This window comes from Neolamprologus brichardi, chromosome 7 (genome assembly GCF_056152115.1).
Source record: "Neolamprologus brichardi isolate AB-2024 chromosome 7, ASM5615211v1, whole genome shotgun sequence".
Taxonomy (NCBI): Eukaryota; Metazoa; Chordata; class Actinopteri; order Cichliformes; family Cichlidae; genus Neolamprologus; species Neolamprologus brichardi.
The window spans coordinates 1238505-1300355 of NC_142110.1; the positions used below are offsets into that span (position 1 = coordinate 1238505).

A 61851-nucleotide genomic window follows, 5' to 3' on the forward strand; every position below is an offset into this window, starting at 1 on the left:
GTGGAGTCGTCTGCTTCCCCCAACTTCCTTACTACACCCCCACCATTTGTCTTAATGTATGGGTGTGAGACTTGTTAAAATCCAGTGGCACCAAGGCATCATACAATAAAATAATGTGATTAATACATAAGTAAAAGAAATTCCTATACAACCCTTATTTAAGAAATGCACATCCTCAACTTGATCCAACTGCATTTCTTGGATTCTTAGACTTTTATAGCCACGCTTTCACAATAAAGTCCTCCCTGCAGTGCAGCACTTGCAAACATTAACAAGAGTCTTTTAGTCTTGATGTAATGGACTTCAGTAACTCTGCTAGCCTTAATGTTTCCATAATGCTAGCAGCATTAGCAAGAGCAGCTAGGTGAAGATTTTGTTGCAAAGTAACGATGACTCATCTACTTTACAAAATCCTTGCAATAAAACGAGGTTGGTTGCTCAGCAGCAGCTGGCCCTTTGCTACTTAGCTGGTTACGTAATGTGCTGTCTGTATAGAGTTCAGCACCTGTACAGTTCAATGATCCAACAGGCCTTTCAACTCACACAAATGGAGTGTTTTCTTTTGTTCATTCTTTTTGTCAAAGAAGAGTTTGAAAACAGCCGACTGATATTTTAAAGCCATTAGAGTGATCCTTGTACATGGATACATTTTCATTTTAGAATTTTAGTTTTTCCATATCGCAGCTGTGCAATCATTGTTGCCAGTGCTACATAAGAACCACACGTATGTTACAAATTTATAAAATACAGAATCAGGTCTTTTTATCTAAATCTTGTTTATGCTTTGTCTCTTTGTATCTTAATATTAAAGTTTATCTAGTTTATGATCTTATGTGAGGGTTTCCTGCTGTTTGAGCAGGAAACCCTCACTTTTTCTTAGAGAGGCAACGATGGTTCTTCATTTTCAGAAACGCAGCTCCTTAGGTACACCTTGGATCTTTATGTTGCTGGGACTGACACTACATCCAACACCCTGCTTACTGGTTTTCTTTATCTTGTGAACTACCCGCACATACAAGGTAAACCTGCACATATGACTTGGCTTTTTGTTACCAGCTCTTGTTCTCTTGTATCATAAAGTCATGCACACTGCTGTGCTGTATACTAAGGCCCTTAATGTAAAACAGCATTTTTGCAAATGATTTGGGCATGAACTCACCGTCACTGGTGGTATTCTCGGATGTTGCTCTTTGGTCAGGTTTTGTATCTCTGGAGCTGAGCGTAGTGCAGCACCCTGAATAGTGGTATCAGGAGCAATTCTAGATTGCATTGCACCTTGCGGTAATGATGCAGAGCTGAAATTAGGTGCCTAACTTCCCTCATGATGACTCCTGTCCACAGGGGCATTTTCTACTGTGGCTGCAACTGTAGAGCTCAACTTAGTTAGTTCATCTTGCAAAAGTAGCTGAAATGACTTCCCTGTAAACTTAGCAATGGTTTGCAACTCAGACATGTAACTCTCAGTAGCACTATGGCTAACCACAGGTGTATAGACACTAGCAAGCGCACACACGTGGAAAGTCACATCAGGCCGTGTGGGGCTTTTGTATTTAAATGGCAACAAAGGAGCAAGCATTTGCAGCGCAGTACCAAAAGTGAACTCAACAATTGCATTGTTATGGAACTCTGAGTTGGGTTCATCTATACGCAGGACACGGTTAATAGAACCATGAGTCTCTAGATAGCTCTGTACTTCATTGTCCACCTCAGTCCAGGTTAACCCTTCAACCATGACAGAGTTAGGGATTTTTACCAGCTCACGGGTCACTACTTCCATGTCACCAATTTGGCAAATTACTGTTATAATGACTGAAGATAAGAATTTTTGCCCAAAAAGGAGGAAAAAATGAAAACAAAGGGTCAATAGTCTGCGACCTGCTCCTGGCTGGCTCGCCAATTTTCTGTAACACCCCTTTCAACACTTGGGATACAGATTTAAATGGTTACCTGTGTGTTGGGCCAATAGCTGAGGTTCGACTACTGGAGCAGAGTGGATGACTAATGAAACGCGAGAACTTGGTTTGATCAATTTGTATTCACAATTAAAGAATCTCACATACATACAATTGAAACAATAGCAGTACATGAAAGGAAAAATTGGGCCCAAGTCACGGAAAATAATAAACAAAACATACACAACCCCGGGGGATTTGACTCAGTCTCTCTCTCGTGTCAGCCGACACCCTTAAGTGTGAGTCCAGCAATGCGGATTCTCCTTGCAGGATGTGCAAAGGAGGAATGAAGTGCAAATCTGTCCTACCACTTAAGTAGAGTTTGTACAGTTCACGGCTCGTCCAAAGAATTTAGTTCTCTTCTTAAAACAATCATCTCAAGGATCCTGGAGGGGTGGCTTGCCATCTTTGGACTGGATCATCACTGAACTGTACTCCCAAGTAAAAAAAACCTGACCTGTATAACACAGTCAGAATAACATTCAAAAATCTATATTTAGTCATTTATACATATATCCTTTCTTATGTGTCGTTCATACATACTAACAAATTAGCATTTTACCTTTCCAGTATACAGAAAGAATGACAGAATATTCCAAACATTGACACTGATAACTTCTTACCAAAGTAACCAATAAAATGGGCTCTCCTGGAGCTTCAAAATGGCGATGGTGAAGCGTTGTAGCACAACTACAAAGAAACATAACCCCTGTTCTGTTATCACTAAAAGTTGTAAAATGTTGTATCACTAAAATATCATTCTCAGTCAGTTGTTATTTATTATGTGTTTTCAGCGCCCTCTGTGGTTGCTTCAAGTAATGCACTTTAGAAACGGCTTTATTTTGAAAAAACTTTATTGAACAGGAAGTCGGCGCAAGAAAAGCAAAAAGAAGGGAAACATATCGGCACACAGTTTATGGTGTCCTGTTGGAAAAAATACTGCCCACATCTCCGGTTTATGGTTGTATCGCCGGTATGTACTTAAAGTATAAATTGCAACTTTGTTTTTTTGTACAATATGTTGTCCGCTAATGCAGTATTTGGCTGTAAAGCTAGTCCTTTTGTTAAGCTAGCTACCTGCGATTTTGGAGGTCGTCTGGGATAGCATCAGTAGTAGTTTAAAAAGTTTACATAATTAGACATATGCTATGTAGTAGCATTGTGGTATATAAATGTATATTATGCTGCACATATGTATGTCATGACTGTATTTTTTGTCTTGTTTTTAGTTTTACCCTTTTGAATGTCAGTAAACCTGTTGACAACGCTCATCGGTCTTCAGAGTGGTGATATAAGAAAGGTGTTAACGCCCCTGCATCAGACATGCACCCATAACGGCACAACCCCATTTTCTTTAAACTGTATTCATCTCACAATGAACACAACTAAGGATTGATATAGGAACATATCAACATCTACAGCATACATATAACTTACAATCTTTATATGCATCGTCATAGGAAGCTAACAAACTCTAACATACAGTTTAATCCTTACAATCACACATGTACAGCCACATGGCTAATAGCAATAGCCGCGATAGCCGCTAGCATGTCATCGTTAGTGGCTTAAACTCACAATATTCTTGTTCACAACAAATTAACTCACCCAGAAGAATCCGAGCAGTAACAAACTCCTTTCTGGTTAACAACAATTTCCAGATTGTACGGTTTATTTCCACCGTACAATCCGACTGAATAAAAGAAACCACGCTTTCCACTTGGGAAAAACTGACTTTTCTTCCTCTCCCTCTTTTCTGATATCCATAGCTGCTATGCAGTGAACTGCAGGAGGTGGTACTTCCCCCTGTATACTTCAAGGACCATCAGGACATTATAGACATCTTCTATTTTATTCTCAACAAAAAAATGTAACTTAATAAAACTTAACAGTGAACTCAAAATACTAACATCACTCATAACACACTAAAACCCTTAGTAACTCTCCAGGGTTACATTTAGGTCCAATATACTGGACTGCATACACAGTACACCTACAGGGGCTGCTCGTCCATGGAAACCCATGTCACGAAGCTGCCGATGTATAGTTTTAATGCCAATGGTAATGCCAGAGGAGGACAGCTCTGCATTGTCATTGATTCAGCAGAGCATTAGCAAGTTTACATTTAAAATATTTTTACACTATGACCTGAAAATTAGACTCTGTGCATGTGTTATCTAATTGATTGATATGCAATCAATTAGATAACACAAGCCCTTTCACCCATATAGAAAATAATCTTTGCAAATATTGGCTTATAAAGAAAGGAAGGCACAGAACTGCCAAAGAACTGACTCACAGTATTCACTGGATACAGCCAAGTGTGAAGTGAGTCACACTTGGCTGTATCACAACAATAGTCGCCTCAAGGTGCTTTATATTGTTCAGTAATACTTTTGAATATTCATCAATAATTTAGGTCATTTGAAAAGCTGCATGATTCAGCAGTCAGGAATGACTGTGTATCCTCAGTTTAGGTTATTATTTCAAACTGTTGTTGAACAGTAACAGTTGTGCTAAATGGCCAAAGCCTGGCTCTGACGGTCGGTCGCAAAGTGATTATTTCTTTTTAACTTGTGCTAGTAAACAAAAACAACTGATATTCAACTAGTGGAGGCAAATCTGCTGACATAAAGCAGAAGACTGATGTGTTCCCATCGTGGACCAGACCCATCTTCTAACTACACATGTGGAAAGTTTTCGACACATCTTGAGTGGCTGTGTTGACTGTTCAAAGACAGTAAGGCCAAAGGACAAAGGGTTTAACTCTGTCATTTTTTCTGCTACATGAGACGTCTAAAGGACAACGTTTTGCCGTGACAACACTGCTGCACACACTCAACAACAACAACAACACCCATGCTGCAGCAGCTGGTACACATTTAATTTGAATGCTTTGATGACACGTCTCCAAAGCATACCTCCATCATTTCTCAGACCAGTGCTGTTGGTTATCATTCATTGTTTTCTAAAGTGCTTTTAGAGTTTAAAAATGCACCTTTTTAATGGAAAGAGGAATAATGTAAGTGACTGTAGCATTCAGAGTTGTTCGTAGCCTCAGTGATGCTTCCATTTATACTGACTCAGAGTTAGTCAAGAGTTATGAATAATATCTAATATCGAGGAGCTCCAAAACAAAGTTCCTAATGTTTGAGAAAGTGATTTAAAAAGGAGTAAGACAAGTATGAGTTTGGCATGTTTATTAGAGACTGTCTAGTGTTCTAATACACTTGTTCTTAAAGTTTTAACTGGCATCGCCCCGCTAAGAAGCCCAAAGCACGTCTCACTCCATGACCATTTTAATCTAAAAAAAATCACAGCTGAGTTTTAATAAATACCACTCAACAGATACAAATCAACTTGTTTTTTCCTCATCATTCCCTTTGTTACCCACGTCCCACCTGCAGAGGCTCCATGTCCCACAGTTTGAGAATCATTGTGTTAAAAACATCCCAGCAGAAGCTATTTAAACTACTAAGTACAGCATTCTTCATTAAATAGGTTTTCAAAACTAAGTGGCACTTTTTCTTTCTGCATCTTCCACCTATGCACGCCACTTCAGTGCGCGGTCCTGAGTTGGACCTTCATGTGATAAGGGCTGGGAGTCATAGTGGCTCCAAAGACCGGAGTGAAGTCTGGTTCTCCTGCGTCCTTGGGCCAGATGAACTTAAACTTCCTCAGCAGAGTCACAATCATGAGGAAGAGCTCCATACGAGCCAGACCCTCCCCGAGACACACCCGAGGACCTGAGGCATTGAAAAACACCGCAAAATTATCAAAAACACATTGATTGAACTGGCCATGTCTGTGCTGTTACTCAGCGTGTTTATGCTCATGTACCTGCAGAGAAAGGCATGAAGGCCTCTGGTTTAACAAACTCTCCTTTGTCATCAAGGAAGTTTTCAGGGTTGAATTCATGAGGGAATTTCCACTGTCCCTCCTCGCTGAGCACTGAGGTCAGATTCTCGATGATCATTGTTCCCTGAGGACGAAATCAACCTCAAAACCATTAAGGATGCTCGTCACTTTATTGCCTCTACCTATTTAACCAGTTGGCCCTTACCTTGGGAATGGAATAACCCATCAGCTCTGTGTCTTTAGTGGTGCAGTGGAAGACACTGAGAGGAACAGTGTTGGCAACTCTCTGTATCTCGTGAATCACAGCCTGGATGAAGAGAAGACATTTTCTGTGCTTTATCTGACTCTGAGCAATTTTTAAGTATTTTGACTTAAAAACAACAGAAATTAGAAACTGCAGACGTGGGGACCTCTCCCTATAAGCCACCGACAGGATGCAGTATTAATGAGATAATTTCAGCTCATATAACCTTAAAAAATATTCAGACAGGGTCATGTGGACTAGCACATGCCTTTGGCAGTGCCAGGAAATCTGATCCTATCTAATCTTCACAGTCATGTGATGAAACACTCCTGCCATCACTTGACCGTTAGGTGCAACCCACAACATGTTCAGACATGCAGGCCCTTCATGCAGCCAGAGCTGCATGTTATTGTGTTTGTAAGCCAGGGGTGTGTTAGGGAAAGGGTGTTCCTAACATCCTTCCTACCTATCCTGGTACTTCCTAACTACAGTCTGTAACCAGGACATTATGCAAAACAAGCTTTTAAATTACAATATAATTCTTTCAAAGCAGGCAACCCTGATGGTTGAGTGCGTATGTTTCTTATAAAATCAGTGGGTTTGCTGTGGCTCAGCAGGTAGAGCAGTGTGTGTGAATGTTAATAAGGAAGCACGTAAAACGACAGAAAAAAGTGTGAATGGGTGAATGTGGCATGTGGTGCTCCACGAGAGCAGAAAAGCACTATATAAGAAGCAGCCCATTTACCATGTTAGGCTTCCTAAATATTCTGGAGCATGAACCTGACACTCAACGTTTGTAACAGCGCACGACGACAGAGAGGCTACTCTCCCTGTTAGCTGACACTGCTGTGGAGCATCAGTCTAATGTTCTGCTTTAAATAAACAGTTACCTGATGTGGAAACATAAAACTTCTTTGTCAACGTCATCACACAGCAGCCTTACTAGATTTTATGCATTAAGATAAAACACGTTTGTGTTTCATGTCTAATGAAAACATTCAAACATCAGAGTTCACAGTGTGGAAAAAGGTCATGATGACTCTGCAATATGATTTCGACATGAAACGCTCTTTTTATTATGAGTAGTGTGAGATCATCATTCAAACTATGTTATCTTATACCCATAGTCAAGGTAGACGAATTGTGTTAAACAGCTGTAGGACATAAATATATTCCTTAGTCTAGGTTGTGTGCAAAATATGTAGCTTAGTTTTCCTTATATTTTTAGGTTAAAGAACATGACCATCTTCGCAGTATATTTTCATAGTATGATAGACAAATGTTCCAGTATATTTTGGGGATTAAAAGAATGTGACCATCTTTGGGTTCTGTTAGACAGGTGGGCGCCACCATTTATCTGCTGTGAATGTTTTACACTGTTTTCTTGTCATGTCAGACTGCTTAAATCATTTTCTGAGAAGGTTGCGTGCGAAGGACCTTGGGGCCGGTAACAGCAAAAGCAGACAACATTGTGTGCCCCCACCCTTGTAGGAGGTAGAAAGACAGGGAGCCCGAGGTCATAACTTAGGTGCCATGACAGATAAGGGACTGTGAATGTTTAGGTTTACGACCAGGTGGGGGCCAGTAGAGAGTATAAGAAGCTGTGTAATCCATCACCATTTTGAGACTTGCTGTGACCCTCTCATGCATCTCTCCCCATCCGGATGGTTTTTATGCTCATTGTGTGAAAATTGTATGGAAATAAAGGATTGTTGATTGAGCATTTATACACCGAGTATTGTCCTTCCTTCAGCCCAAAGATTCAAAGAATTGGGAGATTTCAACAGTAGACCAGTTCCAGTCAAACCAGTTCTTTCTACAACAATGAAGGCTCCACGGTTGGGTGGATTTCCTGAAAAGAAGCTGTTTAAATGCATCACCAAACGAGGAGATTCAGGCTGATATTTATTCTGTTTTCCACCTACTGCTTGACCTGGAGCTATCGTCTTATTGTGGACCCTGTGCATGTGTGTGTTCTCTCTTTATGATTACCTGTAGGACTTGCTATGCTGTTTAACAATGCCTGCTAAATAAAAGGCAATTATAAGTCTGATATACAGTACCTGTGTGTAAGGCATCTTGTGTCTGTCCTCAAAACTGGCCTGATACTTCCCTCCCAACACGTCGTCTATCTCCTGCTGACATCTTTCTGTGCAGGAGGGATAACACCACACATTAAATTCCACATTTCAGATATCTGTAGGTGAGATAAAGGCAGACTACACACAAGTAATGTAATACTAAAGCATTAGGCCCGCAGAGATGGAACCTTCTGTATTCATTCAATTTGTCTTCAACCTTTAATATGAGATGATATTAGTCATATCAAACACCACATCCACACCTAATCTAATACAAATAATTTGTACCGGTAGGGAATTGAGTTAAGTGAGACTCTCCTTTGTTAAGTTAATATAACGAGCATGCTGGGACAGGCATGGCCCCTTTTGCTGCTATCGGGTGTGGCTCAGGCTAGATTGTATTATGTGAAGGCTGAAGTACAAGTGAACACCTGGAAAACCTCGAGCAGGACCACAGACACCAATGACAAATAACCATAATATGTCTTATTTACATGTGCAGGTTTACCTTGGATGTGTGGGTAGTTCATAAGGTAAAGGAAAGCAGTGAGGAGGGTGTTGGAGGTGGTGTCAGTCCCAGCAAGGTGAAGATCTAAAGCATTCATAATGAGCCAGTCCTCTGAGAATGAAGACCCATCATCGCGTCTCTAAAAAGAGGGGAATAATGAATATGATAGAAATGCCTTCAGCTCTTTACATTTAAAACAGAATTTTTAACCATCTTGTGAACTAAAACTATACAAATATCTCCTTTTGGAAAAGTGCAGGTTTAAACTCTAAAAACTAATTTTTATATTTCGTATACTCAAAATAGAGCAGATCTGTTTCTTTTCACACTCACACACCTTCTCCAGTTCATCCAGATAGCAGTCAATAAAATCTCGTGGCTCTCCAGGAACTCTGGTCTTCTTGTGCTCATTGATCAAACCAATTGCAATTTTCTTTGAAGTCTAAAAAGCAAACGTAGTCACTCACAGTTTGAACAAATTTACTTCTTCTTGCTGGTAAAGTGAAAATTAAAATTACCTCCATATTCTGAAAGGCCTTTTGGAAGGGCAGTGGCAGGTTACGAATTATGGGAAAAGTGTCATAGAGCTGAAAGGAAAGATAAGAGAGTTAAATGAGAGTGGGGGGGATGAACACAGAACTTCTGCATCTTAGTTTTGTTATCAGTGGAATTGTCGCTGCAAAACTTCAGCCATGACAGGATTCCTAAGTAAGCACGATTACACGGGAAACATGCTTTTACTCACCATAGCCCACGGTCCATTGGCCATCTTGGTATTCTCAGTGAAGCACTGAACAATCTGTTTGATTAGCGCATCATCATAATCGTAGCGTGTAGAAAACAGGACCTGGCAGATGATGTTGGAGGCCGCATTGTGAAACATAACTTGAGGACTCATGGTTTTACCTGTAGAAGAGATTATTCAGCAGAACAGAATTTTACAGGAATGCAAAGGAAACAACAGCAAATGCAACGTCGTTGTGGTCACAGACGGACCTACCAACACTGTCTTCCAAGGTTCTAACGATGTATTTTATCTCTTCATGAATCCTGTCCTCCATCGAGTTCTTCCCCAGACCAAAGTTCCTCAAAGTCATCAAAGAAAAGCGACGATGTTCCCTCCAACTAGAGCCGTAATCGACCAAAATTACTCCTAAAACAGATTTTTCAGCACAAAGGGAAACAAGATCATTTACTTTCTGGACTGTGTCATCTTTTATTACGCTCCACATTCATTAATAGAACTCTATTGTTTACATGGATCGTTCACATGGTCCAGCATGTGTGCTGCACCGTTGTATGAAGAGGAGTATTCTACAAAGAGATGACAGCAAAAGGTGAATTTTCCTAACCCATGTTGTCCCTGCATGCTTATCTCAAACTGGGTGTTTTTCCTCATGCATGCAGTAAATAATAATACACTAAAACATGAAACCATAGAATCTAGTATATGCTAACGTATATACTGGATTTTTTAGTTTGTTTTGTTTTATTTATTTAATTTTTCGTTTTGCTGTTTTGGGTACTGATGGTAAAATGTGTGTGAACACAGTGTATCATGTGATAGATAACATCTGTTCTACCTTTACTCTCGGTGAAATCATTAACAAACAAGTCTTGAGGTCGTCCAGCAAAATCAGCAGCCTTAGTCACCATCGCCTCCTTTACGGCCTTCAGCCCATTGATGACTACAGCTGGTTTACGACCGATGAAAATACTGTAGATATCTCCATAAGACTTCCTCAGCTGGGAGGGAACAAAATGACATGTCAGTTTTTGAAATTTATGAACCAGATACTCAGGTGGACATTTCCCTCCAACACGGTTAAACATTTCTGTCCAGTAATTTCAGTTATTCTGTGGAGAGAAATAAGCATCAAATGTACTAATCCTGAACATTTCATGGAGGGATACAGAGGAAGCCCACATATTTACAGTGGGACATGCTTACATTTGTGGATCTGTGCAAAGTTGGCAGCGTGAAATTTGTCTCAAGACTCCACGTGACGACGTGACTGATCAGATGATTCGTGCACGTCCATTTCAGGTTTTCTAAGCAAGTGAGAGTGAAGTAACGTGTATGTTTTTTCTTACCTTCTCAAAGTCCTTTAAGGGGTTCTCCAAACTCAACTGCAAAGTGTTCCCCACCAGGGGAAGGACTGGGGGGCCTGGTGGGAAGTTCTTCGGCCTCTTGGATTTGAGTTGAAGAATAAGAAATAAAAGGCAGAGGCATAGCAGTGCAACTGAAACAAACATGGTGAGATGATTTGGACTGCACTATGAAAAAGTATTAGTTATTACTGATCTCTGGCTCTCTTCCACAGCAATGACTTGAAATGAGAGGAGTAGCTTGCACACCCACATTTAAATATGTAGCTCAGCCGGCCCTCTTCTAGCTACACACCTTGAGATTTGTGTGAAAGGTGAAACACAGCGTGATAAAAACAGAGCACATTGCTCCACCACCTTTAGCGTAATGTGACAGGCTACTGTACAGCAGTATCAGATTTCCTTAAATATCACATAGTGTCAGGCATTTTTCTGTGTTTCATTTTCTTCCATTGTTAATAAAACACATTTCAATACGATGGTCCTCATTTCTATGTGAAGAAGAAAGTGGAAGTAAACTGGGTAAACTGACTAATCTACAAGAATTTGCAGTGACTTGTAAAGATCTGAAAGAAAAGAGTGAAGGAGTCAGAATTTCCAGGTAAAAACCGAGCTGAACATGCTCAAACAGCAGGAAACCCTCACATAAGATCATAAACTAAATAAACTTTAATATTAAGATACAAAGAGACAAAGCGTAAACAAGATTTAGATAAAAAGACCTGATTCTGTATTTTATAAATTTGTAACATACGTGTGGTTCTTATGTAGCACTGGCAACAATGATTGCACAGATGTGATATGGAAAAACTAAAATCATAAAATGAAAATGTATCCATGTACAAGGATCACTCTAATGGCTTTAAAATATCAGTCGGCTGTTTTCAAACTCTTCTTTGAGAAAAAGAATGAACAAAAGAAAACACTCCATTTGTGTGAGTTGAAAGGCCTGTTGGATCATTGAACTGTACAGGTGCTGAACTCTATACAGACAGCACATTACGTAACCAGCTAAGTAGCAAAGGGCCAGCTGCTGCTGAGCAACCAACCTCGTTTTATTGCAAGGATTTTGTAAAGTAGATGAGTCATCGTTACTTTGCAACAAAATCTTCACCTAGCTGCTCTTGCTAATGCTGCTAGCATTATGGAAACATTAAGGCTAGCAGAATTACTGAAGTCCATTACATCAAGACTAAAAGAATCTTGTTAATGTTTGCAAGTGCTGCACTGCAGGGAGGACTTTATCGTGAAAGCATCGCTATAAAAGTCTAAGAATCCAAGAGATGCAGTTGGATCAAGTTGAGGATGTGCATTTCTTAAATAAGGGTTGTATAGGAGTTTCTTTTACTTATGTATTAATCACATTATTTTATTGTATGATGCCTTGGTGCCACTGGATTTTAACAAGTCTCACACCCATACATTAAGACAAATGGTGGGGGTGTAGTAAGGAAGTTGGGGGAAGCAGACGACTCCACAGGAAGAGTCTTTTGTCTCTTCGAGGACTCTGGGAGGTAGCAAGGGAGTGTGAACCTTAAGGTGTGAAACAGTTGTGTACTGCCTTTTGTTCCTGAAGAAGGTATTTAACTGAGAGCCATGCTAGACTCAGAGAGACTCTGCTGACCGTCTGCCCCGCGGTCATGTAGGCTCTCCACAAGCTTGCTTTTCTGTTCTTTGTGTGTTTGGATGAAAGAATGTTAGCTACCGCTCACCGCTCGTCTGCAGGTTTTATTTAAGGGAAAACTTCCACAACAGGGTTTCAGTAGATTTAATGCAAGTTCAAATCTTCAATGTTTCACGTTTGAAGTTTGAAATAATCATATTTTAATACTTTTTTTGATCCTCTAAGTGTCTGATATTGAGTTTAAAGAGATTCTTTGAGAAATTCTTCGAGGCCTTTAATGATCATAATGATCATGGTGTGTTACTATTAACTGACAAAAGCTCAGTTATATTGTAGTAAATAGACCAAGCTTAAAAACAACTTAGTTACATTTGATTTGGCTTTTCACTAAGAAAATGACTGAGGTGAAATGTTTGTTTGAAGTTTTATGTTGTTGGGCCAGAAACAATCTTTAATCTATTTATGGAGTCATGAGCTAACAAATAAAGAACAGACTGAAAATAAAAGAAGCTGATTCAAACTGTGGAAAGTGTGAAATACAAGAAACAAATGTGAGTTTCATACGTTTATTTCATATTTCACCAATGCAGTAGAAATAAGAAATGGATAAAAGTTTCCCAGATAACTTCCGACCAGGACTAACTGCTAGTTAATGTCCATCTGCACACCGCCTCACTGTGGCGTTCTGAGCTGGACTTTCATGCAGTAAGGTTTGGGAGTCAGAGTGACCCCAAAGACTGGAGTGAAGTCTGGTTCTCCTGCGTCCTCGGGCCAGATGAACTTGAACTTCCTCAGCAGAGTCACCATGATGAGGAAGAGCTCCATGCGAGCCAGACCCTCCCCGAGACACACCCGAGGACCTGAGACGTTGAAAAAAATATCTCAGTATCATCTACGACAGAAGATTTAATCAACTATGTCGGTATGTGAATCGTGTTTTCATGTACCTGCAGAGAAAGGCATGAAGGCCTCTGGTTTAACAAACTCTCCTTTGTCATCAAGGAAGTTTTCAGGGTTGAATTCATGAGGGAATTTCCACTGTCCCTCCTCGCTGAGCACTGAGGTCAGATTCTCGATGATCATTGTTCCCTGAGGACGAAATCAACCTCAAAACCATTAAGGATGCTCGTCACTTTATTGCCTCTACCTATTTAACCAGTTGGCCCTTACCTTGGGAATGGAATAACCCATCAGCTCTGTGTCTTTAGTGGTGCAGTGGAAGACACTGAGAGGAACAGTGTTGGCAACTCTCTGTATCTCGTGAATCACAGCCTGGATGAAGAGAAGACATTTCTTTGACTTAGAGCAGAATACATGCATGCTGTCAAATTCAGCCATAAAAACATTGCATATATACTTTGAGCAATATTTTGACGAATAATCCAGTGGATCTGCAGTTCCACAGAGCAGCTGTTGTTTGACCGTCTGTGCTTTGGTTTGAGTCTCTGAGAAGAATCGACACAGCTACAAATAGAGTTACTGTTTCATTTTTACTCATTTATAAATTATTTCTAAACTTTACATGGTTTTGTGTCACCATCTAACAAACACGGCACTCACAACCAAACACCTTAAATGTAAGTAAAAGAAAAATACCTGCATGTAGGGCATCTTGTGTCTGTCCTCAAAACTGGCCTGATCTTTCCCTTCCAGCACTCGGTCTATCTCCTCCTGACATTGTTCTGTTAGAACAGGACAACACAAACACTTTGCAGTACACCATAACCAGTGATATAACTATGATTTTAGAAAAGTAACTTCGTAGGCATACAACATTTGATATACACTATATGGACAAGTATTTGACCACAATGCTTAATATTTGAATTCAGGTGTTTTCAGTGTCTTTGCCACAGATGTAACAAATTAAGCATGTAGCCATGCAATGTGCCTTTACGAACATCTGTGAAAGAATGAGTTGTTACACAGAGCACACTGAATCAGAGTGTGGTACTCCAATCAACTAAAGTCAGCCACAAAGTGACAGACCATATTAAGTTACAGTGGGTTTGCTGAATGCGGAGGCACACAGTGCATTAAACTTGCTAATGCTCTGCTGAATCAATGACAATGCAGAGCCGTCCTCCTCTGGCATTACCATTGGCATTAAAACTATACATCGGCAGCTTCGTGACATGGGTTTCCATGGACGAGCAGCCCCTGTAGCTGTACTGTGTATGCAGTCCAGTATATTGGACCTAAACATCAACAAATCATTTGCAAAAATGGTTGTTTTACATTAAGGGCCTTAGTATACAGCACAGCAGTGTGCATGACTTTATGGTACAAGAGAACAAGAGCTGATAACAAAAAGCCAAGTCATATGTGCAGGTTTACCTTGTATGTGTGGGTAGTTCACAAGATAAAGAAAACCAGTAAGCAGGGTGTTGGATGTAGTGTCAGTCCCAGCAACGTAAAGATCCAAGGTGTACCTAAGGAGCTGCGTTTCTGAAAATGAAGAACCATCGTTGCCTCTCTAAGAAAAAGTTACAAATGGAAAAGAAAGTGACAGACACAGTACGAGAGAAGGAACGGTTACAGCCACACGTATGTTCACCTTTCTGTATTAAAACTATGAATCTCATTTTAAAGAGTTGTGTTAGAATGAATTCAAATTGATTAGTTTCTAATTCATTAAACTGCAACCTGTATTTATATAAATTCTAATATATGACATTGTAAACTGCTCCTTTTACACACACCTTTTCCAGTTCATCCAAATAGCAGTCAATAAAGTCGCGTGCCTCTCCCGGGACTCTGGTCTTCTTGTGCTCCCTCACAAAATCAGCTACAAGATTTTCTAAAGCCTAAAAAATACAAGGGACTCTTCATTTCTTACAATTTGCTTTCAACAAATAAAGTACATAGAGTATGTCCTTGTAGTTAGTGTTTTCGTTGTATTACCTCAGCATTGTTGAAGACCTTCCTGAAAGGCAGCGGCAGGTAACGAATTAAAGGAAGAGAGTCATACAGCTGTAAATAAAGAGAAGTCTTCAGTTTTCCTTTGAGCTTCAGTTGTACCTGATAAAAGATCCTCAGTATTTCCAACCACTAAAAAGGACAACATGAACTGCATTTTCACTATGTCCTTCGCTACAAGTGAAAAACCTGGGTGTTATTTTTGACTCTGAGCTTCGTTTTATCCCACATATGTAACCAAAATTGGATTTTATCATCTAAAAAATATAGCCAGAGTCCGGCCTATTCTGTCTCGGGCCAACACGGAGATGCTGATGCATGCTTTTATTACCAATCGCATTGATTACTGCCCTGCTCTCTGGTCTCCCCAAAAAGAATATTTCACCTTTACAACTTTTACAAAACTCTGCAGCTGTGCTGACGAAGACCAGAGGGCGGGCCCACATTACACCGGTTTTAGATTTGCTGCATTGGCTCCCCGTGTGTTTCAGGATCGATTTTAAAGTTCTTTTATTGGTTTTTAAATGTCTTAATAGTCTTGGGCCTTCTTATCTCTCAGATCTGCTTTTACCATATGAACCCTCGTGGACCCTGAGGTCCTCTGGTACTGGCCTTTTGATTGTCCCTAAAGTCAGGACACATACTCATGGAGAGGCAGCGTTTCAGTGGTATGGTCCTCGTCTGTGGAACAGCCTGCCGGAGGAGCTCAGGGCCGCAGAGAACGTACATGTTTTTAAGAACAGGCTCAAGACCCCCCTTTTAAATTAGCTTTCACCTAACGTTTATTTATTTTATGCTTATTTATTCTATTCTGTTATTCTATTTATTAATTTAGGTTTTACCTGATATTTATTGATTTTATTCTTATTCATTTTTTATCTTCTTACTCTATTTATATTTATATAGTATCCCATTCTTATTTATTTTATCTTTTTACCCTGTATATATCCTATTGTATCATATCTCCAGTGTTTCCTCGGAGGGTGCTCTCTGCACCGGGGCTGTGATCGACCGTGGCTGCTGGGGCTCTGTGGGTCCTCTCAGCCTGCTGTGTGCCCGGCCTGGAGGCTGCGGCCTGTGGCCGGCTCCCTGTGATAGTGTTTCCTCACCTGGCTCATGTGTGCCCAGCCCAATTTTACTCTTTAAGTGTGTGTGTATGTGTGTGTGCGTTGGGGGGGTATGTATCCATGATCGTTTATGTTAATGAGAGTGTGGGGAGCGAGTTGGAGGGCAGGGTGGGGTGGGCTGCTTTTAACCATGTAAAGCACTTTGTGCTACATCCTTGTATGAAAAGTGCTTTATAAATAAAGATTGATTGATTGATTGATTTTCAGTTTTAATCTGCTAATTACTTTAATCGTTTGTCTTGCTTAGGTTTTCAGTTTCTGTATGATATACACTATATTGCCAAAAGTATTCGTTCATCTGGCTGCACAAGCATATGAGTGAAATCCAATTATTAACCCAAAGGGTTTAAGATCATGTTGAATCACCCTCTTCATCTATGGCAGCTTCAACTCTTTTTGGAAAGCTTTCGACACGGTTCACGAGAGTGTTCATGGCAATTTTTGGCCATTTTTGACTGATGATGGACGAGAAGGTCTGGCTTACAGTCTCCAGTCTAATTCATCCAAAAAGGATTGTGTCAGGTTGAGGTCAGGACTCTGTTTAGTCCAGTCAGCTTCTTCTGCAGCAAACTGACTCATCATCCATTATAGACTTGCTTTGTGCACTGGTACACAGTCATGTTGGAACAGGAATGGGCCGTCCCCAAACTGTTCCCACAAAGTTAGGAGCATGAAATTGAAAATTCAAATGAATGATTTTGCGTTTCTGGGACATTTTGTCTTTTGTTGGTGTTTTCTGCATCTTCATTCTGGATCTTAGTTCCTCTTGAAACTCTACAGACTCCACAGAGGTTGTGACACATAAAGCAGCTATCATTGTTATAGACTAAGAAAGGTGCTTTTACTCACCATAGCCCATGGTCCATTGGCTATCTTGGTATTCTCAGTAAAGCATCGGACAATAAATTGTATTAACGCATGATCATACTCATAGCGTGTGGCAAAAAGGACTTAACAGATGATATTGGAGGCCGCATTGTGGAACATAACTCGAGGACTCATGGTTTTACCTGTGCAAGAAATAATGTAACAGCACAGAATTGTGAAATAATGCACAATAACGTGACAAGAAAAAAAGCACTACCCAATTTAGCTATGGATGCACAGATGGACCTACCAACACTCTCTTCCAGGGTACTAATGATGTGTTTCATCTCCTTATGAATCCTGTCCTCCATTGAGTTCTTCCCCAGACCAAAGTTCCGCAAAGTGGTCAAAGCAAAGCGACGATGTTCCTTCCAACTAGAGCCGTAATCAGCCATAAGGACCCCTACAACAAGTTTAGTAGCACAAAGAGGAGAGAACCTAGGAAATTCATGTGGTTATCCTACAGGACAGAGCTGAACTTTGCCTCCTCTTAAGTAAACTGGCAACATTTTGTGATCTTTTTTCTCTTTTGGTGGAATTTTAATTTGAATGTGTGAATACAAATTCACGTCTTTTTTGTAGTCCTACCTAACATCGCATTGAATTCAATTCATTAAAAAAAAAAATGTATATAGCACCAAATCACAACAACAGTCGCCTCAAGGTGCTTTATATGAGTGAACAGTTGTTGGGATTTGGGGACATATCACATGACATATGTCTTATATTACATGTAATGTTTATTGTACCTTTCCTCTTGGTGATATCACTGACAAACAAGTCTTGGGGTCGTCCAGCAAAATCAGTAGCCTTTGTCACTATAGCTTCTTTGATTGCCTTCATCCCATTGATGATTACAGCCGGTTTGAGACCAATGTAGATGCTGTAGACATCTCCATAGGACTTCCTCAGCTGGCAGAGAAAATAACAAGTGTTTGCAATTATTTTATGACAAATTCAGATGGATATTTTCATCAAATCTTGATGTGGGTTCAATCATCCAGTTAAGGAAACCTCAAAATGTGATTCTGCTCATCTGGATGTAGCGTATCTGAGTCTTACTGGAAGCACTGAAAATACAGACAATTGTTGCTATGTGAAAATGTGCATGGAGATTTGTCTAACGTCATACTTTGTAAGGCTGTAATACAGTCCTTAAGCGTGGTATTAGTCGGCTGTGTCAACGTAAGGCAAGCTCAGATGGACAGACCACAACGGTTGTGCTCTGTTCACTGTAAGTAGATGTTGAAGGTTTTTTCAGTAGGTGTCATAAGTAGCTAGTACTTGTGTGTATGTGTTACTCCTCTGCATTTGACCCATTCACCCAGTGAAGCAGTGGGCAGCCACCAATGCAGCCCGGGGAGCAGTGTGTAGGGACGGTACCTTGCTCAGGGTAGCTGTTCAGTGGAGTCGAACCCCCGACCTTACGATCATGGAGCCACCACTCTACCTACTGAGCGGTCCCTGCCACTTGGAACTTTTTGCAAAAAATAAAATGTTACCCATAACTTGTTCAACTTATGGTTCACCTAAGCAAGCTCTTACATCATCTGACAGAAATGACAAAATAATAAAGTAGCTAGCTAAAAAAAAAAAGCTCAGTGGAGGAACTGATATCTAACTACAGTAGAAGCGACGGTAAGACGGTAACGTGCTTGAAACTCACAGTATAACCTTAAAGCTACATACATTTGCAGATCTGCTATGGCAAAAGTTATTAAATTGCTGGGTGATTTATGACTGATGACTTACTTGTATTTTCAGTGCTTCCAACAATGTTTTTCTGCTATTAATCTCTATGCACACTTAAATGATTATTTACACATTTAAAAAATCCGATTTATACACTGAACATTCTGAATACCCGTCTGCAGATCCCTGCACAGACTCACAAACCTTTGTACAGATTAACAGATTTAATTACACATCTCCAAATCTGATTTGATTTCAAAACAATCCAAATAACAAAATGTATGACTTGGAATATGGGATGGATACACCAAAGTGTGTAGCTAGTGCACTCTATGCAGACATTGTGTTATGCAATCACATAAAGGAACGCAGGATTGGTTACCTGTGCCATTATATTGCAAGATTTTCAGTGCTTTAAAAAGTATATTAATTTTTACAACCATTGTTTTACATTTGTAGTTTTTAACCTATAGCAATGATGGAATCTGTTAATGTTAGGAAAAGCATAATGATGATCATATGTCTTTGTAACTTAACAGACCCATTTAAATACTAATAACAGTCGTTACATCTGTGCCATAAAATAGCCTATTTAAAGAAAATAGCTTTCATTGCAAGTGTTTTCTTACTCTCTCAAAGTCCTTTAAGGGGTTCTCCAGTCTCAGCTGTAAAATGTTTCCCAGTAGGGGCAGGATTGGGGGTCCTGGTGGAAAGTTCTTTGGTCTTCGGGACTTGAGTTGAAGGATGATAAAGAAAATGCAAAGCCATAGCAGCAAAACTGAAATCAACATGGCAGAATCAATTGGACTGCAAAAAGAGGAGTAGCTGGATGACCTGCCAGAAAAGGTTAGCTCAGCTCTGCCTTTGCTAATGTTGACTTTTCGCCCTGTGTCAACTTCATGTCAAGAGACAAACCACTTTCAGATTAAAGCAGCTTTTCAGACAATAAGTAACAAGAATTTATAGAAATGGAGGGCTAAAGGTAAATGCCAGAGCTCTTTGAAAGAAACTTGACTCCACTGTTATCTTCTTCTGTTATCTCCACTGGACTGACACGTTCAAAGTTTATCTTAATTATGAAAGTTAACTATAGATGCAGTGCAACTGCCACCACTGACACCAACAGTGCACATACTCTTTTAGTTGTAACTTTTAGAGCTCTGCACGGTGAAGCTCCCCAGTATATCTCTGACCTGTTGAAACCTCATGCTTCATCCCGAGCACTTAGGTCTTCAGGTCAGAGGCTACTGGTGGTCCCACGTACCAGGTTTAAAACCCGTGGGGATCGGGCTTTTCAGGCACGGAGGCTGTGGAACTCCCTGCCGTTGTCTTTACGCTGTCTAGACTCTACTGACTCCTTTAAAAAGCAGCTGAAGACATTTTTATACAAACAGGCTTTTAATTAATTTTAACTTGTATGTCTGATCTTATTGTAAAGCACTTTGTGATTTTTATCTGTGAAATGTGCTATATAAATAAATTTTACTTACTTACTCTCCAGACACTTTATTAGGTACACCTCAATGTTACCAAATTTAACCCATTTTTGCCCTCAGACATAGACTCAACAAAGTGCCTGCAACACTTCTGACAGATTCTGGTCCGTACTGACAGGAAAGCATCATGCAGTAGCTGCAGATTTGTTGGCTCCACATCACGTTCAAAAAACTGGTTTGAGATTATCTGAGTTTTGTGATATGGCGCTATCATGCTGCTGAAAGCAAGGTGTTTACTTTTTGTTCTGTGTGAAAGGTAAGTGAGGAGAAAAGTCATTCTGACTCAACCACTAATCAGTGTTATGACCAAAATCTCATATCCTGATATAAGACATTTATCCTCCCGACAACAATATATTTCACAAATATTTTACACTTTCTGTGAATCTCGGGCAACTTGACTTGCGTGTTCAGCTGCGTGTCGTGTACCTGGAGTCGAGTGTTTTGACCGATGCATTAAACTATACATTTTTAGACATAAGTTTTAACGGCCGCCATCTTCTATGTATTTACTACACGGCGTGCTGCTGTTCTAATGTTTGAGTCTAAGGTTTATTTTGAGCACCTGACGGCTCTTTTTTGCTTCTCATCCATAAACTCTCTCCACACTCTTTCACATGACTCTTGCGTAGGTGGTAGAAGAGGTTTGCCATGTTTGAGTCTGAGGTGGGGGCCGGTTTCCTGCATAGCTTGCATCGTACAGTTCTCTGGTCTATGTCATACTTTTCATAACCAAACCATGTCCATGCTACAGAGGTAGCCACTCATTTAGGAATAAGTTTGGATTTGTTTGGACTTGTACTTCTGTTTGGAGCTACCTGGTTCTGCCTCATCTTTACTGGTCATACTGGTATTCTTTGTGCCTGCATCCACGTGGTGACTCTAAGTGCCATTTATACTTACTTTATGTTTTTATTTGAGGTCATTTGTTTGATGCATATTCTGAAATTTGATGTTTGAGAATAATGTTTGTTGTCATCATTCCAGTTTATTTTGAAAAAGCTCAACAGGATCTTCAGCTTTATTGTGAAAGGTTTATGTGGAAAATACACAAGCGGACAGCGGAGTCACACGATGGGTTTACCGTTGTTGTTGCTAATAACAACACATTAAAACAGTCGCTTGTCCATCTGTAGTGTGGTTATTTTAAATATAAGAAAAAAGACAACTTTAAGAAATTAATATAGCCTCTACAGTGACCATCACCATAAAAAGTTTATTTTGCAACACCACGAAACAAACGATAGCGTAATATGAAACGATAGACGTTTTCATATCGTCATCCGATATATACTGTTATATCGAACAGCCCTAATCAGTGTCACGTATTGATTAACAAGAAGTTGGAATACCAAAGGTAAGTAAGCGAGCTTTGGAGGCCAAAGGTAAGTGCTGGAGTTGAAAGAGAAAAAAACTGAACTCCACTGTTATTGATTAATTGATTGATCATTGTTAGGTTTTGTAATGTTGATTGTCATTTATGCTTAGAAATATTTAAACATATATGCTTAGAGGTGTATAATTAATCGTGTAGTGATAGGATGTGTGATCTTTAGCAGGCTGCAAAGGCTTGGTGTGCATTCCAGAGTGTTCGGGAATCCACACCTACATCCTGGGAGCATGGGAAGAGGTCGTACTTTGTTTTATTGTTTTATGGTAGGATAAACGTAGCTATATCTGTTTTAGTCTAAGTGCCTTTTGTTTAGATGGTTTAGGGAAGTCATTTATGGGGTCACACTCTGACCCCACACACACACACACACACACACACATGTTTTATGTATAAATGCTAATAAGGTACTCTTTTATTAGGCCCCGAACTCTGACAACATAGGGAATAACGTCTGTCAAGTTATTTGTGGCTGGAAATCCCGGTGAGTCACGTGCTTTTGTTAGCTACCTGTTAAGTTAGATAATGTATTTTACTAGCTGATTCAGCTCAGAAACCTTTGAACAAAAACCAATCGGGAGCTATGAGAATCTGGCGTGTTGTTTTACTTCTCCTGTTGTACTTTACAGTGTGTTATAAGTGTTGAATGCTTTGAGCTAAACGATGCCGATGCTAGATGCGATGCTAGCTGCTAATAGCTGTTAGCTACCCCACCGAAACCATATTCCGATCGGGGAGGTATTCAAGTAGAAGCACTAGCTCTGTTTATATTAGAATGGTTATGTCTTAATAGATATGAGCATATTTCAAGTTTAATAGTATTTGCACTGAATTAAGTTACATTTGTTTGTAAGCCTTAAGGATGAATGTCATTTTCATTGCTATGACTGTTTACATTACTGTTTAAGCTGCTGATGTTCTTTATTGTGATATTTTGATAAAATTGTTTATACTGGTACAAACAAGTTACTGTAACTCTTGTAACTTGGTAAAGCTAAAGGGAATGCCATTTGTGATTAATACATTTGGAAAAGAAGTTAATGAGCTCATGTTAAGAACATAAAATGGGAAAGAAATTGATTGTTCTGCACTGTTTGTGTAGATTGGTTTTTTGAACTACTAGAAGAATTCTGGAGAACCACTGATGGCGAGAACAGCCCAAATGAGATCCTGGATGATCGTGAAATGGTGTGGCCAGCCATGCGATCGGATTGTGGGATTTGTCTGAGAAACTGATTCAAGCAACCCTGGATTTCAGATAAGCCCTATGCACTACTTTTCCTACCCGGATAATAGGGTTTGTACACTGACAATTCCCCTACAGTACACCTGTTTGGGTTTTCAACGACTTTAAAGGACAATTCAGACTGGACAATTCAAACTTCACAACGGGAACACTTTAATCTGTTTCATTCATTCCAAAGAGCTCTGATACGGTTCAGTATAAATCTTCCATTTAAATGTCTTTGTTTAGTTTTACATGTATTCACCTTTAAAATGCACTATTAGTGTGCAATTTGGGTTATTGTGTTGTATATGTATATAAATGGTACTGAGGCAATAAAGGTCCCAGTTATTCACTTCCAAGCCAACTCCTTTTGTGAGTCTCCAAAACAAAACCTCCTTCTGAACCTAGTAAGATGTCTAGGGTCTCTATTTGAAGTGAGAGTGTACTGGTCCTGAGTAGAGGCGCTACATTTGGCTGTGTAGTAAATTGTCCTTAACGTTCCAGCGAATAGGTTCAAGCTACAAACCTATCAATCATACTTTATTCATCCCGAGGGAAATTGGGTCAAGGCTGCCAGCCTTATATACACATATATACACATCTGCATGTGTATACAGTGGGGCAAAAAAGTATTTAGTCAGCCACCGATTGTGCAAGTTCCCCCACTTAAAATGATGACAGAGGTCAGTAATTTGCACCAGAGGTACACTTCAACTGTGAGAGACAGAATGTGAAAAAAAAATCCATGAATTCACATGGTAGGATTTGTAAAGAATTTATTCGTAAATCAGGGTGGAAAATAAGTATTTGGTCACCTCAAACAAGGAAAATCCCTGGCTCTCACAGACCTGTAACGTCTTCTGTAAGAAGCTTTTCTGTCCCCCACTCGTTACCTGTATGAATGGCACCTGTTTGACCTCATCATCTGTATAAAAGACACCTGTCCACAGCCTCAACCAGTCAGACTCCAAACTCCGCCATGGCCAAGACCAAAGAGCTTTCGAAGGACACCAGGAAAAGAATTGTAGACCTGCACCAGACTGGGAAGAGTGAATCTACAATAGGCAAGCAGCTTGGTGTGAAAAAATCAACTGTAGGAGCAATCATCAGAAAATGGAAGACATACAAGACCACTGATAATCTCCCTCGATCTGGGGCTCCATGCAAGATCTCATCCCGTGGGGTCAAAATGATCATGAGAACGGTGAGCAAAGATCCCAGAACCACACGGGGGGACCTGGTGAGTGACCTGCAGAGAGCTGGGACCAAAGTAACAAAGGTCACCATCAGTAACACACTACAACGGCAGGGAATCAAATCCCGCAGTGCCAGACGTGTTCCGCTGCTGAAGCCAGTGCATGTCCAGGCCCGTCTGAAGTTTGCCAGAGAGCACATGGATGATACAGCAGAGGATTGGGAGAATGTCATGTGGTCAGATGAAACCAAAGTAGAACTTTTTGGTATAAACTCAACTCGTCGTGTTTGGAGGAAGAAGAATACTGAGTTGCATCCCAAGAACACCATACCTACTGTGAAGCTTGGGGGTGGAAACATCATGCTATGGGGCTGTTTTTCTGCCAAGGGGACAGGATGACTGATCCGTGTTAAGGACAGAATGAATGGGGCCAAGTATCGTGAGATTTTGAGCCAAAACCTCCTTCCATCAGTGAGAACTTTGAAAATGAAACGAGGCTGGGTCTTCCAACATGACAATGATCCAAAACACACCGCCCGGGCAACAAAGGAGTGGCTCCGTAAGAAGCATTTGAAAGTCCTGGAGTGGCCTAGCCAGTCTCCAGACCTCAACCCCATAGAAAATCTGTGGCGGGAGTTGAAAGTCCGTGTTGCTCGGCGACAGCCCCAAAACATCACTGCTCTTGAGAAGATCTGCATGGAGGAATGGGCCAAAATACCAGCTACTGTGTGTGCAAACCTGGTAAAGACCTATAGTAAACGTTTGACCTCTGTTATTGCCAACAAAGGTTATGTTACAAAGTATTGAGTTGTATTTTTGTTATTGACCAAATACTTATTTTCCACCCTGATTTACGAATAAATTCTTTAAAAATCCTACCATGTGAATTCATGGATTTTTTTTTCACATTCTGTCTCTCACAGTTGAAGTGTACCTCTGGTGCAAATTACTGACCTCTGTCATCATTTTAAGTGGGGGAACTTGCACAATCGGTGGCTGACTAAATACTTTTTTGCCCCACTGTATATGTGTGTGTGCGTGTGTGTGTCCAGAGTTCAGCTGAGACAGTGTCCTTCACCCTGCCAGGCTAAGTAAACAGTCTTTCAGCCAACACAGGTGGCCTTGCGTAGGATAGGAAGAACAGTCAAAGCACAGTCTGTTATCAGGGTGTTGTTGTTCAGCCTCAGCCTTGAGACCACAGCTGGCGCCAAAGGGGGTATCCGCATGAAGTGATGGTGGTTTTTACTTTAGTGTGAACAACTCATGTGAATTTCAAAGCTGTTCTAACAGTCCGACACTGGTCTCTCAATCTCCCGTTGGAGAGCCGTGAGCTTCTCCATGATGTTATCAAACTTGCGCTCCGTGATGTTTTCATTCTTGTGCTCAAAGAGCCGATTTCTGAGAACTCACAGTGAGCTTCTCCGAGATGTAATCCAATTTGCACTCAGAGGTCTTATTCTGAGTGTTCACGGCAGCCGTAAGCTTCTCCAAGATCTTATCCATGCTGCACTCAATGAGCCCATTTTGAGAACTCGAGCCTCGTCCCATCATTTCAATCCCAGCAGGCAGCCTTGTGGGGGTTTGAACAGCCGGTTCCGCTTCCTTAATTCTTCGATAAGTCAGGGCCAAGCCAGCTCCCATCAGCAAGAACTGTTATCTTATATGATGAATCAACACATAAGATGATGATAACAGTTGTGAACACCAACCATAGATGCGTTCTTTGCTGATGGGGGACATTCAATACATATAATCGCTGGACACTTTATTAGGTATATCTCACTATCCCCGCTCCCCAACCTGTGCACCACCTGGATAGACTGCAAGTCAGCCTGTGACTCAGTGCCCCACACACGGACTTTTTTGTTCAGTGTGACTGTTTATGATGAGACAAATGAACATGTAAATGCAAGAAAACTTACTGTTTTTTTTTCATGCTCTCATATGCAATTACTCAACACTCAACCAACGTGGAGACAGACACAAAGAGACGCTGTACACACAATCACACTCCCCAAGCGTACTCTAAGAACCAGGTCTAGGTACCCTTGCCCCTGGAGGGGAAACTGCATCCAGACCCAGGTGGTGTTACCCTTTTCCCTGCGGTGGAGAGAAGCATACCGCCCCGACTCAGCAGCAGCAGGGATGCCCCACACTCCAGACCCCAGTCGGACGGTCAACTCCTCCTCCTGGCCCCCCGCTCCAGCAGGTCGCAGAGAACGGGGGTGTGTGAAGACTCCAAACCTCCCTCCGCCCGCTCATATGTAGTGTTGATGCATGTGTGTTCTAAGGTGCCTTTAAAACCCAGGAGGGCATGGAGCTACCTGCCAGAGAGCAGCAGGTAAGCGCATAGCCCCTCCTGATAGCCCTCAGTGTCTACGTGTATTTAAAATTGAGAGGTGGGCAACGACGCCAGGGGTGAGGTGTACACCCTGATGGTCTTTTGGAGTCCATGTAGCGTGCCCACCCCCAAGATCCTATATGTATGTGTTATGAGAGTGTGAGTAATGTGAATGTCTAAGTTGGGAGATAAAATTGAGGCACAGGCAGCCTGAAGGGGACAGAGGGGGGGATGCCTCCCCTGCACCCTGGTGACCCCAAGGCCCTGCATGTGTGGGTGATTGTGGTGGAGCGCTGACCCCAATAGGCACCCCCATACTCTGCAACCCGCCAGGGAAAGGGGGCCCAGGCCCATCCAGACCGGGGCCCAGAATAGCAGCGCCGCCCGGCCCCACAGAGCCCGGGACAAGAAAACTGACTGTTGACAGTGGTCAGACGCCTGTAGTAGTGCAAGAGACTTTTGTAAGGTGGTTGCTTGATGTTTTAATGTTGTTTGGCTGGTAGCTCCCTTTAGTCCATGTTTAGAGCTGTGAGCTACGAAAAAAAGGACTGTGTGAAAATAAATATTTAGACTGCAGGAACTGTTAGAAACATAAAGGTGAGTTTCATGTGTTTATTTCTTGTTTCAATAATACAACAGAAGACAAAAACTGGAATGCTGTATAATCTTTCACTTAATAGTATCCCAGATGCGTTCCCACCAGGATTTCCATGGTTAAGTGTTAGTTTGTGACCTCACTGTGGCGTTCTGAGTTGGACTTTCATGCGGTAAGGTTTGGGAGTCAGAGTGACCCCATAGACTGGAGTGAAGTCTGGTTCTCCTGCGTCCTCGGGCCAGATGAACTTGAACTTCCTCAGCAGAGTCACAATCATGAGGAAGAGCTCCATGCGAGCCAGACCCTCCCCAAGACACACCCGAGGACCTGAGACGTTGAAAAAAATATCTCAGTATCATCTACGACAGAAGATTTAATCAACTATGTCGGTATGTGAATCGTGTTTTCATGTACCTGCAGAGAAAGGCATGAAGGCCTCTGGTTTAACAAACTCTCCTTTGTCATCAAGGAAGTTTTCAGGGTTGAATTCATGAGGGAATTTCCACTGTCCCTCCTCGCTGAGCACTGAGGTCAGATTCTCGATGATCATTGTTCCCTGAGGACGAAATCAACCTCAAAACCATTAAGGATGCTCGTCACTTTATTGCCTCTACCTATTTAACCAGTTGGCCCTTACCTTGGGAATGGAATAACCCATCAGCTCTGTGTCTTTAGTGGTGCAGTGGAAGACACTGAGAGGAACAGTGTTGGCAACTCTCTGTATCTCGTGAATCACAGCCTGGATGAAGAGAAGACATTTCTCATGCTTTGGCTTGGAGCAGAATGTATGTGTGCACCCAGAACCAGGTGAGCACCTTAAAAATAAGTTCAACAGTGAATAAAACTTTGCTGTACGGCACCTGCACGTAGGGCATCTTGTGTCTGTCCTCAAAACTGACTCGGTCTTTCCCTTCCAACACTCGGTCTATCTCCCGCTGACACCGTTCTGCCAGAGCAGGGCAACACATTACCGTCTACACACTGCAGTCACCACAAGCAATGATACACAACAACATTATACCAAATATATTCAGTGAATCAGCAGTATGTTGAGTTAAACCAATTGAAAATAGTTGCTTTTCATTGATTGTCATAGTCTACAGCATATAAGTGGCATGTGTCACACAAAGATAAATGCAACCAATTTTAAATGGACAAATATCAGTTGAACTGAAAGAAAAGAAGAAAATATGCAGGTTTACCTTGTACATGCGGATAGTTCATAAGGTAAAGAAATCCAGTAAGTAGGGTGTTGGATGTAGTGTCAGTGCCAGCAAAGTAAAGGTCTAAAGCGTACAGACAGATCCGGTCTTCTGAAAATGAAGACCCATCATCTCCTCTCTGAATCAGAGGAATGATTTCAAGATTTACGCAAATAAGGAAATTCAACTTTGTTGTTACAGGGTGAAAAGATCACAGCCATATGTGTAGTCTCCTTAATGTAAAATCTATTTTTTCTAGTTATTTTAAATGTAATCAATTGCTATATTATAATATCTGGGATAGTAAACTCCTCATTTCACACACACCTTCTCCAGTTCATCCAGATAGCAGTCAACAAAGTCCCGTGGCTCTCCGGGAACTCGGGTCTTCTTGTGCTCTTTTACAAACTCATTTACAAGATTTTCAACTGTCTAAAAAAACACAAGTAACTATGACTGTATTAGCATTGACTTTTTCTTATTATTGATGAAATACACAGATTATTTCAATGTAATTAAAGGGATTTTAAATGTTACCTCTGCATTCTTGAAGGCTTTCATGAAGGGCAGTGGTAGGTAACGAATTAAAGGAAAAGAGTCATACAGCTGCAAAGAAGGACAATCGTTTATTTTCCTTTATGCTTCAGTTGTAACAGAAGATGGTTACAGGATGCTGTATTTCCAATAATTAAGTCATTTCTTTTATTTTATCATTTTGTTGCTGTTTTACTCACCATAGCCCACGGGCCATTGGCTAGCCTGGAATTCTCAGTGAAGCACCTAACAATCACTTTGATTAGCGCGTTGTCATACTCGTAGCGTCTAGCAAACAGGACCTGGCAGATGATGTTGGACGCTGCATTGTGAAACATAACTTGAGGACTCATGGTTTTACCTGTGGGAGGCGTAATGTAAGTTATAAAAACCAAAGGAATACACAAGAACAACAGAAACACCAGCACAATGAACAATTCTATGTTAAATGACATACCAATGCTCTTTTCCAGGGTATTGACGGTGTATTTAATCTCTTCATGAATCCTGTCCTCCATCGAGTTCTTCCCCAGACCAAAGTTCCTCAAAGTCATCAGAGCAAAGCGACGATGTTCCCTCCAACTAGAGCCATAATCTGCCAGAATAACCCCTACAACAAGTTCACCAACACAAAAGGGGAACAACAAACTTAAGAATCATCTATTTGAACATTTGATCACCATCGCTGTTATGTTCTAGAACAGCGGTCCCCAACCCCCGGGCCACGGACCGGTACCGGTCCGGGAATCATTTGGTACCGGGCCGCGAGAGTTGAGGCTCGGGTGTGAAATGTATGGTTTTCAGGGTTTTTATCGTTTTTATCATTAACTCGGTTTTCCTGGGTCTTTTCACGTGTGTTATGAATAAATCTTTTTTTTTTCGGTATCGGTACTAGTTTTATTTTGTTGTAAATATCCGCGACACTTTAAAGGCCGGTCCGTGAAAATATTGTCGGGCATAAACCGATCCGTGGCACAAAAAAGGTTGGAGACCGCTGTTCTAGAACTCTAAATTGTGTTAATGTAGAGAAAATTCACTGAAAATCGCTGGGTGACAGGTATAAACTGCATGCAGACCTTTTTAGTACCATTACACTTTACAGAGTCATGCTGATGGTACACATGCAGAATCTAGTTTGGGATTGTCGTGTTAACAGTGCCAAACTACACAATTGGACATTGTCAGCAAAGTTCAAGAATTTAGTATTAGTAGTATTTATTTCATCTTTTATTTGACCAAGAAGTTACACTCTTGAGATTAAAAAGGTCTTTGATGAGAGTGACATGCTCCGAGACAGAGAGCATGTTTTAATGATGGAAGAAACCAGAGAACCAGGATTAAAATGTCTTGATGCATGCTCAATCATCCATGTAAGTAAGACTGAAGAAAACGTTTCTCCCATTGAAAACACTATGTCTAGATGAACAGAATCAACCTTCTGGGAGAGAGAACCAGGAGAAAAGCCACGCAAACACAGGGAGACCACCAGACAACCACTGAGCTGCCATGGTGCCTCTTTTTAAGTGTTTGACTAGAAAAGTGAAGCAACCTGGCTTTCAGGAGGCTGGTGGAGCCTGAACTGTCTGGTCTGGGGTCTTTGACCCTGTTTTTATGTGTTTGTTTTGTGCAATCAATGCATCTGTTTATGTTAATTCAGCTGTGCCAGGGCCCTGCTCCGATTGGTGTGTGGATATACAGCTCCGACGTGGCTGGTTCCAGCCCATTAAAAGGAGGCTGGAGTGCTGCGGCGGGAGAGGTTCTCACGTTTCTCCTCACGACCCAGCAGTGTACCACTGCAGTGCTGTTTTGAAGTTGTGGAAGTGGAGTGGGCAGGGGTGAGCTGCCATTTCTTTTGACCACCAGTTTTCTCCTGTTTTGAATTAGTTAAGGAGGTCAGACCCTGTCTTTACTTTTGACTTTTGGTAAGGTCAGGGGTGCGGGATTTGTTTAGATTTTAGCTTTGTTTATTATTTTGGCCTTGGCTCACCCTAAAGTGTTGACACTCCCATTTTTTTGTCACATTATAAAGAACAGATTCGTTTCCTGCCACTGCTTGGGTGTTTAGGGGAGCGCGAGTGCCTCAATCGTGCTATTGCCTGGCCCTAGATGGGTTGTAACAGTGTTTTCTCTTTGTTTAGTTGCTTTCAGAAGACCCTTATGAAGAAAACATCGAGGAAACAATTTACCCTACCCGGGATAGGGTTACTGGGTATTAAATTTCAGTTCTTTTGGATTCTTTAGGGCCAACGCCTTGGTGTTCCCCCGGATAAGCTGGAGGAGGTGGCTGGGGAGAGGGAGGTCTGGGCTTCTCTGCTTAGGCTGCTGCCCCCGCAACCCGGCCCCGGATAAAGCGGAAGAAGATGGATGGATGGATGGATGGATGGATAGTTGCTTTGTCTCATTTCTAGCATTAATAAAGATGTGATCTAAGTGTGTCTTCTACGGTGGCCCCTAGAGACAAAGCACGTACAAACTCCAAAACACTTGCAAACTCCAAAACACTTGCAAACTCCAAAACACGTCCAAACTCCAAAACACTTGCAAACTCCAAAACACATGCAAATTTTAAAACACAACGGAAGTGCTCCAGGACGCTAGGGGCAGTGTTGAGCTCGATTTGCAAAATAAACGTCAAGTTTGTATGTATGAGACGGTTTAGTCTCCGTTGCGCTTCCCAGGTTGCCTAGCAACCATGATACTAACCGCTGGAAACATGTCATACAACTTTGTTTGACAGAAATGAAGGAGAACATATTTTGTTCATTTGTTTGTTTGTTTCTACAAGAGCTTTGTGTGATTTGATAAGTATCTGAGGCTGAGACCACAGGACAGTAAAACATGATTTTTGGGCTTCATTTCTGTACTGAACAGTCATTTAAGATTAGTTAGTAAATAACAATTAGCTAATGTTGTTCATGAGACTAAAGTCATATCACTTTGGTAATGTAAATATAATATGGCCAATATTCTAGTTATTATATTAATCATTATTAGCTATTACAGCAGTGAACATAGAGACTGTGTCTGCTTCCAAAAAGACAAAAAACAAACTAAAAACCAGCAACAAACAACTTAAACATTTACAAAGAAAGAACAATACAGTATCCACATCTGAACCAAAGAGTAAAACAGTGAAATGTGGATTATTAAATATTAGGTCTCTCTCCTCCAAGTCTCTGTTAGTACATGACTTAATAATTGATCAACAAATTGATTTACTCTGCCTTACAGAAACCTGGTTGCAGCAGGATGATTATGTTAGTTTAAATGAATCAACACCCCCGAGTCATTCTAACTACCAGAAATCTCGAAGCACAGGTCGAGGGGGCGGTTTGGCAGCAATTTTTCACACCAGTCTATTAATTAATGAAAGACCAAGACAGACTTTTAATTCATTTGAAAGCCTGATGCTTAACATTGTCCACCCCAGCTGTGAAACTCAGAAACCAGTCTTACTTGTTATCATCTATCGTCCACCTGGGCCTTACACAGAGTTTCTGTCTGATTTCTCAGACTTTATATCTAATTTAGTTCTGAGCTCAGATAAAATAATTATTGTGGGTGATTTTAACATCCATGTAGATGCTAAAAATGACAGCCTCAACATGGCATTTAATCTGTTGTTAGACTCAATTGGTTTCTCTCAAAATGTAAAAGAACCCACCCACCACTTTAATCACACTCTAGATCTTGTTTTAACATATGGCATAGAAACTGAACATTTAACAGTGTTTCCTGAAAACCCTCTCCTGTCTGATCATTTCTTGATAACATTTACATTTACAATAATTGATTACGCAGCAGTGGAGAGTGGACTTTATCAAAGTAGATGTCTTTCTGAAAGCGCTGTAACTAAGTTTAAGAATATAATCCAGCCACTGTTATCATCGTCAATGCCCTGTACCAACACAGAGCAGAGCAGCTATCTGAACGCTACCCCAACAGAGGTCGATTATCTTGTTAATAATTTCACCTCCTCACTACGTACGACTCTGGATACTGTAGCTCCGGTGAAAACTAAGGTCTCTAATCAGAAGTACCTGACCCCGTGGTATAATTCTCAAACACGTACCCTAAAGCAGATGACTCGTAATCTGGAGAGGAAATGGTGTGTCACAAATTTAGAGGATCATCATTTAGCCTGGAGAAATAGTTTGTTGCTTTATAAGAAAGCCCTCCGCAAAGCCAGAACAGCTTACTACTCATCACTGATTGAAGAAAATAAGAACAACCCCAGGTTTCTCTTCAGCACTGTAGCCAGGCTGACAAAAAGTCAGAGCTCTTTTGAGCCAACCATTCCTTTAACGTTAACTAGTGATGACTTCATGAACTTCTTCACAAATAAAATTTTTATCATTAGAGAAAAAATTACCAATAATCATCCCACAGATGTAATATTATCTACAGCTACTCTTAGTTCCATTGATGTTAAGTTAGACTCTTTTTCTCCAATCGACCTTTCTGAGTTAACTTCAATAATTACTTCCTCCAAACCATCAACGTGTCTTTTAGACCCCATTCCTACAAAACTGCTCAAAGAAGTCCTGCCATTGATTAATTCTTCGATCTTATATATGATCAACCTATCTCTAATAATCGGCTATGTACCACAGGCCTTCAAGGTGGCTGCAGTTAAACCTTTACTCAAAAAGCCATCTCTAGACCCAGCAGTCTTAGCTAATTATAGGCCAATCTCCAACCTTCCTTTCATATCAAAAATCCTTGAAAGAGTAGTTGTCAAACAGCTAACAGATCATCTGCAGAGGAATGGTTTATTTGAAGAGTTTCAGTCAGGTTTCAGAGCTCATCACAGCACAGAAACAGCTTTAGTGAAGGTTACAAATGATCTTCTTATGGCCTCTGACAGTGGACTCATCTCTGTGCTTGTCCTTCTTGACCTTAGTGCAGCATTCGATACTGTTGACCATAATATCCTGTTAGAGCGATTAGAACATGCTGTAGGTATTACAGGTATTGCACTGCAGTGGTTTGTATCATATCTATCTAATAGACTCCAATTTGTGCATGTAAATGGAGAGTCCTCTTCACACACTGAGGTTAATTATGGAGTTCCACAGGGTTCAGTGCTAGGACCAATTCTGTTTACATTATACATGCTTCCCCTAGGCAGCATCATTAGAAGACATAGCATACATTTTCACTGCTATGCAGATGACACCCAGCTCTATCTGTCCATAAAGCCAGATAACACACACCAATTAGTTAAACTGCAGGAATGTCTTAAAGACATAAAGACTTGGATGGCCACTAACTTTCTGCTTCTTAACTCAGATAAAACTGAGGTCATTGTACTCGGCGCTGAAAAGCTTAGAAATATGGTATCTAACCAGATTCTTACTCTGGATGGCATTACCTTGGCCTCCAGTAACACTGTGAGGAACCTTGGAGTCATTTTTGACCAGGATATGTCCTTCAACGCACATATTAAACAAATATGTAAGACTGCGTTCTTCCATTTGCGCAACATCTCTAAAATTAGAAATATCACTCCTGTCTCAGAGTGATGCTGAAAAACTAGTTCATGCATTTATTACTTCCAGGCTGGACTACTGCAATTCATTATTATCAGGATGTCCAAAAACCTCACTGAAAAGCCTTCAGTTAATCCAAAATGCTGCAGCAAGAGTCCTGACAGGGACTAGAAAGAGAGAGCATATTTCTCCTGTTTTGGCTTCCCTTCATTGGCTTCCTGTTAAATCCAGAATTGAATTCAAAATCCTGCTCCTCACATACAAGGTCTTAAATAATCAGGCCCCATCTTATCTTAATGACCTTGTAGTACCATATCACCCTATTAGAGCACTTCGCTCCCGCTCTGCAGGCCTACTTGTTGTTCCTAGAGTATTTAAAAGTAGAATGGGAGGCAGAGCCTTCAGTTTTCAGGCCCCTCTTCTGTGGAACCAGCTTCCAGTTTGGATTCAGGAGACAGACACTATCTCTACTTTTAAGATTAGGCTTCAAACTTTCCTTTTTGCTAAAGCATATAGTTAGGGCTGGACCAGGTGACCCTGAATCCTCCCTTAGTGATGCTGCAATAGATGTAGGCTGCCGGGGGATTCCCATGATGCATTGAGTTTTTCCTTTCCAGTCACCTTTCTCACTCACTATGTGTTAACAGACCTCTCTGTATTGAATCATATCTGTTATTAATCTGTGTCTCTCTTCCACAGCATGTCTTTTATCCTGTCTTCCTTCTCTCACCCCAACCGGTCGCAGCAGATGGCCGCCCCTCCCTGAGCCTGGTTCTGCCGGAGGTTTCTTCCTGTTAAAAGGGAGTTTTTCCTTCCCACTGTCGCCAAAGTGCTTGCTCATAGGGGGTCATATGATTGTTGGGCTTTTCTCTGTATCTATGAAGCGCCTTGAGGCGACATTTGTTGTGATTTGGCGCTATATAAATAAAATTGAATTGAATTGAATTGAACATGAACTCTGTGTCAAATACTGAGCCTCAGTACAGATTCAAGTTCCAGTTATTTATATGTCTTATCACCTTAAATCTTCACTCAAAGACAAGTATCTGTGACAGTGCATATATAGGTGTATCATATATAAGAGGCAAATGTTGTTCCTTCAGTATGTTGGCATTACTAAATTTGGCTCAATGCTTACATATATTTATAAAAAGAAAATGTACGAGCTGTGAAAACTGTTTCTGATAGAATGAAGAGTAGACTGATATACAGTGTTGGGAAGGTTACTTTTAAAATGTATTCCATTACAGATTACAGATTACATGCCCCAAAATGTATTCTGTAACGTATTCCGTTACGTTACTCAATGAGAGTAACGTATTCTGAATACTTTGGATTACTTAATATATTATCATGCTGTTTACAACTACATGAATGTACTATTGCTGTGATTTATTACTGTTACTGAAGGTCGCGGCTCCGAACCGTAGTAAAGGACCTCTGGCTAATACGGTGGGTTCTGTGTCGGGCTCGTAGCTGAAAACTAGCTTTACTTTGTTGTCTGGGTCAACTTTGCTCGCGAGAGACAGAGAGAGGCGTTGAAAGGCTGCTCCAACAGAACTTATTGTTTTTGGAGGAAAACACGAACACGGTGTACAGTCGAGTCTTAATAGCTTACTTACAACTGGGCTCGTCAGGCTCTCTTCTTGGCTGCAGTGGTTATTATTATATTTACATGCTTCCAGCTCCATTTTTTGCTCGATGACAGCTCGTACTTTTCCTTTTTCTCCCTCCCTCGCTCACAGACACATAACGGGTATGGCAGTCCATTCTCCCTGCAGCACGGACTACACTGCCTATGATGCTACATTCTTTAGAGCTATACCTGTAGCATTCTGCCTGTTAGCTTAGCACAACAACAACAAAAAGGCCTCTCTCACCCAGGAAACACAGAGAGAGCGTTGCCCTGTAACCATGGCAACCATAACGGTGCCGCCTGGAACAACAGAACGTAGCTGTCAAACAAAACCCAAACAGTCCTGACCCGCCACAATATGAAACAGGGAAGTACCGCTGTGTAATCCATTTATTTCAACAAAGTAACTGTATTCGAAATACCACCTTTTTAAACGGTAACTGTAACGGAATACAGTTACTCATATTTTGTATTTTAAATACGTAACGGCGGTACATATATTCCGTTACTCCCCAACACTGCTGATATATTGAATATTCCTTTATTGGGTGAGAAAATCAGACCATGTCATAACTGCTTTAAGTCATACAGAATAGATATCAGAGCCTTAAACAGGCTGACTTCTGCTAAATGGGTCAAACTGGGCAGAAAGTCTACAAACACATAACATCCTTATAGAATATGATGTAACACTATAGATCAACTTACCTCAGAATATATAAAGCATATAAACAATTACAGCAATATGATGCAACAAACACAGCAGTGCGACTAATCCAAAATACTCAAAGCTTCATAGAACTGAAACAAACATTTATTTTTAGTTTGCAAGTGTTTTGGATTTTGCAAGTGTTTCGGATTTTGCAAGTGTTTCGGAGTTTGCAAGTGTTTCGGATTTTGCAAGTGTTTCGGAGTTTGCAAGTGTTTCGGAGTTTGCAAGTGTTTCGGATTTTGCAAGTGTTTCGGAGTTTGCAAGTGTTTCGGAGTTTGCAAGTGTTTTGGAGTTTGCAAGTGTTTCGGATTTTGCAAGTGTTTCGGAGTTTGCAAGTGTTTTGGAGTTTGCAAGTGTTTTGGAGTTTGCAAGTGTTTTGGAGTTTGTACGTGCTTTGTCTCTAGGGGCCACCGTAGTCTGCTGAGTCCTGCACACTGGGTTCACTCTCTGCCTGCCACATGTCCTGTCTCACATGAACACTGAACAAAAAACTGGTTTTCTTAAAGAGAAACAAACTCTGGTGTAGCCACAGTTTAACTCTCACTGTTTTGCCTCTTTCAGATGCTTTTTTATCAGTATATCATATTTCCAACATGCTTACGCTCTGGAATTTTTGCACACTATGTTGAGATGCCTTTTACTACTACTGTGACATGTTACTGACACAGTGTATAAAACACTCTTATCTGAGTGTTACCTCAAAGTATTTCCTGAGATAATAATGCAAGAAGAACAAATGTGAAATATGCATTAGTGATGTGCGATACCACTGATTTCCTTTCCGATCCGATACCAAGTAATATTCAGGGTGGTATCGACGATACTGATCCGATACCGATACTTTGTACAAAAACTTATTTTATTTATTGTATCTCAAATCATAGCGTCATAATGATTACAGGACATCAGATTACTTGTTCTTATCACTTAATAATGCAGAGTTCATCATATAGAAATAAAAAAAACTGAAGTTGTGCACTATTTGAACACGTTGCCTGCCTGCAGCACTAAAAGACTCTGTGAGAAACGTCTGTCTCGCCCTAGCAGTACCTGTCCCTCTCCTCCTCTTCAGTTCACCTCAACATACGCGCCTCATATACTGTGATATGATTTACTCTGAGGTGTTTGACAAGGTTAGTGATGTTGCCACAACCATACATGCCAAACCTCCCGATTTTCCCGGGAGAATCCCGAATTTCAGTGCCCCTCCCGAAAATCTCCCGGAGCCGCCATTCTCCCGAATGTCCACCCGGACAACAAAATTGAAAAACCATATTGCAGAATTCATAGCCCGGCCCAGCCAATTCCAGTTTCCAACAATGGCGGTAGCGACTTAGTTTTAATATTACTCTTAGTTCTCTTTCTGGGTCGCAAAAATACTTTTAACATATTTTCAGGTGAGAATGTAGCTGTGTAAACTTCAAATATCTGAGCCGACCGACACATCGTTTTCAAACCCCCGCGGTCTTTCGCTACTCAGGTTAAACATGATATATAAGTCACTTTGATAACTTAAAAATGTTATTGTTTGGCTTTTTCAGTGTTTTGTTTGTTCGTGAGTAAATCGGTTTGGCTGAGATTAAAGTTATTAGATTAGATTAAATTTAACTTTATTAATCCCTCGGGAGGGTTCCTCTGGGGTTTTCACACAGCTGAATAAACGTCAAACAGAAAACTAATTAAAGAAAGTGTGAGACGGTCGAGAGTTTATGTCAGCACCTGGTTATATTTTAGATAGCAAGGAGCAGACGGCAGAGTTTCACTCCACCGAGGGAGCTCATGACGTACTACCCGGCTTTCTTTAGACCACGAAGGCCGGGTCCTCAGGTGGAAGCAGCCTCTGAATTTGGACACCCCCGCTGTTTCCGGGCCGGCCAATAATAACGGTGACATTTAACGTATTTTATCCGATGAATAAACACTGTGAAATGTATTTATCACCCCCCAACAGCCCTTTTGAATGTCTCCCTAATTCTGAGGTCTCAAGGTTGGCAAGTATGGCCACAAAACCTCAGTTTTTGCCACATGTATCGCAAACCACGTCTCAGCGGTTTGTGGAGGTAAAGTATGTCCGCACAATTATGCTCAGCCATTGTCGTGAGTGTGCGCGCCAAGGAGCTGCGAGACATTTATACAGCCGTATTTCGCACATGACTATGAAAGGCGGAAGAGGAAGTAGTTCCTTTGAATGTGGAATATCCGAATGTTATAGTTTCTTTCCACTGTGTTCCTGTTAATGATAAACTACAAATTTACCCTAAATTACTAAAATATCGATACTTTAATGTGAGAATCGATTCTACAACATAAATGACTGGTATCGGAGGAATCGATATTTCAGGATCGATCCGCACATCACTAATATGCATATACTGCATACCATATGATAAAAATATAAAGACAAAAATGTGTCCTATACAATATAATACCTGCTTTACCTTTATCCTTGGTGACATCATTAACAAACAAGTCTTGAGGTCGTCCAGCAAAATCCCTAGCCTTGGTCACCATGGCCTCCTTTATGGCCTTCACCCCATTGATGATTACTGCTGGTTTAGGGCCAATAAAGATACTGTAGACGTCTCCATAAGACTTCCTCAGCTGGGAGGGAAGGCGATAACAAGCACAGGATAAGTCATATGTTTAAAGTGGGCTAAACATATTTGCACAGCTGAGCACACGATATAGAAACATTGCATTTAAATATTACAAAACATACAGGGAGGATAAAATGCATTTAGAGACAAACCTCCTGTGTAGATCTTTGTGTGGTTCCTAATATAGCAGCCTGCTGTAACATGATTTAAGACCGTGCATAATGGCACCTTTGTGTGATATGGTTATTGTCAACCAATCAGATGCAAATGTATCCATGTCCAACCAGAAGAGACTCACCCCAGGACAGTTTGCTTGCTGGCACGTGTCCTAACCCACCAAAACCTTTTGTCTCCTTTATAACTGCTGAACTATGAAACGAATGAGCGTGTTGTACTAACACACACCCATACATTGTAGAATAACTATCTTATCTGATGCAATACTTTGGTAAAATATTGGTACTCTGCTGTTGTTTATAAAAAACTGTTTTTAAAATAGCTTGAAGGACAAAAAATAACAACTTCCTTTCATTCAAATTATAAACATATTTAATAAATATCTACATAAAGATGTTAGAAAACTCCTGTTGTGTAAGAGGTGCAGTACTGCTGGGACACGTGCCAAGTTCATGTTTTGCAATCACACAGAGCAAACGGGTGCACTGTTGTTGCTGCCAGGTAATTTATGCCCTTACAGCTCAAGATGATTTTGGTTGTCATTATGTTTCATTCAGTTTGTAACAGCAACGGTTTCATTCATTTCAGGAAAAGCAGAAAAATCTTCTGATGTGTTAGTGTAACAGGTTTATTAAAAAATAATTTATATTTCACCAAAGATCCATCCTGCAGTGTTATCTTGCTTTGTCAGTATTGGTTATGTATATGTGTTTATTTATATATGTTTATTTTCTGTATTTATATTTTGGGAGCTTTTATTTTGTTTATGTGACCTTTGACTTCCCACGAAGTTGCTTCCTGTAGCTGCGCGCTATTTTCCTCAGTCGCCTAGAGGCCCCCCTGAGGGGAGGTGAGCGTGAGCTAGTGTTCTCAGTTACAGAGCGAATAAACACAGTTAAAGTAACTAAAAGTGATTCAAACACTGCTCGTTCCCTTTGTGCATTTTGTCTCACAGTTCTGTTCGATATTTTAGTGTGAATTATTGCTTCTCTGTCGAGTACAGCGCTTTATTGTAACATGCTAGTTAGCCAATCTCAGATGAGAGCATAGGAGCATGCACGTGGCTACACATGTGGGCCGCTATCCTTCTCTCTCCCTTGAAGGTGATCATGCAGAAGTCCAGTAAAGTGAAGTCGTTGTACTGTTTTGTTTTTATTTTAAACAGGTATGTGAGCTCCCTCTTTTATTTTTGTGTCATGTGAATTGGTTATATCTTTTGTTTGTGATGCATGTTCACTGTTTCAACTTACTGTTAGATATATGTAACTAAAAAAATATGTAAAATTGCCACTGGTAAATGAAGTCTCCCTAAAGTATAATTTTGTTGATGAGGTAATTGTCACTATATGTTCACGATGCAGTGCATTTTCGTTTGTTATATATGATTATAAATACATTTTAGCAGTATTATTTGTTAATTGGATTTGTTGTGATGTTGCACCTCAGTCGCGTAGAGGCCCCGCTGAGGAGAGATGTTCATGCAGAAGTCCAGTAAAGTGAAGTCGCTGTACTGTTTTGTTTTTATTTTAAACAGTTCTGGGAGAATAAATCCACTCAGCTGGCAAAGTGAGAGCTGACTCCTCTGGTCATTCGCACAACACAGCGCAGAGAACTAACGGCAATCAGAGTTTAAGGCCAGACTGGCTACATTAGCATCCAGACATTTAGACATATTTAAATGCTAATAGTAGTAATTTCACCAGTGCCATAACAATATGCACCTTAAACAAAAGCAAACAGCATTTTTTTTCTTACCCTTTCGAAGTCCTTTAAAGGGTTCTCCAGGCTCAGCTGCAAAGTGTTGCCTAGCAGGGGCAGGATAGGGGGTCCCGGTGGAAAGTTCTTGGGTCTCCGAGATTTGAGCTGAAGAACAATGAAGCAAACGCAGAGCCACAGCAGCACAACAGAAAGGAACATGGTCAAACTGGACTGTACTGAGAGCTGGCTGACTTGCCATTAGTAGTAGCAGTAGCTCTGCCTCTTGTAAGTGTTTACTTTGTCCTCTGAGTCAAAGTTCAGAGAGGCTGTTAAAGAGGGAGGCCATTGGAGTTTTGCAGGTTTTCAGTGAGAGCCACTGTTAAACCAAACCATATGTTTTTGTGTCAGACTTGAGTATTTTCTTTTTTAACTCTGCCCATGTTAAAACACAAAAGCCAGTGAGTTCTCTCAATGCATCGCAGCTGAGGTGAATACTGATAGAGGGGGTAGAGCCCGTGTATCTTCCTGTTTCCATGGTAATGTGCTCATTTAAATGATTTTTAGGTTTGTTTAATTGTAAATCACACAAGATTTGAAGCAAAGTGTTTGAAGCAAAGTGCGGTAAAGGCCCCAAATGGAGGACTCACAAGGCAGCAGCAAGGAGCAAAAAACCAAACAGGAAAGAGTGGAATCGAAGCTCTTTAACAAAGGTACACTAAGGGAGGATAACACTGACAACGAGCACTAATAAACTGAGGCTTTAAATACACAACATAAGTGAAGACACTGAGAATTAGACAAAGCTGAAACTACAGCAATGATACACAAATAAAACAAATACAAAACACAATAGAAACATTACTGAACTACATTAAAACGAACTCAATCAATACCACAGACTAGAAATAAAACAAAACTGTGAACACTGAAACATCCCAGAATCCATGACATGAACAGCAGTCCTGTAATCTTCTCTAAGGTGTTATGTATCAGGACATAATTAAAATAATCTGCACCTGAACAGGTAATAAACAAACTGGTAAAATTAGACTCATCATACATTTCACACGTCATTATTTAAAAATAACAAAGTCAAAATGCAGAAGAAGCCTGAGAAACTAATTTCACCCTTATTGTATCTGTCATTCACATCTGTACGAGGGTTAGGGTAAGTGGTCATAATCACATGCACTTCATAACTGATCATCAGCGAGTGTTACCATGTTACCATGGTTTCAGCCGGACTGTGAATGGACAGCAGACGGCAGAAAGAAGAGGCCAAAGATGAGCACCGAAGCAGGTGCATGGAGGAATAACGATGGGTGGGGTCAAGTACAAACGGGATTTTTTTTTATAGGCAGAGATCAGAGAAAAAAAACGAGTGAAATAAAACTTGAACTGTAACTGATCAAAAATTGTGATCAGCAAAAGTGACCAAGTCTGATGAAAACCCAGTTTTTGAAAACTCTGCATCATGAGCGTGATGTTTTTACCTGACCAAAAACGAATTGCAAGATAGCGTTTTGACCAGTAAATTGAAAAAAAATGTCAAAACTCATATATGCAATTTGATATTTAATTTCTTTTTTTATTTGTCACATTTAACTGAGCTTAATAAACAGTCCAGCTTCAAAAGTTTGAATTTTCAAATCTTTGCCTGGAAATTGTTAAACCGGCCAGCAGGTGGCAGTGATCACTATCCAATAAGGTTTGGACTGAAGACGCATGAGGAATGACAACACACAGGTGGAAGGTCAGCAATGCAGACTGGCAAACATCAGGGAAAGACGTTGCAGTCTTAGCAGAGACACTGTTGATTTAACCCCCAAAAGTTGATTCTGTTCATCTGGATGTACCTTCTTTGGATGAGTGACGAAACGTTTCTCCCACTAAAAAAAGGTGCGTCCAAATTAACAAGATCAACTTGTGATGTGCCTCAATCAAAGATGATCAAGCATGCATCATGACACTATTGGTTCAGGTTCATACGTAAGTTCAAACATTTCTGACCTCTTAGATTTCTAAATCTAAGTGAATGCATTTAAAGCAGGAACTGCCCACCTAGGAACATGAGTACTGTAAAGTTTCGCAGTACTCACACAAGCACCACGCCACATCTGAGATATATAGTTCCATTTTTTACAGGACATTGTTGAAATTATAAACTATATATTGCATTCAGCAGCTGTGGAGAGATGTATTTGAATATCTTCTGGTTCCACTTTTCCTAACCTGGAAGCTGAGGATGGCTGATTCCTGACAAGGACACCAACCTCAGCGCTTATTGGGTGTTACATCCTCCGTGCAGCCATTCCAGAGAGAACGAGAGAGCAACGACCTCTTATTAACATCAGCCAGAAACCAAACTGTCCCTTCCTGGCAGCTGTGCAAACTTCCAATTAGAAAGTTTGCATTCTTACAACAATGATGTGGTGTGTCATCGTATGAGGATGTTACAGTTTCACTTAATTCTGCTCAGTTAAGTGTTTTGATGATCAAATATGGCAGCTTTGTGTTGTGCTGGAAGTTAAAACTGATTGTCCTCATGAGCACAGCATCTAACAACTCTCCTTTAAAAAATCGACTGAATTTAACTGGACACACTGGTCTCAGTGGGAGATACATTCATCACTCATCCGTGACACTCGAGAAGTCACTTGGATGAGTGATGAAACTATTTTCCATGGAAACATCCAGAGGAAATGAACTTTTGGGCATATCCTTGCCTGTAACTCATTCATCAAAAGATTTATGTACACATTTATTTTCAGTTGTTGTTGCTCTTGGATTAATTTCAGCCTCAGCAGCATCTCTCAGAAGAAAACCGCTGTTAGCTTTCTGCCATTATCAGGCAAAAACACTGTGGATTCAGGAGGTATTCTCTGCAGTTTAAGACCCAAACTGAACTCAAGCAGTGAATTCAGATTAGACTGGGATTGATAAGATGGATAGAAAAACTGCCGGAGCTGAATGACTGTGGTGCATATTACGAAAGAATAAAAACTCGATGTGAATAACTTTACTCTTCTTAAATAGGGGTGGGTTTTGATAATCGATTCATCGATTAAAATCGATTCTGGCTTGGATAACGTGATATCGATTCATTAAAATCCTGAATTGATTTTTTAATATGAATTTATTTTACCCAAAACGCCAGAATCTCAGGTTAAACCTCACAAAAAAAAAAAAACCTCGCTTATTCAGATCGTCTCGCCAACGTGTGTGTTGTTGTGGCACTACGGTTCAGGAGCGGAGTCTGTTTTTCCCGAGAGTGCAGTCACGGACATTCGTACCATGTGGAAGGCATTCAGGAAATCTCCTCAGGGAGACACAGTGCCAAAGATTTGTAAACATGCGTTTTTATTTTTCACTGTAAATAAATTCACAGTTTTCTCTCGGAAGAGTCCAGCGTTTGGGTCCACGTCCTCCCCCTCTCCCTGACAGTAACACCCTCCATGACTGTGGGAGTAAACAGATGTGGGAGTGTCCTCACCTCCCAGAGGACTCCAAATTGTCATCAGACAGACCTACAGACACAAAAACATTTGAAACTATAAACAACCAGACTATCAGCAGTGATTTAACTACTTTATGATCTCTGTGAAAATTGACATCACATTTATATATTTACAGTAAATATATGACAGAATTCAGGGCTTTTTTGGCACAGAGCATACAAAGAAAAGTACTAAACTCAATTACAGATTTTCTTTTCATTATTTATATTTTATTAGTCAATTTCATCATCTGTATCTTTGCCACACAGGTATAGATACTGTAGGTGCAGTGAATGCTTAACTTGTCTGTGAAGGTTCTCAGTCATCCAGGTCCTCGTAGTCAAAGGAGCTTGGAAAGAAAAGCGTCTGGACTTCTTTAAGTTGCTTGAAGACATTTCACCTCTCATCCGAGAAGCTTCTTCAGTTCTAAGGTCATGGATCCTCTAATCACATGAGCCAAGGTGTGAAACTGGGTGTGGGTCACAATCAGCCAGGGTTTCGGGTGAGCTCATTGTGAAACCTGGCCCCACCTTATCATGTGAATTCCTGAGGTCAGATGGCCCAGGATGTGAGTGGGCGTTAAGGCGTCTGGGGAGGGAACTCAAAACTGGATTATAGATGGCAGACAGTTGGTGTCGTAAACCACCGCCTCTGTTCAAAGATGGTCGCTCACAGTGGACATAGATGCTTCTTTCACTCCTCTGTCAAACCATCTGTCCTCTCTGTCCAAAATGTGAACATTGGCATCCTTGAAAGAGTGACCTTTGACCTTAAGATGCAGATGGACAGCTGAATCTTGTCCTGTGGAGGTGGCTCTTCTATGTTGTGCCATGCACTTGTGAAGTGGCTGTTTGGTCTCTCCAATGTAGAGGTCTGGGCATTCCTCGCTGCACTGTACAGCAAACACCACATTGTTAAGTCTGTGTTTTGGCGTTTTGTCTTTCGGGTGAACCAGTTTTTGTCTGAGTGTGTTGCTGGGTCTGAAGTACACCAGGATGTCATGCTTGGAGAAAACTCTCCTGAGTTTCTCTGATACACCGGCTACATAGGGGATGACAATGTTGTTGCGTCTGTCCTTCTTATCCTCCCTCGCTGGTGTCTGATCTTCTTTTCTGTGCCTCTTTGCTGACTTTAAGAACGCCCATTTAGGATAGCCGCACGTTTTGAGTGCTTCCTTTACATGTGTGTGTTTCTTCTTTTTCCTTCAGGCTTAGAGGGAACATGTTCTGCCCGGTGGTGTAGGGTCCTGATTACTCCAAGTTTGTGTTCCAGAGGGTGATGGGAGTCAAACAGGAGGTACTGGTCTGTGTGTGTGGGCTTCTGGTAAACTTCAATGTTGAGGTTGCCGTTCTCTTCAATGTGCACAGCGCAGTCCAGGAAAGGCAAACAGTCGTCCTTTGTGTCTTCCCTGGTGAACTTGATGTTTTTATCCACAGCGTTGATGTGCGCAGTGAAGGATTCCACTTCTTGTGTCTTGATTTTGACCCAGGTGTCGTCTACATATCTGTACCAGTGGCTGGGTACTCTTCCTTTGAAAGAGCCAAGAGCCTTCCTTTCCACTTCCTCCATGTAAAGGTTGGCTACAATAGGTGACACGGGGGAGCCCATGGCACAGCCATGTTTTTGTCTGTAATAGCCTTCGTTGTATTTGAAATATGTAGTGGTGAGGCAGAGGTCTAACAGTGAGCAGATCTGATCGGGTGTGAAGTTGGTCCTGTCCTCCAAGGAGCTGTCTTCTTGTAGTCGTTTTCTGACAGTCTCCACTGCCTCCGTGGTGGGTATGCAAGTGAAGAGAGAGACTACATCAAAGGACACCATGGTTTCATCTGGATCCAGGGGAAGTTTCTGGACCTTGTCAGTGAAGTCGGTGGAGTTCTTGATGTGGTGTGGGGTGTTCCCCACGAGAGGTGCAAGGATGGTAGCAAGGTGTTTTGCAATGTTATAAGTGGCTGAGTTTATGCTACTGACTATGGGTCTGAGTGGGACAGCTTCCTTGTGGATTTTTGGAAGTCCGTAAATGCAGGGTATGGCATCCCCTGGGTAAAGGCGGTCATATGTAAGGCGGTCAATGAATAAATTGTACTGATTAGAATATACTGGACACTTAATGCTAAGATTCAGCACACTATGTTAGAGGCTGGGATTTCATGAACTTGCCATACATCCAACTTTTGAGGATTTATTTTCAAATTGCATTAATAAACACAGCTATCATGTAAAAAAATAAAACTGCACATGGTCGTTGATCATGTGCAGTTGAGAATGAATGTGTGCACGCACATATTAAATTAAATCAGTAGAGTCATGTCCAGTCTTATCAGAGGGCTGTGATATATGGGAGACCTGACAGCTGTTATTTGAATCAGCCTGTCTCAGAGCTTTTATCATCATAGAGTAATGCAGTAACATCTGGACTGATGTGTTTACTGTAAGCATTTTAATCACTAGTTTAAAGGTCAGGGGGTTAGGGTGCGACGTAAAATATTCAAATAACAGGGCTACATTCGGTGATGCTAGCATTAGCCAAGTTAGCCATGTTAGCCATGTTAGCATACCTTCAACAGGTGGTCAGGCTGAGTCCACAGGCGCACAGTCAGAGTTTCAGCTCCACGTTTCACTGCAGGGTCCCCTCATTCATCACATATCGGTGTCGGGCAGAGTGTAAATCCCGAGGCTGAACGGCCTTTGTGCAAGGACACAGGTGTTAGCAGGACACAGGTGTTAGCAGGGCAAAGCTTTTAGCACAAACAGCAGCATAGAAAATCCAGGCAGCCAGCCTGTGTCTGTCCAACCAATCAGAGAGCTCGTTACATCGCACCTTGTGGCTAATTCGGATTGCTTCGGAATTTTGCTAATCCAGTAGCTAATCCGCTAACAGGAAAGGAAAATTGATTTTCGAATGAAGAGTGAGATCGCAGTTTTAGATCTTTGAGTTTTGAATCTATTTGCTTATTTCTCTTTTTTTTAAATGTACTCAAACAGTCTGTAACTTTCCAGTAACAGAGCTACATTTGAAAAATACATTCGAACCTGTGACATCCAGACCTCAGGTTAAATCTCTGTAGTTAGATCTCAGTATACGTCAGTGAATCAGGAATAATGTAAAACTATTTGAAACACCTTTACAGCATACAGAGTTCGGTCACTTTCCCCTGTTGTCTCTAGTGTCAGCTGCCTTTTTCTATTTACCCCCCTGCTTCCAGTCTCTGTCCTCTCCCTCAGTTTCTCTTCTGTTGTGTGAAAGCAGGTAGATCTTTTATTCCCTGTAAGGTCCCCAGAGCTGTGTTCTCTCACCAGCTGACTCCCTGACCTGCACTTCATCCACTCAGCTTACCTTCCATCTTGTATATGTAAGGACCAGCTCAATCGTCTAGCTTTACAGCATAACTAATGTCATGTTCGTGTGCAGACTCTGTTATAGTAGTTTGATGTTGTTGTAATTTCCCATTGACCAAAGCACTTACCTACAGTTCTCTTCATGTTTGAGATCCTCCTTTCCTGCTAGTATCAACTCTACGGAAACCATCTGTGGAAACATCACTTCCTGAAATATCCAGCTGTCTGCAGTCACTCCACACAACCTCAGCTCAAATCTCGTCCATTCTGGGTTTCTTCCCATCGCATATTTCCACAGTTTCGTTTAAAATTTCATTTGCATGCACTTTGATGCTCACACCAGAACATATTCTGTCTCAGACTCATCTTAGAGAAATACTTCATGAAGCAGGGAATGTACTGTGTACGTACTGTATATTTTAAAAAGGACAAATTATATCTAGGAGATTTTTTTCTTTAAAAGCATCAGTGTATTAATAAACATCGTAATTTGTCCTTTGAATAAAAGTTAAACTGGTCTAAAAGATTTTTTAAACTTTTCAGCAGTGGGGTTTTTCCACAGAATTGTGCTGAAATTGGGTGAAAGACCAGTGTGGCACTCTGATAACACTTTGGTGTGATGAGGACACTGAGGTCAGTTAAAGACCTTGGTTTCCCGAACATGACCATCCCAGCATTCCTCAGTTCAGCATCAGACAAACAATGTCTTCCTGTAACTCAGTCTGGATTTTGCTTCTGTTCACCATCACTGTGGATATTACATCAAACAATTAAAATGTGATTGCAGTGCAGAATCTAAGCGTTAATCCAAGAGCTGTAAGAGAAATATGCCATAAACTGCTTTAAATTTACAGGAACGGGCGTACATGGTCAGAGGCTCAGAGGTAATCAGGCAATGAGTGAGATACATCATTCGAACATGCAAATATAAGTGAAATAACAAGAGAAAAGAAGAAAAAAAACCATCAAGTTTTCATGTATATCTCTATGTCTACACAATGTGTGCGCTCGAAAAGGAGCAGGATGAAGTTTAGTGGCAAGAAGCTTCAAGGTCAGAAGAGGCCAGTGCCCTTGTAATTCCATTAAAGAGATAAAAGCTTCTAAACTGGTGGAAACTCGTGAAAAAGTGCATTCAAACATATTAAATCTAAGATGGAAACTGCTTAAGTGGATTTTCTGCTGTTTTTTGGCTCCACTCAGCAAAATGACGACCCAGCCTGGACTACCAGGTGCTGCTGAAAGCACAACAGATTTCAGATCAAATTTTGATATGTCCTGGTGATATTTCCATCAAATTTGCCTCTTTCAGCTGTAAATGAGATGAGCTGGGCATAAATAAATGAGTCAAGTGGCCGTACACGTTTAACTGACTCAGTACTGAATATCAATACTGTATAAGTGTTAGTGAAAGTGAGTGTGTGTAGTTTACAAACAAATAATTCCCATTGTGCGTCATCCTTCTAACACAGTAGTGACACCTCAGGCTATTTTCTGCACTGTGTTCATTGTGTTTGCTTTGTCAGTGCTCTCAGTCTGTCACAGACCTCATTATCAGGCACAGACACTCGGTGGGCACTGAGAAATCTAACACAATGCAGGAAGAGCTCCAGTTGCACCAACACATTCAGTTTCTTCATTACAAACCAAAGTCACAGAGACTGTTTTACATCAGCAGATTAGGACAGGGTCCACGTTTTCCAGCACCTTTATGGACTCTGCAAAATGTAACTGCAGAAACCCCCAAAACACAAATGACTCTTCTTAACCTGCTTCAACTACGTGTTGAACTCATTCAAGATTTCTGGATGTGTGCCTCACTGTTTCAGCAGGCTGACGGGAAAAGCTCAGTTTGAGGAAACAGTCGTGTTGTTGTGACAGGAAAAGAGTCACATATGGCTCTAAAAGAGAAATCTGACTGTCTGGCTTTACAAACACGTTGCAACATAAGTGCTTCTGAATCAGTCCTCGTCAGAGTGATGCTGTCTCTTTCTAGTTTAGATCAGCAGCTCAAAGCACACATGTTCCCTCTCATAGAGGTCATCCACCAGCCCACACCAATTACAACTTACTGACCACTCAAAGAACACCGGAAGATTTAGCATCAGCAATAACATTGGATTTATATGTGTACAGAAGTGCATGAGTTATTTTCTCACCTTTTCCGTAACTTTATATGATTTCAGTCTGTTTTCAGTTTGTCCAAATGCATCAAATATTATAACTTTAAAGTCTAAATTTAGTCCTCACTATATATTCTTTGTGGTTATTCTGACATGAATCCCTCCTTTATCCCATGACTCCATCCTTACATGGTGTTATTTGCTTATCTAATTCAGGGAGCTTATCACAACTATCTACTTCTTGACTCAGTGTACTTAAGTCACTAAATGAAATCCTACAAAAGGTCTTGTGTAGCTAAAATACGTTAGAATGACTATAAATAGTGGTTTCCTGTTTTTTAGGACAGCAGCATGAAGCTTAAAGCTATTTTTCAGCTTTACTTGAACATTAAAATTCAGCAGTCCGACCGTGTCAGTGTTGCAGAGGTGCTGACATTTGGTGTATGGGTTAAATAGAGAAGTTCAGAGTCACAGACACTCTGCTCTTGAATAATCTGGGTGTGGACATTTGCTAGATGACTAAAGTTGTATTTAGTAATTCAAGAAAGGCAAACTGACCTCAAGTTTGTGACTCTTTGACCCAACTTTGACCTTCCTGCTTCAGCTCAACTTCAGATCACAGAGTAAGAAACAGGACCAGTTGCATACAACAACTTACAAGCTCACACGTTCGCCTGTACGCGTGCATGATCTGACATCTTTTTAAAGAAGTGTATCCAGACCAGTGGGCACGTGATCCTGACCTTCTTTGTTCTGGGGTCACTTTGGGGTCACTGGGCCTATATTTGGTTAAGACCTGTGTCTGCCTTCTATCTCTGACAGCTTCGATATATTCTGTAATTTCATGATCTTTGTTTAGCACCAGATTTCTTTCTCATCTGCTTTGGCTTCTGCTTTCTTTGCATGGTGTTATAGTTCGGCCCACTCTGATTGGTAATTGATGGGTTTGGTTTCCGTTGTGTTTGTTCAGCGCTTTGGTCAATGTGAGTCGCTATTTCTTTATAAATGTGCAGAATGAAGTTTATATTGTTGTTTTTCTCCCACAGGGAGTGCTCTTGATTTCTATTTGTCACAATGACTATAAAGACTCAAGAGAGATAATAAAGAGCCTAGGAAGCTTTCACTCATGCCTACAGAGGAGTGTAATTTTTGGTATGTGAGAGGTCACAGAGGGAGGAGAAGCAGCATGACCGAGTGTTTGGGGGGTGAGTGTGTGTCAGATAAGTGGGAAGTCCACTCTAGAGTATAAATACATGAGCCTGGTGGACATCGAGCACGAATCTGAGACAGCGTGAAGACATTTGGAGCAGATATTTACAATGGCCAACCACAAAGGCAAGTGAACGTCTGCTGCTGACTGCAGCTATTACTGCTAGTATAAAATTAGTTTGGATTTTAATGTGTGAGAAATGTGCTGAAGGGTGAATCAGCATTTGGGTGCTACAGGACTCGTCCTGGGTCCCCACCGAAGGCTTCACAGCTTTCGAGCAAAACTAGGACAGGAAGGAAGGCAGATATGCATTGAGAACAAATACGTGTAATTTTGCAGATTATGCAAAGTTAATACTTTGTTAATAATGTGATTTAAAGGGAAGAAAAATCAACAGTTGGAAAAATCATAGGCAGAGCAACACAGCCGACGTACATCTTGACTATGATCATGGACTTGACTCTTAGCAATGTTGCTTAGCAATGACAGAAACCTCTAGAAGCCTGATATCAGTGCATGACCGATGTCTGAACTATCTGCTGTTCGTCTTAGGTTTGATTAGTGATGTGGATCTGAGAAGTCGTGAGAACAACTCGGCACACCGCACCAGGGAGATCGATCAGAAGCGCTTGATTGTCCGTAGGGGTCAGCCCTTCTCCATCACTGTGCAGTGTAATGGCTCTTTGCCCCCCAAACACCACTTGGATCTAGTCCTGCACCTCGGTGAGTACAGGCTGACCAGGAAGGAGCTGTAACGATAGAAAAGATTAAACTCGAGTCTTCTGGGGAACATTGCAAAGAAAGCATCTTGTTTTGGAAGATTTCTTTAGTCAGTCAGCGACCTTATAAGAACTGTAACTCATTAATAAGTCAGTATCAGTTCGTACGTCCTTTCTTATGCTGTCTCAATTTCAACTACAACTTCAAATTGACTTGAGAATTACATAACAAGTTACAATATTAGTTTTAATGTATATTTATACAGTTATACACAGCTTGTTTGTACCTTTGTAAAAGAAGAAATCATATACAAACACTGATTGTTAGTAAATATTGTGTGTACAATACTTTTATCTTAAATTTAAGTTTTATATGTAGCAAAACTGGGTCTACACATAAGTCTATTGATCCCCAACACTGAACTCTTCCTGATCATTCAGATTTATATCCATCACTTGCTGTGTAAAGCTGAACACCTGTTCCACACATGCTGTTGTTTCTGACCCAGAAGGCTTTGTTTGTTTCACCAGGTAAGAGAGACGAGGTGGAGATCAAGGTTCAGAAGGGGCGTGGAGCTGGGGACAAGTGGTGGTTTAACCAGCAGGGAGCACAAGATGAAATGCTGCTGACTCTGCACAGTCCAGCAGATGCTATAATTGGCCAGTACAGTCTGGCTGTGCTGCTGATGTCACCGGACGGACGCATTTTAGAGAAAAAGGACAAAATGAGTTTCCACCTGCTCTATAACCCCTGGTGCAAAGGTAAAGTGTGTGCTCTCTGTGTGTCTGATTGCTTCAGCAGGTCAGACTGAAGCCACCGACACACTCGGAGTTTCATTTGCTTTTTCTGCGATTACGATGAATTTAATTCCACAATAAGCAAAATGATCAGATTACAACTGAAGATTTCATATTAGCAACACTGTCGTGGTCTTTATGCGTTTACCAGACGATGTGGTGTATCTGCCTGACGAGACTCAGCTGCAGGAGTACATCATGAACGAAGAAGGAATAATCTACATGGGGACCTGGGAATACATCAAAAGCATTCACTGGAATTATGGACAGGTAACACACAAACATTTAAAGTGTGACTGGGCTGAATACATCTGTGTCTGTCAGCCCAGTGGGGGCGTGACAAAGTGGGCGAGAAGACCATTTGTCTTTATTCTTAGTTAACATTCTTGTTTTGATTGAACCATATTTCACATGGAGTCTGCGATAGGCAAACATCTACTGGGTTTGTTTATGTTTTGCACTTTTACAGATTATATAATATAACATCTTAGTTTAAATCAATCCTACAAGTTTGTTAAGTTAACTTCAACTTCTTCTCCAACTTCTTCAACTTCTCCTTCTTCAACTTCTCCTTCTTCAACTTCTCCTTCTTCAACTTCTCCTTCTTCAACTTCTCCTTCTTCAACTTCTCCTTCTTCAACTTCTCCTTCTTCAACTTCTCCTTCTTCAACTTCTCCTTCTTCAACTTCTCCTTCTTCAACTTCTCCTTCTTCAACTTCTCCTTCTTCAACTTCTCCTTCTTCAACTTCTTCTTCAACTTCTTCTTCTTGGCGGTTGGCAAACAACTGCATGGTGCATTACCGCCACCACTGCTATGGAGTGTGGACAGAAATCACGCTCAAAAAAACAAAAACACTTCATATCCTCCCAAACAACCTTACTTCTCTCAAAAACTGAAACAATGCCTGATAACACTTATCCCCCGACTCCCTCTGTAGTAACCCTACAAGATCAAGTTTCATATCAATGCTACTGAGATTTCGGACCAACCATCTCCTCTCTACCGTATATTTCCGACACTGCAAAACAACATGCTCCAAACTTTCATCCGCTCCACAATAATCACATTTCCCTGAGGCATGCTTCCCTATCAAGAACAGTGTGGAATTCAAACCCATATGCCTAAATCTCAGTCTTGACGCCACCACCTCCTCTCGCCTACTCCTTCTTGTGGATCTCCTCACTCCCACCCCCCCTTTGACTTTTATATAACCACCTTCCCCTCCTGTCTTCGTCCCACTGTTTCTGCTATCTACCCCTCATTTCTAGCTTAATAATACTCTTTACTTCCTCCTGACCAAAATTCACCGCCAGATCAACTATCTCATGTTTAGTGGCTGCCTTTGCTAACCTGTCCGCTGTTTCATTCCCCCTTATCCCAGAGTGAGCCGGGACCCATACAAACACTACCGATAGACCATCATATGTATCCCAACTTACCTTACCTACCTGTCTGCCAGAAACAAAAGGAGGAAATGTAGTTTTACTTCCTGCTTTATAGCTTCTGGGTTCATCTGAGGTCACAGGAAGAGACCAAGTGCAGAAGGGGAAGAACTCTTATAATTTAATAAAGTTGATTTTAGAGGGTTTATGAAGAAATAGATTTATTGTTGTAATATGTATTGATTACACCACAGAGTTTATGTTGCCAGTAAAGAGGAGTAGTAGAGGTTTGAATATAATCATGTTCATCTTACCTACTGAATGGAATAGTCCAGAGGAGAAATTGTTTGGTTAAGTGGACGATTTAAGCAGAAGAACTCAGGTGTTCCAGACCATACTCCATACCAGTTGGTGGCGGTAATGCACCTTTCAATTGTTTGCCAACCGCCAATACAACTGTAAGAAAGAAGAAGAAGAAGAACTCAGGTGTTTCAAGAGAAAGGTTCAGGTCAGTGTAGCTGTGTGCAGTTTGACCTTAATTTCCGTTGATTTAAGTTCAGTTATGTTTATTTGAACTGAGTTAATTATAGAGTTGAGTTTCTTATTTGTTTCTTTGTAAATATTGTTTGGGTCACAAAATGGTGAATAAATCACTTGCTACACTGGACAGCATCAGTCTCCTGCACTTCTTTGACCGCTTAAGTCAAGTCCTACCACAGGGGGCTGGTGTGAACTGTCACAGCAGTGTGGCAGAGACTCTCAGGCTTTGGCTGGATCAGAAAATCTCTCAGTTGTCTGGAGGAAACATCTGGATGCGATGTGTCAGAATGTAACCAGACCACACAAACAAAGGCTCGCCCATTCACAGGTAGCTGCGAGGGCAGAGAGGATGACTAACAGGCAGACTGTGGGTGTAACAGATGCACACGTACAGTAGGGGAAATAATACGAATCTGTGGAGGGAGCTGAAGCCTTGAGTTGCTAAGGAGCAGCCAATAAACCTGAAGGAGTGTTTCTGTTAAGAGGGGTGGACCAAAATCCCCCCTGACATGTGCGGTTGTCAGAAAGGGTTTCTTCACAAGTACTAAGTTATAATTTTCTTGAGGATCAAAAGTCATCAGCACAGAATCCAATACTTATTTCCCCTACTGCACACACTGGGCAGCCGATGGGAAACATTTAGTATTTAGAAAAAGGTTCTTTAGGAAATCTCTCCTGAAAAGCCTTTCCTGTTTTTAGGCGCTCTTCTATGGTCTCTCTCACTGGCGTTCTCCTTCTCCTGCAGTTTGAGGACTATGTGATGGACATCTGTTTTGAAGTCCTGAATAACTCCAACGATGCTCTGCGAGACTCACAGATGGACATTGAGCAGAGATTTGACCCCGTCTATGTCAGCAGGATCATCACTGCAATGGTGAGAACCATTTCTGGCTTCCACTGAAAATAATGTTAACGGCTGGAAAACAGTGCGAGGGAAAACATTTGGTTTCATTTGTGTGAGCACATGATGAACATGATCTCATGAACGCCACAGCAGAGATCCTGAGTCTGATAGGTGAACTCTTGCAGGTGAACTCTAATGATGACAGAGGAGTGCTGACTGGGCGCTGGACTGAGCCGTACTCTGATGGAGTTGCACCGTACCGGTGGACCGGCAGCGCACCGATCCTCCGTCAGTGGAGCAAAGCTGGGGTCAGAGCGGTGAAATATGGCCAGTGCTGGGTGTTTGCTGCTGTTGCATGTACAGGTAACACAGACTTCCGTGCATTCAAGGATAGCTGAATCATTCCTTTAAAAGCATCCCTTCTGTAGCAGTTGTCAACTACTTCCATCGTTCCAGATCTTCAGCACAAATACATTCACAACATCGGATGTAGAAACAAATCATTTGTCTCAGTTGGAGGTGTGTGATCTTTTCACAGTGCTGCGCTGTCTGGGAATCCCAACACGCCTCATCACCAACTTCTCTTCAGCTCATGATGTCGATGGAAACCTCTCTATAGACTTCCTGTTGGATGAAAACCTGCAGCCACTGGAGAGCAGAGGAGGGAGAGACAGCAGCTGGTAGGATCACAGGAACTCCTACGATCAGAAAAAATACATAAATATGGCATTATCTAAAGGGCGGTGATACGTTTTCCATCCTCACGGTTGTAGGAATTTCCACTGTTGGGTGGAGTCTTGGATGAGGAGAGATGATCTCCCCAAAGGAAATGATGGCTGGCAGGTTTTAGATCCCACCCCTCAAGAACTCAGCGATGGTACGGTCCTAACGTTTGATGTTGTAGTCCACATGTTTTTCTGGTACTTTTCAGTGTAAACTCATTTCTATACTTCATCCTTATGCACAGTGTTGGGGAGTAACGGAATACATGTACCGCCGTTATGTATTTAAAATACAAATTATGAGTAACTGTATTCCGTTACAGTTACCGTTTAAAAAGGTGGTATTTAGAATACAGTTACTTTGTTGAAATAAATGGATTACATGGCGGTACTGTCAGGACTGTTTGGGTTTTGTTTGACAGCTACGTTCTGTTGTTCCAGGCGGCAGCGTTACGGTTGCCATGGTTACAGGGTGACGCTCTCTCTCTGCGTGTTTCCTGGGTGAGAGAGGCCTTTTTGTTGTTGTTGTGCTAAGCTAATAGGCAGAATGCTACAGGTATAGCTCTAAAGAATGTAGCATCATAGGCAGTGTAGTCCGTGCTGCAGGGAGAATGGACTGCCATACACGTTATGTGTCTGTGAGCGAGGGAGGGAGAAAAAGGAAAAGTACGAGCTGTCATCGAGCAGAAACGGGAGCTGGAAGCATGTAAATATAATAATAACCACTGCAGCCAAGAAGAGAGCCTGACGAGCCCAGCTGTAAGTAAGCTATTAAGACTCGACTGTACACCGTGTTCGTGTTTTCCTCTGAAACAATAAGTTCTGTTGGAGCAGCCTTTCAACGCCTCTCTCTGTCTCTGCTAGCAAAGTTGACCCAGACAACAAAGTAAAGCTAGTTTTCGGCTACAAGCCGACACAGAACCCACCGTATTAGCCAGAGGTCCCTTTACTACGGTTCGGAGCCGCGGACCTTCAGTAACAGTAATAAATCACAGCAATAGTACATTCATGTAGTTGTAAACAGCGTGATAATATATTAAGTAATCCAAAGTATTCAGAATATGTTACTCTCATTGAGTAACGTAACGGAATACGTTACAGAATACATTTTGGGGCATGTAATCTGTAATCTGTAATGGAATACATTTTAAAAGTAACCTTCCCAACACTGAGTATGAACGGCTGTGAGGATTGTCACCGCTGACTTTCTTTAGAGCTAAAACAAAGATGTTTATAGTTTGACTTCCACTTGAAAAAAAATACTTTTCAAAACCTTATTTAGTTCAGAAAAGTCCCACAGTTGTTTCCTGAGTGTCCAAACGTAGTTCCAGATGGACTTGGGTGGTCATCAAACTGAATAATAATTGTTAAAAGTGTTTTTATGTCACTTAGTGATTCTCTACTGATGCAGGAAATGCTTTTAAATAAATGGACGTTTGTGCTTCAGGGGTTTTCTGCTGTGGTCCGTGCCCTGTGACGGCCGTCAAGGAGGGAAATCTGGGAGTGAAGTACGATGCTCCGTTTGTGTTTGCAGAGGTGAACGCTGACATCATCCACTGGATCGTTCAGAGAAATGGCCAACGGAGAAAAGTATGTGTTGTTTTTGTCAGTTTTTCTATCTTCCAACTCATAAAGCAGTAACCACACACACACACACACACACGATCGTGGTTCAAGAGTTGGGAGTTCGCCTTGTAATCGGAAGCTTGCCGGTTCGAGCCCCGGCTTGGACAGTCTCGGTCGTTGTGTCCTTGGGCAAGACACTTCACCCGTTGCCTACTGGTGGTGGTCAGAGGGCCCGGTGGCGTCACTGTCCGGCAGCCTCGCCTCTGTCAGTGCGCCCCAGGGTGGCTGTGGCTACATTGTAGCCGTAGCTGTAGCTACATTGTAGCTACAGCTACATTGTAGCTACAGCTACGGCTACAATGTAGCCACATTGTACAATTCTACAATGTAGCTACATTGTAGAATTGTACAATGTAGCCACATTGTACAATTCTACAATGTAGCTGCCACACACCAGTGTGTGAATGGGTGGATGACTGGATATGTAAAGCGCTTTGGGGTCCTTCGGGACTAGTAAAGCGCTATACAAATACAGGCCATTTACCATTTACACACACACGTTTTTATAACAGTCATTTCTAATGGTCTCTCCGACTTCTACAGATCAGAGTGGACCAGACCACTGTGGGTAGGAACATCAGCACCAAAAGTGTTTATGGGGACTTCAGAGACGATGTCACTGTGCAATACAAATATCCTGAAGGTTAGTTGGAAAGCAGAACACACGCAGGAGCATATAAATAACGTTTACATGAGTTCATGGCAGTTCTTCATGAAAACTCTTCTCCACAGGATCCAAGAAGGAGAGAGAAGTGTACGAGAAGGCGGGGCGTCGGGTGACAGATGTCCCCAGTGACAGCTCAGAACCAGGACGACTGCAGCTGTCCATCAAGCACGCCAAGCCTGTGTTTGGGACAGACTTTGATGTGATTATTGAGGTATGGACTATTCACACTGCAGCTAAATGAGTGGATGAACTAAACCTGAATTCATGACACAGTCATTCTGTCAGTAGGTGAAGAATGAAGGAGACCAGGATGCTCACGTCCAGCTGACCATGCTGGCTACGGCTGTTACTTACAGCTCTCTCTATCGGGGGAACTGCCAGAGGCAGACCAACACTGTGATGGTGCCTGCTCACAGAGGTCAGCAGCCTAGATGAGCTCTGACATGTTACAAAGTAACATCTCAGCTGCTCTTGTAATTCTGTAAGAGCTGGATGCTGTTTGATGCTGTGTTTGTGTGTTATCAGCTCAGCAGGAAGTGCTGCGTCTGCGCTACGATGACTATGCCCAGTGTGTCTCAGACGATCATCTGATCAGGGTGAAAGCATTCGTAGAGGCTCCAGGCGAGAACGAGCCCCTCCTGACTGTGACTGACATCCCACTCAGCAGACCTGACGTCTTCATACAGGTGGGAACACCTGCAGGGGTCACCTGGGTTATTATAGTTTTATATTTTCTAACACGTTTTAACTTTTTGTTTGTAAGTTAGAGCTTTTTTGTTTGTCCCAGTTTAGTTTTTACTAGTTTCAGTGTTGGTTTGAGTCTTTTCAGTTATTATTGTGTGGAGGGGACTCGTCAGAGGAAGACTTTGGAAAATCAGTATTCCAATAAAAAACTTGACATTCAGTTTCAGTAACGTGTCCAAAAACCACCTCAAGTCCACAAAATCATTTCACAGTTTTTCAAGATTGTAATTTTTATTTTGGTTTGTATTTTATTTAATTAAAATGTTGTTTTTTTTCACATCTGGGTTTAGTTTGAAGTGAACTTAGACTGAACTATAATAACCTGGTAGGACACACAGATGTTTTTGCTGGTGATGTTTCTTTAGTGCCCAAAGAAGAAAAAATGTAAACAAGAAGACTCGGCTATCCTCACAAAGAAAGACATTTGGCTGAATTTAGACACATTTCAAATAATGTAACCAAACAACGTGACATCCAGTGTTATTGTGTTTGGTGATACTTTGTAGACGTTCTAGAACACAGAGCGGTCTCCTCTTTCTCCAGGTTCCTGGGAAGGCTTTTGTTCGTGAACAAGTAAAAGCTTCCATCTCCTTCACCAATCCCTTACCAGTTCCACTGAAAGGAGGTGTGTTCACTGTGGAGGGTGCAGGCCTACTCTCTTCCACTAAGATCCATGTTAGGTAAGTAATGGGTCTGCTGTTTAGAACAAAAGTTTAGCCCACAAAGCAAAGCTTGTCGCGTGTATGAAGAATGAGGCATGGGTCCAACATTGGGAAAATGTGGGATGAATGAGTGCGTGGGTGGGCGTTGTTACATAGAGACTATAAGTATATACTTATAGAAGCCCTCGCAATCACTTAAAAGTATCAGTATTTTACAATCTGCCCAGCGCTACTCGCTGTGGTCATTTGGATCCCTCAGTGTAATAATACGGTTTTTCTGGGCCAGGACAGAGTTGGTCCAAAGGCCAGTCCTTGAACAGGGATTTTTCCATTGGCTTGATTCTAATAAACTGCCCTTGTAGGTTATTCCTGATGACTTTAATGTGGCACTGAGGCACAGCAGTGAGTAAAAAACAAAATAAAGAAGAACACATGTATCTTCTTTTCCAGTGGGGACATTTCTCCAGGACAGACGGTGTCCATTGTGGTGTCCTTCTCACCCATGAGGACTGGGGTGAGGAAGCTGCTGGTGGACTTTGACTCTGACCGACTGAAAGATGTCAAGGGAGTCACCACAGTGGTCGTCCGCAAGAAGTACAGAAATATCTTCCCTGAAATTATCGAATGTTGTTAAGCAACCTTTAAATAATCTGAGACGATGTGACGTGACGTGAGCGGATGAGCCATCGAGCAATCAGCATGTATGTGGAATAAAACACGTTCCACATACATCAGCCTGTGAAAGTCCACAAATACATGATGATAAAGCATTAGTTTGAAGCCACTATGTGTCAGGTATGAACATTTCTGACTTTGCATTATCATATTTTGCATTTTGTTTCAGTTTCACTGCATTAGCGCCTCACTTCTTACCTTTGACTTTTGCGGTTTGGTTTTTCTGCTGAGTTTTGGCGCCTGGCCGACAGTTTAAAGGTTTCTAATAAAGGAAATTCTGTTGTTTGTATTTTTTGTTTGTTTCTTTTTCACTGTTTGTAATCAAAGTTCAAATGAATGCACTTTTATAATATTTGTGTTTCAGCCAATATATAAAAACATATACAGAAGTTTTTCTACCAGCTACTTTAGTTTTTTTTATTACTTTTTCTTAAAACAGTTGAATCCGTCTATATGTTTATAGCACATTTTGTAAATCAAGACCATTTCAAATATTTAACACATTTCATCATTTTTAAAACTTAAAAAAATGATAAATTATTTTAAATATAAAATCTCAAAGGAAAAAAGAAAAATAAAGAGGAGCACACGCCCTCAATATAACTGATGATTAAAAATTTAAAGATAAAGTTTAGAGTAGTTAGATCTAAATTTATAGAATCAGCATGAAAAGCAGTTGGAAACAGAACAGATCAAACTCCATGACACAAAGTCAGTTCAAAGTAGTCAAAGTATCAGCTAATCCTTACTTTACAAATGCTGCCAATAAACCTTAGGCTGGAAATATTTGTTCTTCAGTAATATAAATAAAACTCCGAGTTCTGATGACATACTAAAATACTTCAAAAACCACCTTAAATGGAGAAATTTCAACTGAAAAAGAAGAGCAGAACATGCAAACTCTTTCCAATGAAAAGACTGAACAGGGAACATCCCAAGTTATCCCAGAAGGTGGCGGCATGCAATGGCACGTCACTGCATGAATCAAAGCTTGAGGGGAGTTAATTCTTCTAATTATTGGTGAAACATAGACC

At 41.2% G+C, this 61851-nt stretch overlaps 4 protein-coding genes across 5 annotated transcripts; 1 reads left to right on the top strand and 3 right to left on the bottom strand.

Annotated features, from left to right (window-relative positions):
- Nucleotides 1–5318: 5318 nt before the first annotated feature.
- On the bottom strand, nt 5319–10993 carry LOC102782933 (cytochrome P450 2F2-like). The gene is made up of 11 exons (XM_035909957.2): nt 10738–10993; nt 10227–10389; nt 9644–9796; nt 9389–9549; nt 9162–9230; nt 8981–9085; nt 8644–8782; nt 8118–8203; nt 6016–6117; nt 5793–5934; nt 5319–5698 (listed from the first exon to the last, which is right to left on the bottom strand). The coding sequence occupies exons 1-11, from the start codon at nt 10897–10899 to the stop codon at nt 5511–5513; spliced, it is 1470 nt and encodes a 489-aa protein (XP_035765850.2). The 5' UTR covers nt 10900–10993; the 3' UTR covers nt 5319–5510.
- A 1941-nt stretch (nt 10994–12934) lies between these two features.
- On the bottom strand, nt 12935–17390 carry LOC102782646 (cytochrome P450 2D15-like). Its single transcript, XM_087842779.1, has 8 exons — nt 17272–17390; nt 15281–15349; nt 15079–15183; nt 14714–14852; nt 13973–14058; nt 13547–13648; nt 13324–13465; nt 12935–13236 (listed from the first exon to the last, which is right to left on the bottom strand). The coding sequence occupies exons 1-8, from the start codon at nt 17272–17274 to the stop codon at nt 13049–13051; spliced, it is 834 nt and encodes a 277-aa protein (XP_087698905.1). The 5' UTR covers nt 17275–17390; the 3' UTR covers nt 12935–13048.
- Nucleotides 17391–27205: 9815 nt separating this feature from the next.
- LOC102782352 (cytochrome P450 2B4-like) lies at nt 27206–41541 on the bottom strand. 2 transcript variants are annotated; one of them, XM_087842780.1, is made up of 11 exons: nt 41332–41541; nt 39232–39403; nt 29420–29572; nt 29163–29323; nt 28966–29034; nt 28756–28860; nt 28429–28567; nt 28087–28172; nt 27864–27965; nt 27641–27782; nt 27206–27553 (listed from the first exon to the last, which is right to left on the bottom strand). In XM_087842780.1, exons 1-11 carry the CDS (start codon nt 41491–41493, stop codon nt 27366–27368), a joined length of 1479 nt encoding a protein of 492 aa, XP_087698906.1. In that variant the 5' UTR covers nt 41494–41541; the 3' UTR covers nt 27206–27365. The 2 variants fall into 2 exon arrangements, with proteins under 2 accessions (XP_087698906.1, XP_087698907.1); XM_087842781.1 differs by having other exon boundaries at nt 27207–27553; nt 39241–39403; nt 41332–41540.
- A 9930-nt stretch (nt 41542–51471) lies between these two features.
- On the top strand, nt 51472–61200 carry tgm2l (transglutaminase 2, like). The gene is made up of 15 exons (XM_087842782.1): nt 51472–51562; nt 51990–52160; nt 52688–52918; nt 53106–53224; nt 55623–55751; nt 55907–56084; nt 56260–56401; nt 56495–56598; nt 57891–58033; nt 58613–58712; nt 58802–58947; nt 59025–59154; nt 59262–59422; nt 60024–60160; nt 60593–61200. Exons 1-15 carry the CDS (start codon nt 51547–51549, stop codon nt 60774–60776), a joined length of 2091 nt encoding a protein of 696 aa, XP_087698908.1. The 5' UTR covers nt 51472–51546; the 3' UTR covers nt 60777–61200.
- The last annotated feature ends 651 nt before the right edge of the window (nt 61201–61851 follow it).

What these genes read in the sequence shown, in the direction of transcription:
- LOC102782933 (XM_035909957.2), bottom strand. Translation starts at nt 10,899, where the DNA reads ATGTTTGTTTCAGTTGCACTGCTATGCCTCTGCCTTTTATTTCTTATT. An exon ending in AACCTTGGAAGACAGTGTTG is followed by an intron (nt 9,550 to 9,643) that starts GTAGGTCCGTCT and finishes TCTCTTCTACAG; the next exon opens with GTAAAACCATGAGTCCTCAA. An exon ending in AGGCCTTTCAGAATATGGAG is followed by an intron (nt 9,086 to 9,161) that starts GTAATTTTAATT and finishes TTTGCTTTTTAG; the next exon opens with ACTTCAAAGAAAATTGCAAT.
- LOC102782646 (XM_087842779.1), bottom strand. An exon ending in AGGTCTTCAACAATGCTGAG is followed by an intron (nt 15,184 to 15,280) that starts GTAATACAACGA and finishes TGTATTTTTTAG; the next exon opens with GCTTTAGAAAATCTTGTAGC. An exon ending in ATTTGGATGAACTGGAAAAG is followed by an intron (nt 14,853 to 15,078) that starts GTGTGTGTAAAA and finishes ACTTTTTCTTAG; the next exon opens with AGAGGCAACGATGGTTCTTC.
- LOC102782352 (XM_087842780.1), bottom strand. Translation starts at nt 41,493, where the DNA reads ATGTTCCTTTCTGTTGTGCTGCTGTGGCTCTGCGTTTGCTTCATTGTT. An exon ending in CTTTAAAGGACTTCGAAAGG is followed by an intron (nt 39,404 to 41,331) that starts GTAAGAAAAAAA and finishes CTTCCCTCCCAG; the next exon opens with CTGAGGAAGTCTTATGGAGA. An exon ending in AAGCCTTCAAGAATGCAGAG is followed by an intron (nt 28,861 to 28,965) that starts GTAACATTTAAA and finishes GTGTTTTTTTAG; the next exon opens with ACAGTTGAAAATCTTGTAAA.
- tgm2l (XM_087842782.1), top strand. An exon ending in CCCTCAAGAACTCAGCGATG is followed by an intron (nt 56,599 to 57,890) that starts GTACGGTCCTAA and finishes TTTGTGCTTCAG; the next exon opens with GGGTTTTCTGCTGTGGTCCG. An exon ending in GATGGTGCCTGCTCACAGAG is followed by an intron (nt 59,155 to 59,261) that starts GTCAGCAGCCTA and finishes GTGTGTTATCAG; the next exon opens with CTCAGCAGGAAGTGCTGCGT.